Source organism: Arachis stenosperma, chromosome 3, assembly GCF_014773155.1.
Source record: "Arachis stenosperma cultivar V10309 chromosome 3, arast.V10309.gnm1.PFL2, whole genome shotgun sequence".
In the NCBI taxonomy this organism is placed as follows: Eukaryota; Viridiplantae; Streptophyta; class Magnoliopsida; order Fabales; family Fabaceae; genus Arachis; species Arachis stenosperma.
Window position 1 is genome coordinate 69,395,406 of NC_080379.1, and position 63,440 is coordinate 69,458,845.

Genomic DNA, 63,440 nt, shown 5'->3' on the forward strand with positions numbered 1-63,440 from the left:
CCAACAGTATCCAGGAGATAGCTGAGAGCTCAACCAAATCCACTATGCTCGGACATGCAAGCACAATTCTAAGGCTGTGCGATAAAGCTGGAGTGATTTTTGAAGATGAAGACACAGAAAAAGTAAGAAGGGGATCTGGAATCTCAAAGAAAAGCATGGAAGGAACTGCTGAGGATGATGATCAAGTAGGCCCCAAAGAAGAAGAAGACCAGAGAAAAGAGGAGAACAAGCTCACAAGGCCATAGACATGAGTCAACTGCAAAGAACTCTTGAGGAAATATCACAACAAAATATGATAGCACAAGAGCAATACCTGAGAGACAGGGAGCAGAATGAAGCTTGGCAGCACAGAATGGAGGAAAGAATGGAGAGCTGGCAGCAACAATCAATGGCCCAACAACAAGAGTTTCAAGCCAAGATTCTTGAGGGACAAAGGGAACTAACAACAGGACTTCAAGAGGCATATAGTAAGATGTTCTTGACCCAAGCCAAATATGGGGAGTATACTCACAACCTATATCAATGGAAAAACATTCATCACACTATTGGAGAGGTTAGATACGCGCAACAATCTGAGTGTAATGAGGATATGCAAGTTAGGTTGGAGTACTTAACCCAGAGCATGCCAACGCTGAATCCACAGATCAAATCATTCGAGCAATGCCAAGAACTGAGAGACCGGCAGGCAGCAAAGCATCATCATTATGTCCATAAGACAATTCAAAGATTAGATGAAGTTGGGCTTTCAGGTCTCACAGATTCTGTTTGGGATAGAAGATGTCCTCGTGAAGAAGCTCAAGATTATACACAGAAAAGGAAAAAGAAGAAGGGGGAATCCAGTAAATCCAAACGAATGGAGATGCCTGACAAATAAAGGTGGTAAAGCTTCTTCTTACTATTGTTAAATAAGGGAGATGCATGTCTGAAACATGACATGCCTCCAAATGCTTTATGTTCAATTACTTCTTTTGTTTACATTGATAATTAGTTAAGAATAAGCAACTTATATAATAATTGTCATCACTCATTAGCTTGAATACTTCGTTTTGTTTTCCCTTGCTGTCTGAATAAAAGAAAGATGTTTAATTTAGAAAAGTAATTGTTCAATGTTGCAAAAGTTAGAATGAAAGTTAGTGGTGGTGTGTGTTTGATTCAATTGTTAACTCATAGAATAAATGCTGCAGGATGACTTGTTTCTTGAAGCTTAAGCTAGTTTGCTGCTATGATCTTTCAATTATTGAAAATCCCTTGAAAATAAACCAAAACAGAAAGAAAAAAAAGAAGAAGAAAAGCCAAAAGTTGGCAAAGAAACAAACAATAAGGCTAGACACCAATAGCTTGGACCTTAGGACATATGCCTGTGGTGTTTATGTACTAGGATATGCTTGGACAAGTAAGTTTTAAGGAGTATTTTAAAACTTGGTAACTTAGATCAACTGATTTGGGATTGCCAACTGAAAGTCCACAATAAAGAGCAACCTAGCTACAAAACATTTAGTTATCCAAAGAGATGCTGGGCATCAATGATCTTAGGAAGAAAGAGTGAGCCATGTGTCTATGGTGAATAAATGTTGAGTGAAATTAAGCCAAAGGCCACTACAACATTTGCCACCAAGTCTTTAATAAGCTCTTTATGCAAAAGAAAGAAGAAAAGCTAACAAAGGAAGTGATCAAAAAGTAAGACATTGTAGCAGCAACCTTAGTGGACCTTTAAGGAGACATTGTTTGTTTGACAGCAAATAAATAAATGAGCTACTTTTGATCTACATAAAACCCCATAGACCAAATTCAACTATCTGCTTAATAAGAACATATATACTTATCTATTTCATTCTATCTTCTCTTGTGTTTGATGCTTGCTTGGGGACAAGCAAGTTTTAAGTTTGGTGTTGTGATGACAAGTCATCTTAGCCTAGTTTCACTAGTCTTTTTCTTTGTTTTCATTAGGTTTTATGCACTTTCTTACATTCTAAGTAAGTGATTTGGAATGGAAATGCATAACTTCTTTGAATCAAACAACCACCATATAATTGATGCTAAATCATGAGGTTTAGGCTAAATTTAATTGCATTTTAATGATTTATAAACCTTGTGAATTTGGTGATACTTTGATTGGTTGTTTTGATTAATTGTAGGTGAAGAAAAGAAGAAAAGAAGAAAGCGTGGCCTAAGAAGCGTGGCTCAAGGAAGAAAGTGTGGCAAAGAAAGGAGGAAGTGTGGCGCATGAAACCTTGAAGCTCACTCCAAGAGCACTCACTAAGTGAGCGCTACACTCACTCCCATGGGACCAAGGCACAATGCTCTGCTCACTTTGTGAGCTGAGCACAATAGGAAGCCAAGAAACAAGGAAAAGAAAAACAATGCTCAGCTCATCAAGTGAGCATTGTCGAAAGCATTGAAGAATAATTCAAAGAAAATAAAGTGCAAAGTGCATGCTCCAAGGCTTGAACCCATGACCTGAGGGGAGGGGGGAAGCGCTACTCCAAAGGAAAACAAGCCAAAAATTAGCAAAATGCCACCTCCAGGATTCGAACTCAACACCTCAAGGAAGCAAGGAGCAAGGCACCACAAGAAAACCTCCAGCGCATGCATTCAGCAAGTTTCGAACCAAGGACCTCTCCTTGTGAGCACCAATGCTCAGCTCACTTAGTGAGCAGAGCGCTACTTCTTGGTGCAAGGAGGCACATCTTGGCACGGCCAGGAAGGAGTGAAGCGCACCAAATTTGGCACGGTCCAAGGGCAGCGCACCAAGGCACCAATGCTCAACTCACAAGTTGAGCTGAGCATTCCCCTGATGCTTGACACGGTGCAAAGGAATCAACACAAGGCCTCAATGCTCAGCTCAACTTGTGAGCTGAGCATCCTCCTGGGAGCACATCTCAATTTGGGCTGAAATTCAATTAAAAATCCAACTTAATTCATTTCTTCACCAAATTAAAAGCCCATCCAAATCCCAAAATCCAAGAATAGAAAGTGTATAAATAGGAGCTAGTTTGATGTAATTAGAACCTTTTTTTTACTTTAGAAGCTCTAGACTTCATTTTGAATTTTCCTTTTTACTTGCATTTTAATTTTGAACTTTTGAATTTCTTAGAGAATTGGGAAGGAGAATTGATCTCTCTTCTTCCTTGTTCTTGCCTGAGCACTCTCTACTTTCATTGCTTTGGATCCTGGGTGAAGGATTGAAGAAATTCTGTTTCAATCTCACCTTGTGATCTCTTGTTTTACTTTTCTGCAGAATTGAATTTCAATCTCTATTTACTGCTTCATCTTCTACTCTTTCTGCAATTTACTTACCTTTACTTTCTTTTGCAATTGTTCTTGTTGGATCAAGGAAGGAATTGAGATCTAGACTTGTTATCTAGTCTCTTTCACTCCTGAGATCTTTGGTGCGCGAAATTGTGAACTATACTTTTTCACAACTCTCATAATCCCTGGTAATGGCTCCAAAAACGTGGTAGCCCAATACCATGGCATTACACAACTTCGCACAACTAACCAGCAAGTGCACTGGGTCGTCCAAGTAATAAACCTTACGTGAGTAAGGGTTGATCCCACGGAGATTGTTAGTATTGAAGCAAGCTATGGTCATCTTGTAAATCTTAGTCAGGCAAACTCAGATATATATGGTGATGAACGAAAATAACATAAGAGATAAAGATAGTGATACTTATGTAATTCATTGGTAGGAACTTCAGATAAGCGCATGAAGATGCCTTCCCTTCCGTCTCTCTGCTTTCCTACTGTCTTCATCCAACCCTTCTTACTCCTTTCCATGGCAAGCTCGTATAGGGTCTCACTGTTGTCAACAGCTACCTCCCATCCTCGCAGTGAAAGCTAATGCACACACTCTGTCACAGTGCTGCCAATCACCGGTGTGGTTCCCTCCCCTACCGGAATAGAATAACTCTTTTGCGTCTGTCACTAACGCCCAGTAGGTTACAGGTTTGAAGCACGTCACAGTCATTCAATCATTGAATCCTACTCAGAATACCACAGACAAGGTTAGACCTTCCGGATTCTCTTGAATGCTGCCATCAGTTCTTGCCTATACCACGAAGACTCTGATCTCACGGAATGGTTGGCTCGTTTGTCAGGCGAGCACTCGGTTGTCAGGCGATCAACCATGCATCGTGCAATCAGGAATCCAAGAGATATTCACCAAGCCTCAAATGCTTGTAGAACAAGAGTGGTTGTCAGTCACTTTGTTCATGAGTGAGAATGGTGATGGGCGTCAATCATCACCTTCATCATGTTGAAGAACAAGTGATATCTTGGATAAAGAACAAGCGGAATTTGAATGAAAGAACAATAGTAATTGCATTAATACTCGAGGTACAGCAGAGCTCCACACCTTAATCTATGGTGTGTAGAAACTCCACCGTTGAAAATACATAAGCATAAGGTCTAGGCATGGCCGAATGGCCAGCCTCCCAATGATCTAAGAACTAAAATGTCCAAAGATGATCTAGAGATCTAAAAGTGATCAAAAGATTTCTATACAATAGTAAAAGGTCCTACTTATAAGAAACTAGTAGCCTAGGGTGTACAGAAATGAGTAAATGACATAAAAATCCTCTTCCGGGCCCACTTGGTGTGTGCTTGGGCTGAGCAATGAAGCAATTTCGTGTAGAGACTCTTCTTGGAGTTAAACGCCAGCTTTGGTGCCAGTTTGGGCGTTTAACTCCCATTTGGGTGCCAGTTCCAGCGTTTAACGCTGGGATTCCTTGAGGTGACTTTGAACGCCGGTTTGGGCCATCAAATCTTGGGCAAAGTATGGACTATTATATATTGCTGGAAAGCCCAGGATGTCTACTTTCCAACGCCGTTGAGAGCGCGCCAATTGGGCTTCTGTAGCTCCAGAAAATCCGCTTCGAATGCAGGGAGGTCAGAATCCAACAGCATCTGCAGTCCTTTTTGGTCTCAGAATCAGATTTTTGCTCAGGTCCCTCAATTTCAGCCAGAAAATACCTGAAATCACAGAAAAACACACAAACTCATAGTAAAGTCCAGAAAAGTGAATTTTAATTAAAAACTAATAAAAATATACTAAAAACTAACCATATCATATCAAAAACATACTAAAAACAATGCCAAAAAGTATACAAATTATCCGCTCATCACAACACCAAACTTAAATTGTTGCTTGTCCTCAAGCAACTGAAAATCAAATAAGATAAAAAGAAGAGAATATGCAATGAATTCCAAAAACATCTGTGAAGATCAGTATTAATCAGATGAGCGGGGCTTTTAACTTTTTGCCTCCGAACAGTTTTGGCATCTCACTCTATCCTTTGAAATCCAGAATGGTTGGCTTCTTTAGGAACTTAGAATCCAGATAGTGTTAATGATTCTCTTAGTAAAGTATGATGATTCTTGAACATAGCTATTTATTGAGTCTTGGCTGTGGCCCAAAGCACTCTGTCTTCCAGTATTACCACCGGATACATACATGCCACAGACACATAATTGGGTGAACCTTTTCAGATTGTGACTCAGCTTTGCTAAAGTCCCCAATTAGAGGTGTCCAGGGTTCTTAAGCACACTCTTATTGCCTTGGATCACAACTCTTATTCCTTTCTCTTTTTTTTTTCGTTTTTTTTTTTCGGTTTTTTTTTTTTTTGAAATGCTTTTTCTTGCTTCAAGAATCATATTATTGATTTTTCAGATCCTCAGTAACATGTCTCCTTTTTCATCATTCTTTCAAGAGCCAACATTCATGAACCACAAATTCAAAAGACATATGCACTGTTTAAGCATACATTCAGAGAACAAAAATATTGCCACCACATCAAAATAATTAAACTATTATAAAATTCAAAATTCATGCAATTCTTTCTTTTATCAATTAGGCACATTTTTATTGAAGAAAGGTGATGGATTCATAGGACATTCATAACTTTAAGGCATAGACACTAAGACACTAATGATCATAAGACACAAACATGGATAAACATAAGCATTAAAATTCGAAAAACAGAAGAACAATAACAAGGAAATCAAAGAACGGGTCCACCTTAGTGATGGCGGCTCTTTCTTGCTCTTGAAGATCCTATGGAGTGCTTGAGCTCCTCAATGTCTCTTCCTTGTCTTTGTTGCTCCTCCCTCATGATTCTTTGATCTTCTCTAATTTCATGAAGGATGATGGAGTGTTCTTGATGCTCCACCCTCAGTTGTCCCATGTTGGAACTTAGTTCTCCTAGGGAGGTGTTTAGCTGCTCCCAATAGTTTTGTGGAGGAAAATTCATCCCTTGAGGAATCTCAGGGATCTCATGATGAGTGAGATCTCTTGTGTACTCCATCCTTTTCTTGGTGATGGGCTTGTCCTCATCAATGGGAATGTCTCCCTCTATGTCAACTCCAACTGAATAACAGAGGTGACAAATGAGATGAGGAAAGGCTAACCTTGCCAAGGTGGAGGTCTTGTCCGCCACCTTATAGAGTTCTTGGGCTATAACCTCATGAACCTCTATTTCTTCTCCAATCATGATACTATGGATCATGATGGCCCGGTCTATGGTAACTTCGGACCGGTGCTAGTGGGGATGATAGAGCGTTGTATGAACTCTAACCATCCTCTAGCCACGGGCTTGAGGTCATGCCTTCTCAATTGGACCGGCTTTCCTCTTGAATCTTGCTTCCATTGTGCGCCCTCTTCACATATGACTGTGAGGACTTGGTCCAACCTTTGATCAAAGTTGACCCTTCTAGTGTAAGGATGCTCATCTCCTTGCATCATAGGCAAGTTGAACGCCACCCTCACACTCTCCGGACTAAAATCCAAGTATTTCCCCCGAACCATAGTGAGATAATTCTTTGGATTCGGGTTCACACTTTGGTCATGGTTCTTTGTGATCCATGCATTGGCATAGAACTCTTGAACCATCAAGATTCCGACTTGTTGAATGGGGTTGGTAAGAACTTCCCAACCTCTTCTTCGGATCTCATGGCGGATCTCCGGATATTCACCCTTTTTGAGTGAAAAGGGGACCTCGGAGATCACCTTCTTCAAGGCCACAACTTCATAGAAGTGGTCTTGATGCACCCTTGAGAGGAATCTATCCATCTCCCATGACTCGGAGGTGGAAGCTTTTGCCTTCCCTTTCCTCTTTTTAGAGGTTTCTCCGGCCTTGGATGCCATAAATGGTTATGGAAAAACAAAAAGCAACGCTTTTACCACACCAAACTTAAAATGTTTGCTCGTCCTCGAGCAAAAGAAGAAAGAAGAGAGTAGAAGAAGAAGAAATGAGGAAGAAGGGAGATGGTAGTGTGTTCGGCCAAGAAGGGTAAGAAAGGGGGTTTAGGTTGTGTGAAAATGAAGAGTTGAAGAAGGGTATTTATAGGAGAGAGGGGGGTAAAGGTTCGGCCATTATGGGTGGGTTTGGGAGGGAAAGTGGTTTGAATTTGAAGGGTGAGGTTGGTGGGGTTTTATGAAGGATGGATGTGAGTGGTGAAGAGAAAGATGGGATTTGATAGGTGAGGGGTTTTTGGGGAAGAGGTGTTGAGGTGATTGGTGAGTGGGGGAAGAAGAGAGAGAGTGATGGTAGGGTCCTGTGGGGTCCACAGATCCTGTAGTGTCAAGGAAAAGTCATCCCTGCACCAAATGTTGCTCAAAATCACGTTTTGAGCCATTTCTGGCGTTAAACGCTGGGCTGGTGCCCATTCCTGGCGTTTAACGCCAGGTTCTTGCCCTTTACTGGCGTTTAACGCCAGTCTGGTGCCCCTTTCTGGCGTTAAACGCCCAGAATGGTGCCAGACTGGGCGTTAAACGCCCAACAGCTAGCATTACTGGCGTTTGAACGCCAGTTTCTTCTCCTCCAGGGTGTGCTGTTTTTCTTCCTGTTTTTCATTCTGTTTTTGCTTTTTTCATTGTTTTTGTGACTTCTTATGATCATCAACCTACAAAAAAGATAAAATAACAAAAGAAAATAATTAATTATAAAACATTGGGTTGCCTCCCAACAAGCGCTTCTTTAATGTCATTAGCTTGACAGAGGGCTCTCATGGAGCCTCAGAAATGCTCAGAACCGTGTTGAAACCTCCCAACACCAAACTTAGAGTTTGAATGTGGGGTTTCAACACCAAACTTAGAGTTTGGTTGTGGCCTCCCAACACCAAACTTAGAGTTTGACTGTGGGGGCTCTGCTTGGCTCTATTTTGAGAGAAGCTCTTCATGCTTCCTCTCTATGATGACAGAGGGATATCCTTGGGCCTTAAACACCAAGGATTTTTCATTCACTTGAATGATTAACTCTCCTCTGTCAACATCAATCACAGCCTTTGCTGTGGCTAGGAAGGGTCTGCCAAGGATGATGGATTCATCCATGCACTTCCCAGTCTCTAGGACTATGAAATCAGTAGGAATGTACTGGTCTTCAACTTTAACCAGAACATCCTCTACAAGTCCATGGGCTTGTTTTCTTGAGTTGTCTGCCATCTCTAATGAGATTCTTGCAGCTTGCACCTCTAAGATCCCTAATTTCTCCATTACAGAGAGGGGCATGAGGTTCACACTTGACCCTAAGTCACACAAGGCCTTCTTGAAGGTCATGGTGCCTATGGTACAAGGTATAGAAAACTTCCCAGGATCCTGCCTCTTTTGAGGCAGTTTCTGCCTAGACAAGTCATCCAGTTCTTTGGTGAGCAAGGGAGGTTCATCCTCCCAAGTCTCATTTCCAAATAACTTGTCATTTAGTTTCATGATTGCTCCAAGGTATTTAGCAACTTGCTCTTCAGTAACATACTCATCCTCTTCAGAGGAAGAATACTCATCAGAGCTCATGAATGGCAGAAGTAAGTCCAATGGAATCTCTATGGTCTCATTTTGAGCCTCAGATTCCCAAGGTTCCTCATTGAGGAACTCAGAGGAGAGTGGTGCACGCCCACTGGGGTCTTTCTCAGTGGCGTCTTCTTCCTCTCTTTCCTCTCCATATTCGGCCATGTTGATGGCCTTGCACTCTCCTTTTGGATTTTCTTCTGTATTACTTGGGAGAGTACTAGGAGGGAGTTCAGTAACTTTCTTGCTCAGCTGACCCACTTGTCCTTCCAAATTTCTGATGGAGGACCTTGTTTCATTCATGAAACTTTGAGTGGTCTTTATTAGATCAGAGACCATTGTTGCTAAGTCAGAAGTATTCTGCTTAGAACTCTCTGTCTGTTGCTGAGAAGATGATGGAAAAGGCTTGCCATTGCTAAACCTGTTTCTTCCACCATTATTGTTATTGAAACCTTGTTGAGGTCTCTCTTGATTCTTCCATGAGAGATTTGGGTGATTTCTCCATGAAGAATTGTAGGTATTTCCATAGGGTTCTCCTAGGTAATTCACCTCTTCCATGGAAGGGTTCTCAGGATCATAAGCTTCTTCCTCAGAAGAAGCGTCCTTTGTACTGTTTGGTGCATTTTGCATTCCAGACAGACTTTGAGAAATCAAATTGACTTGTTGAGTCAATATCTTGTTCTGAGCCAATATGGCATTCAGAGTGTCAATCTCAAGAACTCCTTTCTTCTGACTAGTCCCATTGTTCACAGGATTCCTTTCAGAAGTGTACATGAATTGGTTATTTGTAACCATTTCAATCAATTCTTGAGCTTCTGCAGGCGTCTTCTTCAGATGAAGAGATCCTCCAGCAGAGCTATCCAAGGACATCTTAGATAGTTCAGAGAGACCATCATAGAAAATACCTATGATGCTCCATTCAGAAAGCATGTCTGAAGGACATCTTCTGATTAATTGTTTGTATCTTTCCCAAGCTTCATAGAGGGATTCTCCATCCTTCTGTCTGAAGGTTTGGACTTCCACTCTAAGCTTACTCCATCTTTGTGGTGGAAAGAACTTTGCCAAGAAGGCATTGACTAGCTTTTCCCAAGAGTCCAGGCTTTCTTTAGGTTGAGAATCCAACCATATTCTAGCTCTGTCTCTTACAGCAAAAGGGAATAGCATCAGTCTATAGACCTCAGGGTTAACCCCATTAGTCTTGACTGTGTCACAGATTTGCAAGAATTCAGCTAAAAACTGATGAGGATCTTCCATTGGAAGTCCATGGAACTTGCAATTCTGTTTCATTAGAGAAACTAATTGAGGCTTAAGCTCAAAGTTGTTTGCTCCAATGGCAGGGATAGAGATGCTTCTCCCATAGAAGTCGGGAGTAGGTGCAGTAAAGTCACCCAGCACCTTCCTTGCATTGTTGGCATTGTTGTTGTTTTCGGCTGCCATGGGTTCTTCTTCCTTGAAGAATTCGGTCAGGTCCTCTAAAGAGAGTTGTGCCTTGGCTTCTCTTAGCTTTCTCTTCAAGGTCCTTTCGGGTTCAGGATCAGCTTCAACAAGAATGCCTTTGTCTCTGCTCCTGCTCATATGAAAGAGAAGAGAAAAAGAAAATGTGGAATCCTCTATGTCACAGTGTAGAGATTCCTTGAAATGTCAGAGGAAAAGAGAAATAGAAAGAAGAAGGAGAAGAAGAATTCGAACTTTAATTAGATAAGGTTCGAATTGTGCATTTAGAAGGAGTGGTACTCCATAAATAGAAGGATGTGAGAAGGAGGGAAGAGGATTTTCGAAAATTCATTTAAAAGATTTTGAAAACATTTTGAAAATTTGATTGATAATTTTCGAAAATTAAAAGTGAAAAAGAAATCAAGTGATTTTTTGAAAAAGATTTTGAAATTAGAAATTAAAAAGATTTTATTGAAAACTATTTTGAAAAAGATGAGGTTAAAAAGATTTGATTGAAAAGTTATGGTTTTAAAAAGATGTGATTGAGAAGTTATGATTTGAAAACCATTTTAAAAGATATGTTTTGAAAATTATTTTAAAAGATTTGATTTGGAAAATTAGTGACTTGCCTAACAAGAAAAGATATGATTCAAACATAAAACCTTCCTTAACAGAAAAGGCAAAAAATGTTCAATCAAATCATTAATTGTTAGTAAGTATCTTTGAAAGGAAAGAAATTAATTTTGAAAACATTTGAGTGAAAAGATTTGATTTGAAAAAGATTTGATTTTGAAAAATTTGAAAAAAATTGATTTGAAAACAAAATCTTCCCCCTAGCACCATCCTGGCGTTAAACGCCCAGAATGGTATACATTCTGGCGTTTAACGCCCAAAATGCTACCTCTTTGGGCGTTAAACGCCCAACCAGGTGCCCTGGCTGGCGTTTAAACGCCAGTCTGCCTTCTTCACTGGGCATTTTTGAATGCTCAGCTTTTTCTGTATAATTCCTCTGCAGTGTGTTCTGAATCTTCAATCCCTTGTATCATTGACTTGAAAAGACACAAATTAAAAATATTTTGGATTTTTAATAATTAAAATGCAACAAGAATCAAATAACAATGCATGCAAGACACCAAACTTAGCAGTTTGTATACTATTGACACTAATGAACTGAAAATGCATATGAGACACACAAAATACTCAAGTCAATAGAATTCGAAGATCAGAGCAAGTGAATTATCAAGAACATCTTGAAGATCACTAAGACATATGAATGCATGCAATTGACACCAAACTTAGGATGAGACACTAGACTCAAACAAGAAATATTTTTGAATTTTATGATTTTTTTAATTTTTTAATTTTTTTGTGTTTTTTCGAAAATTAAGTGGAAAAAGAAGGTATCAAAATTCTTAATGAGAATTCCAGGAATCAGTGCAATGCTAGTCTAAGACTCCGGTCCAGGAATTAGACATGGCTTCACAGCCAGCCAAGCTTCCAAAGAAAGCTTCGGTCCAAAACACTAGACATGACCAAAGGTCAGCCAAATCTTAGCAGATCACTGCTCCAAGAGCAAGATTGATACGAAATCAACAAGCTCTTGTGGTGATAAGTTGAAACCTCGGTCCAATCAGATTAGACATGGCTTCTCAGCCAGCCAGATTTCAACAAATCATCATGAAACTCTAGAATTCATCTTCAAGAATTTCGAAAAAAAATACCTAATCTAAGCAACAAGATGAACCGTCAGTTGTCCAGCCTGAACAATCCCGGGCAATAACACCAAAAATTTGATGTTGTTGCCGGATCTTGGCACTGATGTTACCAAAGGCTTGCTCAAAACTAGAACAATCCCCGGCAACGGCGCCAAAAACTTGGTGCGCGAAATTGTGAACTATACTTTTTCACAACTCTCATAATCCCTGGTAATGGCTCCAAAAACGTGGTAGCCCAATACCATGGCATTACACAACTTCGCACAACTAACCAGCAAGTGCACTGGGTCGTCCAAGTAATAAACCTTACGTGAGTAAGGGTCGATCCCACGGAGATTGTTAGTATTGAAGCAAGCTATGGTCATCTTGTAAATCTTAGTCAGGCAAACTCAGATATATATGGTGATGAACGAAAATAACATAAGAGATAAAGATAGTGATACTTATGTAATTCATTGGTAGGAACTTCAGATAAGCGCATGAAGATGCCTTCCCTTCCGTCTCTCTGCTTTCCTACTGTCTTCATCCAACCCTTCTTACTCCTTTCCATGGCAAGCTCGTATAGGGTCTCACTGTTGTCAGCAGCTACCTCCCATCCTCGCAGTGAAAGCTAATGCACACACTCTGTCACAGTGCTGCCAATCACCGGTGTGGTTCCCTCCCCTACCGGAATAGAATAACTCTTTTGCATCTGTCACTAACGCCCAGTAGGTTACAGGTTTGAAGCACGTCACAGTCATTCAATCATTGAATCCTACTCAGAATACCACAGACAAGGTTAGACCTTCCGGATTCTCTTGAATGCTGCCATCAGTTCTTGCCTATACCACGAAGACTCTGATCTCACGGAATGGTTGGCTCGTTGTCAGGCGAGCACTCGGTTGTCAGGCGATCAACCATGCATCGTGCAATCAGGAATCCAAGAGATATTCACTAAGCCTCAAATGCTTGTAGAACAAGAGTGGTTGTCAGTCACTTTGTTCATGAGTGAGAATGGTGATGGGCGTCAATCATCACCTTCATCATGTTGAAGAACAAGTGATATCTTGGATAAAGAACAAGCGGAATTTGAATGAAAGAACAATAGTAATTGCATTAATACTCGAGGTACAGCAGAGCTCCACACCTTAATCTATGGTGTGTAGAAACTCCACCGTTGAAAATACATAAGCATAAGGTCTAGGCATGGCCGAATGGCCAGCCTCCCAATGATCTAAGAACTAAAATGTCCAAAGATGATCTAGAGATCTAAAAGTGATCAAAAGATTTCTATACAATAGTAAAAGGTCCTACTTATAAGAAACTAGTAGCCTAGGGTGTACAGAAATGAGTAAATGACATAAAAATCCTCTTCCGGGCCCACTTGGTGTGTGCTTGGGCTGAGCAATGAAGCAATTTCGTGTAGAGACTCTTCTTGGAGTTAAACGCCAGCTTTGGTGCCAGTTTGGGCGTTTAACTCCCATTTGGGTGCCAGTTCCAGCGTTTAACGCTGGGATTCCTTGAGGTGACTTTGAACGCCGGTTTGGGCCATCAAATCTTGGGCAAAGTATGGACTATTATATATTGCTGGAAAGCCCAGGATGTCTACTTTCCAACGCCGTTGAGAGCGCGCCAATTGGGCTTCTGTAGCTCCAGAAAATCCGCTTCGAATGCAGGGAGGTCAGAATCCAACAGCATCTGCAGTCCTTTTTGGTCTCAGAATCAGATTTTTGCTCAGGTCCCTCAATTTCAGCCAGAAAATACCTGAAATCACAGAAAAACACACAAACTCATAGTAAAGTCCAGAAAAGTGAATTTTAATTAAAAACTAATAAAAATATACTAAAAACTAACTATATCATATCAAAAACATACTAAAAACAATGCCAAAAAGTATACAAATTATCCGCTCATCAATCTTCAACCACTTTCAATTTGCTGCAAATTAAGCACTGCTTTTCTGTTCTAAATTCTCCAAGGCATTTCACTCTTCTGTTTGAGACCCACTTCAATTAAATTCATCTTCTGCTTTTCTGTTTGCTGTAATTTACCTTTGCTTGTTTAAATTCTGCAATCCCAACTCCCAATTCCTTTTATGATTCAAGCAATTTACATTTCTTGCACTTTAAGCTTCAGTTATTTACATTTCTTGCAATCTAAGTTTCTGCACTTTATATTACTTGCATTTTAAGCTTTAGCTTCTTTTATTTTCCTGCTATTTAATTTACTGCAATTCTCCCCTCTCCCTTTACATTTCAAGCAATTTAATTTCTGTCAATTGCAAACAACTCAACCAACACTTGATTTGCTTGACTAAATTACTCACTAAACTAAAATTGCTCAATCCTTCAATCCCTGTGGGATCGACCTCACTCATGTGAGTTTTACTACTTGATGCGATCCGGTACACTTGCCGGTGAGTTTTGTGTTGGATCGTTTTCCACACATCACGGACCATTTTCACTGAGAGGACGGATGGTAGCCATTGACAACGGTGATCCCCCAACATATAGCTTGCCATGGAAAGGAGTACGCATGACTGGATGAAGGCAATAGGAAAGCAGGGATTCAAAAGGAACAAAGCATCTCCATACGCTTATCTGAAATTCCTACCAATGAATGACATAAGTATCTCTATCCTATTTTATGTTTTATCTGTCTTTTAATTATCAAAATTCCATAACCATTTGAATCTGCCTAACTGAGATTTACAAGATGACCATAGCTTGCTTCAAGCCGACAATCTCCGTGGGATAGACCCTTACTCACGTAAGGTATTACTTAGACGACCCAGTTCAAAATGAAAAACAACAGCCAAAAAGAATGCCAAAAACCGTATAAATTATCTGCTCATCACAATACCAAACTTAAATTGTTACTTGTCCCCAAGCAACTGAAAACAAAATAGAATAAAAAGAAGAGAATATACAATGAATCTCACAATATTAATGAAACTTAGTCCCAATTAGATGAGCGGGGCTAGTAGCTTTTTGCTTTTAAACAGTTTTGGCATCTCACTTTATCCTTTGAAATTCAGAATGATTGGCATCCATAGGAACTCAGAATTTTAGATAGTGTTATTGATTCTCCTAGTTCAGTACGTTGATTCTTGAACACAGCTACTTTATGAGTCTTAGCCGTGACCCTAAGCACTTTGTTTTCCAGTATTACCACCGGATACATAAATGCCACAGACACATAACTGGGTGAACCTTTTCAGATTATGACTCAGCTTTGTTAAAGTCTCCAGTTAGAGGTGTCCAGAGTTCTTAAGCACACTCTCTTTGTTTTGGATCACGACTTTAACCACTCAGTCTCAAGTTCTTCACTTGGACCTTCATGCCACAAGTACATGGTTAGGGACAGCTTGGTTTAGTTGCTTAGGCCAGGATTTTATTCCTTTGGACCCTCCTTTCCACTGATGCTCAAAGCCTTGGATCCCTTTTACGCTTGCCTTTTGGTTTAAAGGGTTATTGGCTTTTTCTGCTTGTTTTTTTTTCGCCACTTTTTTTTTCCACTGCTTTTTCTTGCTTCTAGGATCAATTTCATGATTTTTCAGATTATCAACAACATTTCTCTTTGTTCATCATTCTTTCAAGAGCCAACAATTTTAACATTCATAAACTTCACTATAAAAAATATGCACTATTCAAGCATTCATTCAGAAAACAAAAAGTATTTCCACCATATCAAAATAATTAAACTAATTTCAAGATAAAATTTAAAATCCGAGTACTTCTTGTTCTTTTGTAGTTAGGCACATTTTTCATTTAAGAAAGGTGAAGGACTCATGGAATTATTCACAGATTTAAGGCATAGACACTAGACACTAATGATCATGTAATAAAGACACAAACATGGATAACACATAAAGCATAAAAATAAAAAAATAGAAAGATAAGAACAAGGAAATCAAAGAACGGGTCCACCTTAGTGATGGCGGCTAGTTCTTCCTCTTAAAGATCCAATGGAACTCTTGAGCTCCTCTATGTCTCTTCCTTGCCTTTGTTGCTCCTCCCTCAAAGCTCTTTGATATTCTCTAATCTCATGGAGAATGATGGAGTGCTCTTGGTGCTCCACCCTTAGTTGGTCCATGTTGTAACTTAAGCCTTCCAAAGAGGTGTTGAGTTACTCCCAATAGTTATGTGGAGGAAAATGCATCCCTTGAGGCATCTCAGGGATTTCTTGATGAGGGATTTCCTCATGCTCTTGTTGAGGTCCATGAGTGGGCTCTCTTGTTTGCTCTATCCTCTTTTTAGTGATGGGCTTGTCCTCTTCAATGAGGATGTCTTCCTCTATGACAATTCCAGCTAAATTGCATAGGTGACAGATGAGATGAGAAAAGGCTAACCTTGCTAAAGTGGAAGGTTTGTCAGCAACCTTGTATAGTTCCAGAGGTATAATCTCATGAACTTCCACTTCCTCTCCAATCATGATGCTATGGATCATGATAGCCCGATCTACAGTCACTTTAGATCGGTTGCTAGTAGGAATGATGGAGCGTTGGATGAACACCAACCATCCTCTAGCCACAGGCTTAAGGTCCGGTCTTCTCAATTGAACCGGCTTGCCTCTTGAGTCTCTTTTCTATTGAGCTCATTCCACACATATATCCATGAGGACTTGGTCTAACCTTTTATCAAAGTTGACCCTTCTAGTGTAGGGGCGTGCATTTTCTTGCATCATTGGCAAGTTGAATGCCAACCTTACATTTTCCAGACTGAAATCTAAGTATTTCTCCCAAACCATTATAAGCCAATTCTTTGGATTCGGGTTCATACTTTGATCATGGTTTCTAGTGATCCATGCATTGGCATAGAACTCTTGAACCATTAAGATTCCGACTTGTTGAATGAGGTTGGTGAGAACTTCCCAACCTCTTCTTCGAATCTCATGTCGGATCTCTGGATACTCATTCCTTTTGAGCATGAAAGGGACCTCAGGGATCACCTTTTTCTTGGCCACAACTTCATAGAAGTGGTCTTGATGGACCTTTGAGATGAATCTCTCCATCTTCCATGACTCAGAGGTGGAAGCTTTTGTCTTCTCTTTCCTCTTTCTAGAGGTTTCTCTGGCCTTAGGTGCCATAAATGGTTATAATAAAAAAAAAAGCAACGCTTTTACCACACCAACTTAAAAGGTTTGCTCATCCTCGAGCAAAAGAAGAAAGAAAGAAGGAGAGGAAGAAGAAAATGAAGGAAATAGAGGGAGAGGGTGAGTTCGGCCAAGGGGGTATAAGGTGTTTGTGATGTGTGAAATTGAAGGAAGGAAGAGGGGTTTATATAGGAGTGGGAGGAAGGGTAGGTTCATGTATTTGGGGTTGGGTTTGAGAGGGAAAGGATTTTGAATTTAGAGGTAGGTGGGATTTTTGGGGAAGAGATATGGATTTTGATTGGTGAGGGGTATTTGGGGTAGAGAGATGGAGGTGAAGGGTATTTGAAGAAGAGTGTTATAAAAAGGTGTGAGGGAGAGAGAGAATAAGTTGAGGTTGGTGGGGATCCTGTGGGATCTACAGATCCTGAGGGGTCAAGGACTTCTCATCCCTGCTCCAATTAGGCGTGCAAAACGCCCTTTGAGTGCAATTCTGGCGTTAAACGCCATGTTACTGCCTGTTTCTGGCGTTTAACGCCAGCTTGTTGCCATGTTCTGGCGTTAAACGCTAGTCTGGTGCTTCTTTTTAGCGTTAAACGCCAGCTTTGTGCCCTTTTCTGGCATTAAACACCCAGAATGGTGTCAGACTCGGCGTTTAACGCCCATTTTGCTACCCTTACTGGCGTTTAAATGCCAGTAAGCTCATCATCCAGGGTGTACTGTTTTTAATGCTGTTTTTGAATTTGCTTTGATTTTTGCAGTTTGTTTTTGTGACTCCACATGATCATCAACCTAAAGAAAATATAAAATAATAATGGAAAATGGAAATTTAACATAGATAAATAAAAATTGGGTTACCTCCCAATAAGCCCTTCTTTAATGTCAATAGCTTGACAGTGGGCTCTCATGGAGCCTCATAGATAATCAGAGCATGGTTGTGGCCTCTCAACACCAAACTTAGAGTTTGGTTGTGGCCTCCCAACATCAAACTTAGAGTTTGAATGTGGGAGCTTTGTTTGACTCTGTATCAGGAGAAGCTTTTCATGCTTCTTCTCTATGTGTACAGAAGGAGAACCTTGAGTCTTGAATATAAGGTAGTCCTCATTCAATTAAAGGACCAACTCTCCTCTGTCAACATCTATCACAGCTTTTGCTATGGCTAGGAAATGTCTGCCAAGGATGATGGATTCATCCTCATCCTTCCCAGTGTCTAGGATTATGAAATCAGTAGGGATGTAAAGGCCTTCAACCTTCACTAGCACGTCCTCTACAAGTCCATAAGCCTGTTTCATTGATTTGTCTGTCGTCGCTAGTGAGATTCTTATAGCTTGTACCTTAAAGATTCCTAGTTTCTCCATTACAGATAGTGACATGAGGTTAATACCTGACCCTAGGTCACACAGAGCCTTCTCAAAGGTCATGGTGCCTATGGTACAAGGTATTAAGAATTTACCAGGATCTTATTTCTTTTGAGGTAAAGTTTGCTGAACCCAGGTATTCAGTTCATTAATGAGCAATGGAGGTTCATCTTCCCAAGTCTCATTACCAAACAGCTTGGCATTCAGCTTCATGATTGCTCCTAAATACTGGGCAACTTGCCCTTCAGCAATGTCTTCATCTTCTTCAGAAGATGAATAGTCATCAGAGCTCATGAATGGTAAAAGGAAGTTCAATGAAATCTTTATGGTCTCTGTATGAGCCTCAGATTCCTTTGGTCCCTCATTGGGGTACTCCTTAATGGCCAGTGAACGTTTCCTGAGGTCTTCCTCACTGGGAATCACTGCCTTTTCACTCTCTCTAGGTTCGACCATATTGGTCACGGTTATGGCCTTGCACTTCCTTTTGGGATTCTCTTCTGTATTACTTGAGAGAGTGCTAGGAGGAGTTTCAGTAACCCTTTTACTCAGCTGACCCACTTGTGCCTCCAAGTTTCTGATGGAGGACCTTGTTTCATTCATGAAACTGAGAGTGGCCTTAGATAGATCAGAGACTATATTTGCTAAGCTAGATGGGTTCTGCTCAGAATTCTCTGTCTATTGCTGAGAGGATGATGGAAAAGGCTTGCCATTGCTAAACCTATTTCTTTCACCATTATTATTATTAAAGCCTTGTTGAGGCTTTTGTTGATCCTTCTATGAGAAATTTGGATGATTTCTCCGTGACAGATTATAGGTATTTCCATAGGCTTCACCCATGTAATTAACCTCTGTCATTGCAGGGTTCTCAGAATCATAAGCTTCTTCTTCAAAAGATGCTTCTTTAGTACTGTTGGATGCAGCTTGCAATCCATTCAGACTCTGAGAAATCATATTGACTTGCTGAGTCAACATTTTGTTCTGAGCCAATATGGCATTTAAAGCATCAATTTCAAGAACTCCTTTCTTCTGAGTAGTCCCATTGCTCACAGGATTTCTTTCAGAAGTGTACATGAATTGGTTATTTGCAACCATTTCAATGAGCTCCTAAGCTTCTGCAGGCATTTTCTTTAGATGAATAGATCCACCTGCAGAATGGTCCAATGACATCATAGAATATATCCAGGATGGTCCAATCTGAGAGCATATCAGAAGGACACTTTTTGGTTAGTTGCTTATATCTTTCCCAAGCTTCATAAAGGGATTCACCTTCTTTCTGCCTGAAGGTTTGAACATCTACTCTAAGCTTGCTCAGTTTTTGAGGAGGAAAGAATTTGACTAAGAAAGCCGTGACCAGCTTATCCCAAGAGTTCAGGCTATTTCTAGGTTGAGAGTCCAACCATATTCTAGCTCTGTCTCTTACAGCAAAAGGGAAAAGAATAAGCTTGTAAACCTCGGGATCAACTCCATTGGTCTTAACAGTATCACAAATCTACAAGAATTCAGTTAAGAACTGAAAAAGATCTTCTGATGAAAGTCCATAAAACTTGCAATTCTATTACATCAGAGAAACTAATTGAGGCTTAAGCTCAAAATTGTTTGCTCCAATGGCCGGTATTGTGATGCTTCTTCCATGGAAGTTGGAAGTTGGTGTAGTAAAATCACCAAGCACCTTCCTTGCATTGTTATTGTTGTTGGGTTTGGCCATTACTTCTTTTCTGAGATTCTCTGTAAGGTTTTCTCTGGATTGTTGTGCTTTACCTTCTCTTAGCTTCTTCTTTAGAGTCCTTTCAGGTTCAGGGTCAGCTTCAACAAGAATGTTCTTGTCCTTGCTCCTGCTCATATGAAAAAGAAGAGAACAGAAAGGAAGAGGAATCCTCTATGTCACAGTATAGAGATTCCTTAAGGTGTTAGAGGAAAATAAGAATAGAAGGATAAGGTAGATAGAGGCGAATTCGAACATATAAAGAATGAGAGAGTCCGAATTGCTTGTAGAGGAGAAGTGTTAGTGATTAAATAGAAAGAGATGAGAGGGAGGTAATTTTCAAAAAAAATTAAATCAAAATTTAAAACAATTAGTTAATTAAAAAGAATTTTGAAAAATGGTTAATGGTTTTTGAAAATCAAAAGTGAGAAAGTGGTTAGGTGGTTTTGAAAAAGATAAGAAATAATAAATTTGAAAAGATAAGAAGTTAGAAAGAGATTTTGAAATTAGAATTTAAAAGGATGTGATTTGAAAAAGATATGGTTTTAAAAAAAAGATATGATTGGCAAATAATTTGAAAATATTTGATTTTTAAAATTGATAGCTTGGCTAACAAGAAACTAAAAGATATGATTTTAAAATTTAAAGATTGAACCTTTCTTAACAAGAAAGTAACAAACTTGAAATTTTTTTTAATCAAATCCTTAATTGTTAACAAGGTTTTCGAAAATATGAAATAAAAATAAGAAAAAGACTTTGAAAATAAATTTTTAAAATTTTTGAAAATATTAAGAAGAAAAATGAAAAAGATTTGATTTTTTTTTTAAAAAAGATTTGATTTTGAAAGATATGATTTCAAAAATAAGAATTAAAACATGAAAATTTGAAAAAGATTGGAATTGAAAACAAAATCTCCTCCAGATTTCCTTCCTCACTGGGCGTTTTGAATGCCCAGCTTTTTCTCTGTGATCCCTCTGCTGTATGTTCTGAATCTTCAATTCTCTGTATTATTGACTTGAAAAGACATATTTTTGTATTTTTTTAATTTTTAATGATGGTAGAAAAACAACAAAATGAAATTAAACATGAAAAACTAAGATCAAACACAAAATGCATGCAAGAACACTTTGAATGCCAAGATGAACACCAAGAACGCTTTGAAGATCATGATGAACATCACGAACATATTTTTGAAAATTTTTAAGAAAAGAAAGACATGCAAGACACCAAACTTAGAAATTTTCATACTAGAGACAATAACAAGTTGAGAATGCATATGAAAAACAACAAATCATACAAAACAAGAGAATTTAAAGATCAGAACACGGAGAATCCTCAAGAGCAACTTGAAGATCAATAAAGAACATAATGCATAAAATTTTGAAAAATGCAAGAAAAAAGAAAACATGCAATTGATACTAAACTTAAAAATTGACACTAGACTCAAACAAGAAGCACAAAATATTTTTGATTTTATGATTTTATAAAATTTTTTTGTATTTTTTTTCGAAAATTATTTTGAAAAAGAAAATAAGAAACTCAAAATTTTTAATAAGAATTCCAGGAATCATGCAATGTTAGTCTAAAGCTTCAGTCTAAAAAGATTAGACATGGCTAGCCAAGCTTCAACAAGACATTACATACAACAGCAAAATTGATGGGAATCAACTAGCTCCTGTGATGATAAAGGCATCCTCTGAAACTCTAAAATTCATTCTTAAAAATTCTGAAGAAGAAAATAAAAAGAAAAATACCTAATCTAAGCAACAAGATGAACCGTCAGTTGTCCAAACTCAAACAATCCCCGACAACGGCACCAAAAACTTGGTACACGGAATCGTGATCTCACACACTTTCTTAACAACTCCGCGTAGCTGGCCAGCAAGTGCACTGGGTCGTCCAAGTAATACCTTACGTGAGTAAGGGTCGATCCCACGGAGATTGTCGGCTTGAAGCAAGCTATGGTCATCTTGTAAATATCAGTCAGGCGGATTCAAATGGTTATGGAGTTTTGATAATTAAAAGATAGATTAACATAAAATAAAGATAGAGATACTTATGTAATTCATTGGTAGGAATTTCAGATAAGCGTATGGAGATGCGTTATTCCTTCTGAATCTCTGCTTTCCTACTGCCTTCATTCAATCATTCATACTCCTGTCCATGGCAAGTTGTATGTTGGGTATCACTATTGTCAAAGGCTACCTACCGTCCTCTCAGTGAAAAAGGTCCTCTACGGTTTCTGCATGCCCCTATCTGCGTACGCATGGGTTAAAATGTGACAAAGTCGTATACACGTTCATCATCCGCATACGCGAGTGTCCAAAATAGAAAAGGGTTTCCGCGTACACATGCCAGTGTCGCATACGCACGAGTACTGGGCAGAGGCCAATACTCACGTCGCGTGGCACTATCCATGTATGCATACCCCAAAAATCTTTGAAAAGGTTGTTTGTTGCAGAATTCAGATTTTTGTACCGAACTTCAAACGCGCATAACTTTTTGTTTTAAGATATTTTTCATTTTTCTTTAAACCTCTTAAACCTTGGTGTGCGAAATTGTGATCACTACTTTTCACAACTCAAATAATCCCTAGTAATGGCCCCAAAAACTTGGTGCTCAATACCATGGCATAAACACAACTTTGCACAACTAACCAGCAAGTGCACTGGGTCGTCCAAGTAATAAACCTTACGCGAGTAAGGGTCGATCCCACGGAGATTGTTGGTATGAAGCAAGCTATGGTCACCTTGTAAATCTTAGTCAGGCAGACTCAAATGGGTATAGTGGTATACGAATGAAACATAAAGATAAAGATAGAGGTACTTATGTAATTCATTGGTAGGAACTTCAGATAAGCGTATGAAGATGCCTTCCCTTCCGTCTCTCTGCTTTCCTACTGTCTTCATCCAATCCTTCTTACTCCTTTCCATGGCAAGCTTATGCAAGGGTTTCACCGTTGTCAGTGGCTACCTCCCATCCTCTCAGTGGAAATGTTCAACGCACCCTGTCACGGCACGGCTATCCATCTGTCGGTTCTCAATCAGGCCGGAATAGAATCCAGTGATTCTTTTGCGTCTGTCACTAACGCCCCGCCTTCAGGAGTTTGAAGCACGTCACAGTCATTCAATCATTGAATCCTACTCAGAATACCACAGACAAGGTTAGACCTTCCGGATTCTCTTGAATGCCGCCATCAGTTCTTGCCTATACCACGAAGATTCCGGTTAAAGAACCCAAGAGATAAACATTAGAGCCTTGTTTGCTTGTAGAACAGAGTGGTTGTCAGTCACTTGTTCATAAGTGAGAATGATGATGAGTGTCACATAATCATCACATTCATCATGTTCTTGGGTGCAAATGAATATCTTGGACAAAGAACAAGCGAAATTGAATAGAAGAACAATAGTAATTGCATTAATACTCGAGGTACAGCAGAGCTCCACACCTTAATCTATGGTGTGTAGAAACTCCACCGTTGAAAATACATAAGAACAAGGTCTAGGCCTGGCCGAATGGCCAGCCTCCCAATGATCTAAGATAGCATAAAATGAAGATAGCTACCCAGATATCTCAATACAATAGTAAAAGGTCCTACTTATAGAAAACTAGTAGCCTATGGTGTACAGAGATGAGTAAATGACATAAAAATCCACTTCCGGGCCCACTTGGTGTGTGCTTGGGCTGAGCAATGAAGCAATTTCGTGTAGAGACTCTTCTTGGAGTTAAACGCCAGCTTTTATACCAGTTTGGGCGTTTAATTCCCATTTAGGTGCCAGTTCCGGCGTTTAACGTTGGAATTTCTGAGGGTGACTTTGAACGCCGGTTTGGGCCATCAAATCTTGGGCAAAGTATGGACTATCATATATTGCTGGAAAGCCCAGGATGTCTACTTTCCAACGCCGTTGAGAGCGCGCCAATTGGGCTTCTGTAGCTCCAGAAAATCCACTTCGAGTGCAGGGAGGTCAGAATCCAACAGCATCTGCAGTCCTTTTCAGTCTCTGGATCAGATTTTTGCTCAGGTCCCTCAATTTCAGCCAGAAAATACCTGAAATCACAGAAAAACACACAAACTCATAGTAAAGTCCAGAAAAGTGAATTTTAACTCAAAACTAATAAAAATATACTAAAAACTAAACCAAATATACTAAAAACATACTAAAAACAATGCCAAAAAGCGTACAAATTATCTGCTCATCAAACCTCTCGGACCCAACTTTCATTTAAATCAAGTTTCTTCAAAATTGAGGATCCAGAGCACAAGTTATGGCTCGTTGAAGTTGGTTAAAATTCGGTTTTTATCAAAATTTACAAAACCTCTAACTTTCAAAAAAATATAATGCCAAATCAAATTACTCACAACCCAAACAATACCAAAACAACCAAAAATTCATACTAAATATTCTTCAACCATTTCTCAATCATACAATAATCTAAACATTCCATTCTCACTCAATTCTTTCACCAATTCTTTCTCAAAATCACCAATCTCAACAATTATCAATCCAAACTTCAATCATAACACATTTTCACCATTCCAATCCATTACAATTATTATTTATTAACATTTCATCATAATTATGCTCCAACTCATACAAATTATTCAATCTTCATCAAAATCTATAGGTAAGTCCCAAAACTTTTGAAAAATCTTATTATGAGTCAATTTTAAATTTATTTATTTATTAGAGATTTATTTTCAGAAATTATTTTATTGAAAATAATCAAATCAAGTTTTGATAATTAAAATAAAAATTTTACTTAATTTTATAATTATTGAATAATTTTCTATATTTAAATTATAAGACTTAACAGTTGTAAAAGAATAAGAATTTTATATGATTTAGTTTAAATAATTGAGATTTTGGAATTTAATACTTTAATTTTTATAAATAAAGAAAATTAATTATATTATCTTATATTTTAAATTAGAGTACTTGATTGAGAGTTAATTAACAAATTAATAATTAAATAATATTTTTAAAGTAAATTTTGGGAATAAATTAAATTTTAATTAATTACAATATCTCCAAATTTTACTAAAATTACCCAATCTCAATTTACCAAAATATCCCTAATTTCAAATTGCCCTAAATCAAACCCTAACCCTAAAAATTAAACACACAACCTTTCCCTCCAACCCTAGCTGCCACTAACCCTTTTCCCATCACACACACACACACACACACACACACACACACACACACACACACACACACACACACACACACACACACACACACACACACACACACACACACACACACACACACGGCCAAATGAAAAAAAAAAGAAAAGGGAGACAGAAGAGGGAAAGAGAGAAATGGGAAGGGAAGAAAGGAGAAGAGAAGGAGGACGGTACTAACGAGCATCACTGCCACCGAGCCATCGTGTCATCGTCGTTGCCTAGCTGCCCATCGTCGCTAGCGCTAATGCAGAGAGGGGAGGAGATAAAGGAGAGCGCCGTTGTTGTTGTCCCGCCGTTCTTCATCGCGATTGAGGCCCATCGCTGCCGTTGCTGTGTTCGCACTATCGTCATCCTCACCACGGAACCAGAGTCGTCTTCATGCATGGTGGAGTCGAAGAGGGAGAGAGTTCACGAAGAGAGAGAGTGCGTGAAAAAAGGGAGACTGACGTAGGAGAAGTGCTGTGCGAGAGAGGAGGTGATGCTGTTCGCGTCACTGTCGCCGAACCCCATTGTTGTCATCGTCGCACGTGGTGTCACCGTCGTGGACAAGCCCAGCTGGAAGCCGCCAACGTCGCGTACTCTGTTGCCGCTGCTTGGGAGGTGTCATCGAGCCTTTGTCACCAGAAAATAGTGCTGATGTCACCGAGATCCACTTCTGGTAAGGGTTTTGCTTTTTAGTTTTCGTTCTTTTGGATTCTGGGATTGTTATCGTCATTGCATGGTTGTTACAGTTGTCGTCACTGAGCTTTTGGCTGCCGCTATCACTTGAGATAGTTGTCGGAGCCGCTGCTGGATCGGTTTAGAGGCCACTGCTGCTTCGTTCTCTTATTACAGTAAGTACCTCTGTCTCGGAACCCTCATTGCTAGTATTCCGTTATATGTTATTAAAGATTTCGTGACATTGATGATTTAGGATTTACTTATCGAGGTTGCATGTTGCAATTAAGACCGTTTTTGTTATTGCAAACGTGAGCGGAGCTGTGGAAGCAGTCGCCGTTGTTGCGGACTGGGGAAGAAAGAGATTTATTGCGTTAAAGTCGCTACGGACTTGATTCCTTGAAGTAGGGGTTTATTTTAAATAAGAAATTTGATAAGCCAAGTACAAGTACCGGTTCAGAATTTCACAAAATGAATTCGTCAATAGTATAGTTCCAAACCGATGACTAATCCTCGGATCAAATTTAAAAGAGGGATTTGGTTGTCATAAGTTCAATCCCATTAAAAGTTTAACCAAAGTATTCAAACCTCGAGTCGTCTCACGAAAAATGGGCAAACATGTGCATTAACATTAGTTAGAAATCTGGGGTTGGAAGTCATAACACAAAATTAAACTACTAAACTTATCATGCAAGGAAACTTAAAATGCAAGGAACTAAATCAAGTAACCAAATCAAGAGAACATATAATCTACTTCTACTTTAGAATTAAGCAATGAACTAAAGCTATAACTAAACAAGTGAGATTTTAGGGTTTCAAATATGAATAATAAAAAGAACTCTTGGTTAAGCATGGGAATTGGAGTCACCATCCTTGTCTATAACCATAACTTGCTAATTATGAGGAACTAAACTCACTAAGTCTACCTCCAAGAACCTTAAGTACGTAGCATCTACTCCTAGGTTTGAGGTACGTCAAGTAGCTTGATCAATTTCAACCCATAAGTCCCAACCAATCTACTAGTTAGATTAGTAGTGGGTTGGTGTCAATGAGTGTCAACTTGACCACTAAGGATTCTCCAATCAACAATCCAATGAGACCCAATGACTCAAGGTCACCCAATCCTCATAGCTTAGACCAAGAGTAGAAAGAACTACTCCATAATCAAAGGAAATATTTCTTCAAACACATGGAATGCACTAACAATAGACATGTTCAAATTACAATTAAATTGGAAATTATAAGGACCCACTAACAATTATCTATAAAGAACAACTCAAATAACACTAATGATCATAGAAAACATCAATGTACTCATAGAATTCCAGATCCATAATATTCATAAAATGGGTAGAAATTTGAAAAATAACAAGATAACATAATTCAACACAAGATCTAAGCAAAATTATACTAGGGAATTCAAATTAAGTAATCATAACTATCAATTAACAAAATTCAATCCAGAAATTTAACAATGGGAGATCAAAATTAAACTAAATCTAGAGAGGAATAAGGGTTTCTCTCTTTAGAAGAACAAAAACCAAAAAACTAGCAAAAGTTGTGTCTAAGTGTATAATGAGTGGTCCCCCCCCCCCCCCTCTTTCCCCCTACAATCCCTGGGTCTTTTCCCTTCAGAGTGTGCTTGGAATTGGGCCTAGAAAGCCTCAGAAATTGCCAATTACGATTTCATTAATGAGGTCACATGCTGGACGCGACGCGTACGCACCAAGTACGCGCGGGCGCCAATAGGCTTCTCAATCCACGCGTACGCACAAGGTGCGCGTGCGCGTCGGTGCGGTTTTTTCTTCGCGTCAGCTGTGCGCGCCGTTTCCCAGTAGCACGCATCCACGCGTGCGTGTCATGTACATGTGCGCGTCGATTCTCAGACTCCAAAGCTCTAAAGCTCCATGTTTCCTCACTTGTGCATGCTTCCTTTCCATCTTCTAAACCAATCTTGCCCTGTAAACTCCGAAATCACTTAACAAACGCATCACGGCATCGAATGGTAATAGAAGAGATCAAAATATAGCATTTTTGGGCCAATTAAGCATGTTTTCAATCATGAGGCAAAATAATGAAGGAAACACAAAACCATGCATTTTATGTGGATAAGTGCAGAAAGTATTGACAAAATTCCCTCAAATCAGCACAAGACAAACCATAAAATTAGGGTTTATCAAAAATATTTTGGGCTTTGAATACTTAATAAGTTTAGTAGATTAATGTAAATGGATAAATGCCTAGGATGTAAATGATTTTTTGTGGAGATTGATATGTTGTGTTTGTTATTGAATTGGTTTATTTCTGGATTTCTGGTGAAATTGATTGAATCTGTGGATTTTAGTTTTCTTTGATTTTAAATCGATCATGATTAGTCTTAAATGACGGATTTGAAAGCGTTGACATAAAATGTTAGTTTTGTTGAGTTGAAGTTGAAGAGAGGGGACCCGTAATGAGTGGCAAATTCCAGGTTTTAGGGGAGGTACTGCCGAAATTTTTCTTGGAATTTGAAGGAGTTTAAGTTATGATTTTAAAAATGAATTTAATTTGAATTAATTATCAAAAGAGATAAGTCTTGAATACTTTTAAGGATTTTAAAGAGAATTAGATTTTCATGATTTGGTTGAATTGTGAGTTTAACCCATATGATTCTTACTAATAATGAAGAGAGATTTGGTTAACTGGCTAAAGATTTTATAACAGTAAATTAAGTATAAATTCAAGGGCTTGAAAATATGAGAGTAAGTTCGAAGTGTATGCTTGAATTAAGATGTGATCAGTGACATTTGAATTGATGGAGGTGTGATGGTGATTTCGATATTGAGGGAGAGGATAATGATTGAGAATGATGTTGAAATTGAAATTGACAATGAGACTAAGTCTGAGGTATACCTGCCTGGGTAGAATGTAGATGCAGTGGAGTGATTCCGCTTGCTCCCAGTTTGTTTTTAATCTTCTGGGGTAGATGCAACGATGGTGGTTGTATCCCGCTTGCTCCCAGATGTTGACCTTATATTGCAAGATGTGGTCAGACACTTAGACCTTTTCGGATATTATTCCACCTTGAAGATGTGAAATTTCTCTTGGTAGATGCGTGCACGCAAGGACTGTCTAGGGTTCTCTACCTAACATGTCAGGTTGGCTATATAACCGACAGATAAGCTCATTAGTCATAAGGTAGGCATGCATCATTTGCATTTGTGTGTGTTGTTTGGGTGTGAATCTCTTTATTGGTTTGCCTAAATGAGTAATTGTATCTATGTGCTATTTGATCTAATTGTCTATCTGTAGTCTCTATTTGTATATGCTTCAAACTATTTTGTCTGTGTTTGACAACTGAGAGATCCCTCATGCTGGCGGTGGTGACGCTGAGGGTTGTTTATGATATGTGGTGGTGGAGGTTAAGGCAGGTGGACTAGGTGTTGCTTTATTACTCTAATTTATGAATTGGTTGGTTAGGAGTGAGTGATGTAAGATGGGTAGGAAGCCCTTAGGCACGTTGATAAACCACTATTTTATGGCTTATGTTGTGTTTGATTGAGTGATTTTTATCAAGCCTTTGCACACTTATTCATACTATTTGCATGGTTTTACAATTCCTTCCTTATGATATGACATATGAGAAAACATGTTTTTTATGCTTTAAAATAATCAAATTTAATTATCTTTTATTACCATTCGATGCCGTGATTTGTGTGTTGAGTACTTTCAGGTTTTATAGGGCAGGAATGATTTAAAGGATGGAAAGGAAACATACAAAAATGGAAGGAAAGCACAAATTGGAGTTTTGGAGAAACTGGCAGTGACGCGTCTGCATGGACGATGCGAACGCGTGCTTAACGCAAAAGAGAATCGACGCGAGCGCATGGATGACGCGAACGCGTGACTCGCGAAACACAACTGAATCGGCCCCAGCGACTTCTGGGCCCTTTTTGGCCCAAATCCAAGCCCAGAGAACACAGATTAAAGGGTTATAAATAGAGGAGATCATAATTCATAGTGTGAGGATTGAGATGTAGTTTTTAGAGAGAGAGGTTCTCTCCTCTCTCTTAGGATTAGGATTAGGATTCCTCTTAAAGGATCTAGGATTTATTTCTTTTTTTCATCACAGGTTCAATGTTCCTTTAATTTATATTTTTCTTCCAGTTTTAGATACTCTAATGCTTTTATTTGATTTATGTTGCCAAATTGGCTTATGAACTTTTCATGTTAGGATTTTCTTAACTAATGCAATTTGAGGTATTTTCAGATATATGATTTTAATTTAGCTTTCTACATTCTTGGCTTTGGTTGATTAATTGGTAACTCTTGAGTTGTCAAACTCATCGTAATTGATAATTGATATCTTTGCTGATTGATTTAGATTCCTATAACTCTAGTCTTTCCTTAGGAGTTGACTAGGACTTTAGGTGTTAAATTGATTTGTCCACTTAACTTACCTTCATAGTTAGAGGTTGACTTAGTGGTAGCAAAAATATAATTCTCATCACCATTGATAAGGATAACTAGGATAGGACTTCCAGTTTTCATACCTTGCCAAGAGTTTTTCTTTGCTATTGATTTATTAATTCCTGCAATCTATTTTTCTCATTCAAACCTTTTTCAAAACCCAAAAATATTGTTTTCCATAACCAATAATAAATCATACTTCCCTGCAATTCCTTAAGAAGACGACCGAGGTTTGAATACTTCGGTTATTTATTTTTATTGGGTTTGTTACTTGTGACAACCAAACGTTTGTACGAAAGGATTTTCTGTTGGTTTAGAAGCTATACTTACAACGCGACTATATTTTTATATTTCTTTACCGACAGGAAATCCGATTCGTCAAAACGTCTTTGGTCCTTTTCATTTCTTTAAACTATTCGCTTTAATAAATTGTGAACTAAAGAAGTCTTTTTAGGACTTTTCAAAATATATTTTTCTACAAAACTTTTCCAAAAGGTTATTTCAAGGATAAACTACTTTATAATGAAATTAATTCTATTTGCAAGTATCGCTTTGCTTTGATGGTATTTCCTTTCCTACTAAGAACCTGCTAGGACGATGTTCTCACTCCCCTACATAATTTCTTTTGCAGTGACAGGTTCATGAAGCTTTGGCGCGAAGCTGCGACCAATCTACATAGCTTTATTTATATATGTTGTATTTTCTGTTTGTTAGTTTAATTGAGGTTTTACCTCTTACCATTTGTCAGTTTGAGATTTTAGAGGGACAGGATTTGTATTTGAGGAGATTTGATTAAGTCTATGTATTTATTATTATGTGAATATTAATATGTGACTATGTGGTTTAAAGTAAAGACTTTTCGATTTCATGACTAAGGATTCGGTGTATATTTGCGAAGGCTCAATATTAAATAAATATAGTATGAAAATTAAAGAATTGGAGGTCAGTAATGCCTGAACTTTTTGTACGATCATAAGGTGTTAAAAGTAAGGGTGTTACACATATACCACAAACACATTTCCATCAACCATTTATTCAATTCAATCCTATCTTAAGGTCTACTAGTCTAAGTTTCACAAAACATTACATAGTAACTAAAGAAAATCGAAACTATACCTTGGCCAATTCCCACACTAGTGCAAAATTACCAAATTACCTCCAACCAAGTTCAATAGAGCTCTGGCCACCAAAGTTCAATCCAATTGCCAAACCAACTCCAATAATCACAAATTTCAATCTAATATCATGTAATATACCAAAATCAATACTAAGGTTCACAAAATTAATAATCCATAAGGGTTAGGATTTTCTTACCTTACCCACTATGATTTGGGATGAAACCTGACAATTACCCGATGCTAGATACCACCTAAACAGCCAATTTCACAACACTCACTCAATAACTAAACCCAAAATTCGAAATCTGTTAGGGCAGAAAAATGGAGTATGAAATTTGAGTTCTTACCAACTTTGTTTGGCTAAAAATGACGGGCTCAGTGAGAGTTTCGCGTGGCCGCAAACAGCACGCGAATCGGAGTACCGTATCTTAAGATATGACCAAATGAAGAAGAAGATGAATAGTAACCTTATTAGGGTTCTTCTTCTTCAATCTCAGCAACTCCCCCTCTCTTTAGTGTGTTATGAGCTGATCGATGAATTGGTTCACTAATTGGGTATTTATATGTTGGGCTTGGGCCAACTTGGGCCCGGTCCAACCTTTTACCGATTTTTGGTTCGTTTGGCCCAACTTTGGGCCAAAACTTTTAGAATTAGCGCCCGATTTTCAATTCTAAATATTTTTCTAAGGATTTTTACAGTTTTATTTTCTCTCACGCAGTACCGAACAAACTTAAGCTAGTATTGCCGGCTAATTTACCGATACACGTTTCAACACAATTTTTTATAAAAAATTACATTTTTTCCACTTGAAAAAATATACTAAATTCAAATCTCACCTTTAAATTTTCCAATTAATACTTCTAAATTTTGGAACCTATTCCAAAAAGTTAAATTATTATTTTATTTTAATTAAACAGTTAATAACTTTCAGTTCTTACATAGGCGAAGGGAAGGGGACGACGACGGAGAAGGAGAATGCGGTGGTTGGGTAGGAGGAGAGCAAAGTTAGGAGACGGCTGGAAGAGGAAGAAAATGATTTCAGAAGGGAGAGAGGGTTACGCATTTGGGGTTGGATTAGAGAATTGGGATTGAGTTAGTGGGTTTTTTCTTCTTCTTTTTTTCTGACGTCAAAACGACATTGTTTTTTAGATATATTACAAAACCAAATCTTAAAAAAATTTTGCCAATTCATCGATTAACCATCAATTCGACCAATTTTTTAACCAATTTTTTATAGGACGATTTTAGAGTTAACTAGACTGACTAAATAACTAATTCTCGATTAATTCAGTCGAACCAACCAATTTAATTCATTTTTAAAACCTTACTATTTTTATAAATAATTCTAGTTGATATATAAATAGCGATTTATTTTGACTATCTCTTATACAAAATTAGATTATGCTATTTATATAGAATAATTAACAATAATACTATAATTATCAAAATTTGATAATTAATCATATTAAATATATATTAAAATTGATTACTAATATTAAATATATATTAAAATATAAAAAATAAATTAAATAATAAATAAATATATAATAATTAATTTTAACAACTAATTTTAATATATGCATAGTATTTTTGTTGAGAATTATATGAGATTGTCAATTGTGACGCCTAGTCGCCTACGAGATGTAAAGGTGAAGGACTGAAGCCCTTAAATAATGTCACGGTAACGTTTTTAGTTTGTGGGTATTTTTGACATTTTGTATAACTGTTAAGGTAATTAATAACTTAATCATAAATGAGTAAGAAGAGCACGAAGAGGGTGGAAATTGGTAAAGATGGTTAAAGATAGGGAAAGCAAACTCATAAGCGACACGTAAGAATAAATGGAACGACAGACACGTGGAGGTAGATGATTGGTGTTTGAAAAAATTGGCTGGTGGACGACAAAGTAGTGGATCCATTTCACTTTCCCTTTTTTCTTATATTCAATTATTCATTGCAATTCCTAAGAGTTAGAGAGTCACAAAAGCAACGGAATGTGTCTAAGCTACGCAAGCCAGTAGTTAAAGTCATTTCTCTTTTGATGGCGGTATGTGATGTAGTTGTGAGCAACCTGACGATCATCTATGTAGCAGTGATCGCGTGCGTTAAGGCATACGGGCTTATTGTGTGTGGTCAAAGCTTCGGCGGTGGCTTTGTGGTGATTGTGTCCACCACCGTAGTCGCTTTTATCCTTGTGGCCACACTCACTTGGGACGTGTCGCGTAAAGCCACGTGTCCTTTCAGCCGCCATCATGCTCAGAGCCTAATTAACCATCATGACCATGAGATGTGCAAGGGAGGCATATGCTGGCACGGCGTCGCGGTTAGATCCCCAGCTTCTCACATCCGTTTCAGACTCCCCCAGCAGATTCCTTATGCGGCTTTCTAACACTTCAGTTTCCAAAATTCATAATACTAGTAAAGGTACAGAGAGAGACCAACATATATAAATGTATATCGTTGCTGTTACTACAAGATTTCCGCTTGGATTTTGTTATTATTATTTTTTTTTGTTTTTTTGGGTTAGGTATTATATATATGCGGCAGCTTTACCCAATGTTTGGTGTTTGTTCATATTAATTTAGAGTATATATACTTATATACTAATAGCTTTGTGTAAAATGTTGATCGGGGATAGATAGATGGAATTTCATGTGAATAAATAAGAATTTCCATTTTGTTTGGTACCAATGCACAGTGAATTTCAGTTTTAATCTTAAATTTAAAGTCTCTTGGCATTATTTGCTGCGTGATACAGTGAAGGATGTTATAATTAAGAGTGATATGAATGTGGTGCCTGTTGGATGAAGGAGGAGGGAGCAGAGTGGGTAGAGTCATTGGTTGGCGGAGGTGAAAGGTGTGATCACTTCTTCTTGGTAATATACATGTGGATTTTTGGTAATTGCTCTTCACTCTATTGGCCGAGTAAACTTTGTTTTCTCACGACGAACATTGTGTACGACTTGATTTTATTTATTTATTAATATTTTCACTACGGACATGTTAATATTATTATTGCTTGTCGGAGTGATGGGAAAATGAAATCTACACCTGGCTGGCTAGAGGAGTGAAGGGGGACCATACTGGATGAATATATCTAGCGCTTTTCGTATAATATCTCGTTCCTTAAGTAGCCAGCGAGTACACTATAGTCAGTGTATTATATTAGATATTGTGTATAACATTATAAGTGGGTTATTATGTTATGCTTTTTATTCTAGTGATGCATCTTATTTTAACTAATTATTCTATTCTGTTCAATAACTTTTATCCAAAAAATATTTATTAAGTGATGTACGAATTAATAGTTGCGAACAAGTCAAATAAACATCAATATTAATAATGATTTTAACGCTACTGTGTTGAGAATCAGACTGGCAACTAAACCAAAATGCCATATTGACCCACAAAATGTGAAGACACACGCCAACGTTGCGGGAAGTAACAACAAAAAAGGCTCCACGTAATTAGATAGATGGGATCATATGTAAGCAAAGAAAATTCCTAACAGGAATTTCGTCGGTGACTTCTTTATGTTTCTATTTCTTCAATCTAACTATAAATAATTACATAGTACCCATGCACTGAAGTACCATTCTGATGGTGAGAAACATGATACTCTGCCAATAATTTTCTGACATATTAATAGTTTTCAATAGGAATAATATCAGAAATCAGAAGCTACTTTCATGGAGGTCAAGAATGCTTTTAGCCAAATGGATGCGAGTTCCAACTAATATTTGTAATTGAAACCATACATTGGGTCAGTATTGCACATGTCTACGAAAACATGAATAGATTGTACTCTTTTATACACCTAACTCAAGGTTCAATGTAAGACTGAGTGCTGAAATGACAATCATAATATTCAAATACCAGGGAAAAACATCAGAACATTCATTTTTTCTTTTCTTTTGTCACTCCATTCTTTTTTTTTTTTTTTTGACACACACTTTAGTCCCTCTCTCGGGGCAGCTTTTTACAATGTTAGTTAAAGGCTTAATTGTGGGAAAGAGCCCAAACGCCTATTGTACAAGCAGGGCACAGATATTTATAACCTTCCCCCAAAAAACACATCCTACCGTTTAATGAGTATTAAAAGTGATGAAGGTTGCAGAATTTAGTTCCTACTGCATTGACTTCCTTTAGCTCTTTAGTGGTCACGCTACAGATGAGGGTTGTTATTAGCTTTAAGCAAGCGCAGAAGAGTGATGCTACCATTTGATATTTTCTGATCAATTGCAGCTAACTTTCTTGTCCCCTGCAAACCATACAAATATCGAACCTTACATATATTTTTAGGGTCATTCCAATAACTATGATGGTGACTACGGTAACTATAATATTTTAAAAAGTATTGTTAAAATTAAAATAATGCTTTTTTATTGTTAAACAAGGCTTTTTAAAAAGTGTTTGCTTAAAAGAAAGTATTACCAAAATAAATAAATAAAAATGTGACTTTAATTTAACAACACTTGCATAGTTACCATAACCACCATAGCATAGTTATACTGGACTCTAGTATTTTTAATGCAAACTTATCGTATGAACAAAAGTTCAAAACACTGAAAGAGACAAAAAAAAAAAAAACAAAGAAAACAAAAAGCGAATATATAAGTTGGACTTGCAGAGAACCACAGACTACAAGTCTACATATAATCACCTTAAATTTCTCGCTCTCGTCAATATCAAAGGTAAAGTCCCTTGATAACATGGATGACTTGGGCATAAGTGTTCTGATAAAGAGACATAAAATAATAAGATATAATCCGTTAAAATGATATCCGCAAGCGTGGAACAAAAACAAAACATGGCATGGTTAAACATTGATTCATTAATACAAAAACAAAATTACCTTTTCGGTCTCAGAGGTTTGCAGGAGTTATTGATTCCTATCTCACCACGTGGATCTCCCACAAGGTCACGTGTACTAGATGAAATACCTTCGGGAGAAGATGAATCCAAAACCACGTCTTTGATTAACGATGAAGATGCCAACGATCCCTGAAAATGGATTAAAAGAGGGATGGTTAGTTCATATAACAGCTACTATTTAAAACATACAAGCTTGATTTCCTTTTCCTACATACTAAAGGTTAAGTACATATCATACTAGACTTTATGCTTAAACTTCTAATATAGGCGATTTTGAACTTAGATGACCAAGTAGCAAGCAAGAATTGGATACTTTGACGACTCTATTTAGCTAAAATGGAATTGAATTATAGTCTCCTAAAGACAAAATAAGTTTGGCCTCTTTTTCATGCATAAGTTTGACCTTAAGTTTACATACAGTTGACTTAAATACATAAGTAGAATATAATGACAATGCTTAGTTATTGTCATTGTCGGTTATTTTACATAACGTAATCATCATCATTAGATTTTCAATTGCCACAAATAAACTTGAGGAAATCAATAAATAGAGCACAAATAGTACTCACACATGATTTCTTGATTGCATCCTCCACCTCCAAACCAATATGATGCCCGGGTTTTGACGAGGAGGCCTGGACTTCCCTATAGAATTAGACAGGAATAAGGAACAAGCGTATTAGTTCAAACACAAGAAAGGAAAGCTGGTACCACTAAGGAAGATCATTAGTCACAAGACTAACCGATCTGATTTCTCAGAATCTGCTTGTATACAAGGAGCGCCAGACATAGGCTTTCCATCTGACTCCTCAATTTTATCTGATTTTTCTGAATTTGATTGTGTACATGAAGCACCATGCGTAGACTTTCCATCTGATTCGTCAGAATCTGGTAGTGTACAAGAAGCACCATGCATAGACTTTGCATCTGAATCATTAGTTTTATCTGATTTTTCAGAATCTGATTGTGCACATGAAGCACCATGCGTAGACTTTCCATCTGATTTGTCAGAATCTGGTAGTGTACAAGAAGCACCATGCGTAGATTTTCCATCTGATTTGTCAGAATCTGGTAGTGTACAAGAAGCACCATGCATAGACTTTGCATCTAAATCATCAGTTTTATCTGATTTTTCAGAATCTGATTGTGTACATGAAGCACCATGCGTAGACTTTCCATCTGATTTATCAGAATCTGGTAGTGTACAAGAAGCACCATGCGTAGATTTTCCATCTGATTCGTCAGAGTCTGGTAGTGTACAAGAAGCACCATGCATAGACTTTACATCTGAATCATTAGTTTTATCTGATTTTTCAGAATCTGACTGTGTGCATGAAGCACCATCCATAGACTTTCTATCGAACTCTTCAGAGTCTGGTTGTGCCCAAGAAAAACCATGTACAGGCTTTCCATCTATTTCATCACTAGTGTTTGATTTTTTAGAATCTGACCGTGTACAAGCACCAAGCATAGGCTCCCCATTTGACTCAACAATTTTAAGCTCAGATGATTCCTGAGGAACGGACGCCAAATGGTGAAACATAAAGATAAAAAAAAATAAGGTAAATATGGCATGCACATATTAACAAATGGAAAACAACTCACATTCAATATCTTGCTCGCAGCCTCGTCAACTGTCACAGCATCATAGCAGCACAGTTCTGAGTTCTCAGAATCTGAATGTGTAAAGGATGTACTAAGCTCGGGTACATCTCCTTGATCAACTCTAGACACATTTGATGGTGGTGCACAAGATGTATCCTGAAAAAATGAGCAGAAAACATATATGATGCAATCTGAAGCTTGCCTATAATTAAAATCTACACACAGAACCAGTATGTCCGTTCACACATTAGATGAGTTAACCCTTAATGTAGCCTATATTTGCCAGTTAATACTACAGCCAGTTTTTTGGTCATTGAAAATTCACAGTGCATTATCTTCTAAATATAAATGAGTTCAAATCACCATGTAAAAATCAATTAACAATAAGTAACAAATAGCACGTGCACATTAACAAGGAGACTCAACTCACACTTGATATATTGTCCACAGCCTCAACCTCAAATGAATTCTGGTTCTTTGACAAGGAGTTCAAAACTTCCCTATATTATTATTCCAAACAGGAATTATAGAACAAGCATATCAGTTTAAAGCCAAGAAAAATATGCAGAAGATCATTCATTATTCACATGACTAACCGGTTTGATTTTTCAAAATCCAACTGGGAACAAGTAGGTGGAGGTTCTTCATCTGATTCTACAAGTTTAGGCTTTGTTGATTCCTGTATAGTTAATAAAATACGTAATAACATTGCAATTTGAAGCTCACATCCTATGTTTGGTTGGGGTAAATTTAACCCAAATGAATTGTGCAAATTTACACTTGAAATACATAGCATACAGCTATTACGAAACACATTATGATGGGATGCCTCTGGTAGTATACCTGGTCAACTTAATCTATTGGAGTTTCAATTCACCAGCTAAAAGATTTTTAAATATATTAAAACCTAAATATACCAACTAGCAAAGTCAACATGGCCTTTAATTTTAAATGACCACAAACCAATATCACAAAATTCAACCAAGAGAAATAATAAATAGCAAGGAGATCCAAACCTCCCTACATATTACAAAGTATACAAATTTGGATCAAGCACATAAGTTCAAAGCAAAGAAGGAAGAAAAAGGACGAGCTGGAACCACAAGCCGAAGATCATTAGACATGGACATTAGTCACAACTAACCGATCTGAGTTTTAACAATAACCTCTTCATCTGACCAGTCAAAACTATCCTGAGATGATTCCTATTCATAACGATGTTTATTGGAAACTACAAAAGGCAACATAAAATTCAATGTTTTATCAGTTGAGACATTCAATGGTATGCATCTAGCAGGTGTTACTGTTTATATTGAAGCCTAAAATTACTTGCTGGTGTAATGAATCCTAATATACAAAATACATCCAACTTCACTTGAAAAATTCAAAATCACTTTTTACCTTCCCTCGTTTGCAACAAGTGCAGTGAGCCTTAAACTCGTTAAATTCTGTTTCCAGCACTAAAACTTTTTCCTTCTCATATCCGATGCATTCTTTAAGACTTTGTATTTCCTTCTCTGCAACCTGATTATAAAAATGTAATTTAGAATGGAATATCTATAGACATTAATGTCAAGGCACCCTTAAATTTTCTTCTCCCTATTACCTTCAATTTGGAATTATATTCTTTCAGCACACTCCATAAAACTTTAGCAAAATTCCTCATTATAATATGGCTTCTTTCCCTCTGGGACTGGCTATCACACTTTAAGTCGAAAGAAACAGGATGGCTTGCATCTAATTTGCACAATGTTGAACCGTCTGCTACAAATTCAATACTTTAGAATTCAGATCCAATGTAAAAAGAATGGATTGATGGATCCCTATGTGTAGTATCGAGAAGGACAGGAAGAGGAAGTAAAAAAAAGAAACAAACAGAAGAAAAATCAAGTATAATGTCTACCTTTTTTAGAAGTGTTTGATTCATCAATGGTTGTTCCATCATTCTGAAAATAACAAAAAGAAATATTATAATGGATCATTCACTCATTTAGTATGCTGCATGAAAATAGCTTTATTCAGTTCCTTGAATCCAATCCATAATTAAGTGGCTTACGTAAATTGCACAGGGAAAAAAATCATTTCATAGAAATAGGTATGAAGAGGACACACATTATACTGACACAAATATAAACAACACAAGGTTACAACTATAGAACATCAACAGTCCTGAACATCACAAGTCACAAACATGACATTGTGGTAGTTTGTAAATTATCTAGATTCGTCATTGTCATAATAATGACTCCATTCTAAAATCCAATCCCAATTTTTCATCTTCTGGTTTTAAAATTCCACTTTCCGAATTCCAAATGAAAACTTCCTTAATATTTTATATGCAGCACTTTGCCATTGGATACTGCGATAATGGAAGTAAAAAATATTTAGCTAAAACTGCAAGTTTAGAAAGCCTCAGCTGTCCAAAATAGCAAATAGCTCATGTGAAGAGAATTCAAAATCCATGACGTAAGAATGTGAACAAAAGATTTAGCTGTAATTATAAGCTAATAAAAAAACAATCTCTAATTATTTTAAGAAACCTAGATTAGAACTTGGAAGTAAAGGAGAACCTGTACAGCATCTTCACTAGTGTCAAGTTTCATTTTCTTTCGGTGTTCTACTCTTATTATTGGTGATGGTTTTGCCCAATCCATAGTAGATGATGCTTGGTGATGCCTCTTTTTGGGAGCCATATTTGGTTGTTCAGCTTCATTGTACCTTAAAACATTGAAAGATAGCCTTAGAAGCCAATATTCGGTGGTGAAAGTGAAATTAGACAAAATACAGGATGACAATGAATTTACTTGATTTGCATATATGGAGAAGCTTGTCTCAACAGGTGCGAAGTATCCAGATAATCTTCAACTCCTGACTTTGCTGTTAAAAGCTATTAACACCACATATATAAATTAGAAAATTATAAAATTCATCATACATTACAGCAAGTATGTCATAACTCAAAATGGCTAGTTTTAGAAGATATGCTTACCAAAGTCATCCGCTTCTTCCCAACCAAATAATCTCGCATGTACCTAGTCAACTGTAGTAGTATTCAAAAAAAGTCAGTTTTGTAACCTTTTCTTTCCTATTTTCAAAGTTAGTCTAGAAGAGATCTGTAAACTAAGTTAACAAGTGAGCATGGTCGCCCATGCTAGTTGATGACTTTAGCCTTAAAAAATGGTAAAATGAGGAAAATATAATCTATCAAAAACCAGTAAAAATCATAACAAAACATTACCATTGAATTCTGGAAGTGCTTTTGCAATGGCTTCTTGGGATTTTTTTGGTGCTCCAACAAAGACTGAAAGGATAGATAATCAACAAAGTATATACAGAACAAATAGAGAAGTAGAGTGGAAGAGGTGAAGAGGTTCAACATTTGCCAAATGACGATAGTAGTGTACAAAAAGCACGTAAGTCCTGTCTGCTTAAAGTGCAACAACCAACAGCTTCAATTTATAATTAGAAGTATAGGCTACGTACTCTCAAGCATAAGCCAAACACCATTAGCGTGTTGTTGATGAAATTGCTTTCAAGCAACCTTGTCCCCTACAATATCACAAAAACATAACTCGGCATAAAGACAAAAGCAAAATTTCTACAATAGGCACTCCCTATCAGACTAATATGTTATGCTACGGTCTAAAACTACAAGGCTTAATCAACACAAACTCCAAATTAACCATCTTTGCCTACAATAGTTTGGTAAAAAGGAATGAACCTGATTCCCAGTTCTCTTTTCTCTTTCTGCTCCAGCAAGGTCAATGATAGACAAAACAACACTATCTGACTTGGGATTCAACACTCCCTCACACATTACGGGAACATCACGAATGTTAATGATGCATTGTGACCGGCTGTAAGAACCCAAAAGTCAAACGAAATTAATAATCAACATGGTTGGTTCGCTAATAAGCTACTATTTTCCCCTTTTCTGGGGTAACGAAAAAACATTCCCAAATTCTTCTTTTTTATTTTACCTTGACTGACTGTTTGTTTTTGTCATTGCAGTTGCACGTTTTGCAACTGCTTGTGCTATTAAAGATTCTGCCTGTTCAGTATTGGAGATGAGAACCTGCTAGGACAAACACAAGAATATGAAAAATGATGAATTCCATATATTATACACATGGAGAAACAAAATAATGTCAAATTAACAAATATGTAGAAATTAACCTCTTGCAGTCCTTTAATGGCCGATTGTCGCATGCTCAGTTCACCACCATCTGGTAATAAATCATAAAGCTTCTCTGATTTGCCGCGTTCCGTACATATCTCAAATATTGAGATATAAAAGGATCTGCCAGTTGAACAATATAAATGTTAAAAAACAGTTCTAGCCGCATTTCAAAGCCTATGACTGTGCCAACATGTTTGTGTTACAAGAATAACTGAAATTTGAACAAACACTGAAATCAATTTAGTCTTAAAGTTATATGTTCTCTGTTTGGTAATCTGGAACTGCCATCTATGGTGGGACATTGGCATATTTTGCTCATTCAAACAAACACTTTCCAACTGAACAAATTAAGTTTGGCTATCATAACATAATCAATTTCACAGTACCACCGAAAAAATGGAAACGTGTGTAGCTAATTTGTGCAACTACAATTCATACAAATGATATGAAATGCAGTAAAACATTATACCTAGGTGAGTTTTTGGCCTCTGACAGAGTCTCCTTGAAAATATGGCGGAGGACCAGGGGCACCATTCCAGGATCCCTTGGGCTCCCAAACACAGTGTGTGTCTTGCCGGATCCACTAGGCCCCAGCGCAGCCACCATTCCACTTTCACCCTCAAGAAACGCATCCACCATAGGTTTCACCATTCTCTCATACACTTCAAACTGAAATTAAAATTCCAAGTAATTAAAAAAAAAAAAGCACATAACTCTACAAGCTTAAGAGAACAAAACAAAGAGAATAAGTACGGTTCCTTACCTGAGAAGAATCAGAAGAGAAAACATGAGAGAAACCTCTGTACGTCTCCGATTTGATTCGCTTCGAATCCTGCAAATCCAAAGGGGGAGATAACGTCACTGACTGTGAATCGTTCACCAATATGCACGAAGTATCGGAGCTCTTCTTCTTCTTCGAGGTTTTGGATGCTGCTGCTGCAGCGGCGCTGCTCTTCTTCATTGGATTCTGAGGCCACACGCTCTTTCCTCTCTCGTGCGGAGCTCGACTTGGCGACTCGGTAGGGAGGGGTCGGATTCTGAGGAAAACTCTGAGGTTATCGTTTTCTTGCTTGTTTTCTATGGATGCCGCCGAGGGAACCTCTGGCATGTTCTGCGCAGCGAACAAAACGTCGTCGTTGGGAAATGGTGGAATTTCGCGCAAGTTGAAGTTCTGTGGAGTGTATTTCGGCGTGTTGCGAGCTTTCCGATGGGGGTTCCGGCGAATCGTCACGGTGTAAGGGCACGGCGTTGAACTGTTCAAGTCCTCCATCGTGTAATTTTGCTCTATGTTCTCTTTCTCTGTTTGAGAGTTTAAACGCAAACAAGAACAAAAAATGAGGGAAGATTTAAATACTTAAAAAAATTAATAAACTTTTCATTTTGAAAAAAACGGCTCAGTGTATATACGCTTAAGCTGAGCTATAGCTTTGGGCGCTAATCCATTTAATATATAAGTTAGCGTTTGAAAGGGAGACTAAGACGGAACGACTGAAATTGAAAAGATAAAAATTGAGATTAAAATAAGTTTTTTATTATATTTGGTATAAAGTGGAAACAAACACTAAAATAAGAATGAAGTTTTAATTTAATTTGTACAAAAGGTAAAGTTGGAATTAATTAATTGAAATAAGGATATTTTAGGTATAAAATATTATTAAAGTTTCAATCTCCGTTCTCAAAAATTTTAGTCTCCTGTATTCTCGCTTTTTGAAAGTATTGAAATACTGAAATTTTAATACTAGTCTCTGAACTAACAAACATGATATTAAGTCCCAGTTTTGCAGCCTCCGTCCCAATACCTCAAAACAAACGCTAACTAAAAGAAGAGACGCAAAACAGTTACTTCTGTTCTAAAACCCCAACACATGTCTTTGATTCCGCCTCCATAAGCTCGACGCGTGGAAACAAAGTTATTTCAATTTTGTGTTTTACTCCTCAGCAAAAACTTTTTACCTGGTGGAATCTTCTCGGACAAGACGTTTGTCTAGTGGGTTGAAGGGAGTGAATCTTGCAGCAATTCCAAAACCACCATCTAGCGAAAGAAAATGAAAATGCTAGTTTTGGATTGGATGATTAGGATAAACAATGGATTGAGAAATCATTGTGTCTGATGGAGAAGAGGAAAAGAAGTAGCAATCTTTCTCCTAAATTCTAAGGTACCCTTTTTATCCATTGTGTTTAGCACATGTTAGAACATCATCAATCCCAAACGATGGGATCAACGACTGATACTTTGCTCTGATTGGTTGAGTGGACTTAATCCCGGATTCCCAACACGTTTTGCTAAATTGAAAAATTTAGTCCGTTAGTTTAAACAATGGCCTAATTTTGGCACAACTTCGTGAAATATAAAATCAGGTGAAGAACTTTTCTTATGACATGGTCTTTATATATTGGAAGCCGGTAGTTTTATTTTACCATAACTATTTTGTCTGTTGAATCTTTCATCCTACTATCTACAGAGCTTTGAATACTTCCTATCCTCCATATGACTCTAACAGATGCTTTTAATCAAAAGGTTAATCATGTTGCAAACATCAATGCAACAAAAACTGGCTTAGAATTTGATTGTAAGATTTGTTCATTTATATGAAATTCTTAACTCATGAAATTCCATAGATGTATGCAGCTTAGAGTTGGTGCTCTAGGATGAAATGGTATGTATCCTACTATTTATTTTAAGATATGGTGATATTAATTTGTGAAGGTTATGCATCTTAATTTGTGTGTGTTTGTATCTGTGCCTGTTAAGGGTGATCGTATACATTGTTTTATTCCAAAGGCAAATGTGGTGGTCTTTGGTGCGCACAAATCCCCACACCTTCATACTGTTATACCAGCAAGTGCACTAGGTCGTCCAAGTAATACCTGAGCGAGTCAGGGTCGTTCCCACGAGGATTATAATTTGAAGCAAGCTATGGTTATCTTACAGGTCTTAGTCAGGCGGAGTCAGAAGGTTGTTGTTTTTTTTATTCATCAAGAGAAACTATTTAATGCAGAATAAAGAAAAAGAGGTAGAAAATACTAATAGGAATAGGGTTAAGGATTGGAGTTGCTTTGTCTTTCTGAATGAACTCTAGTACTACTGTCTTCTCTGCTTGTGAATGATCTTCTTCTATGACAGGTTGTATGTGATCAAAGCCATTGCCCGTGGTCATTGATCTCCTTTGCTACAGATCAAACGCCATTGCCCGTGGTCATTCAATCTGACGGAGGGTGAAGCTCTAGCAGTTTATTCTCTTGGCGATCCTACTCAAAACGTCACAGATAAGGTCGAATCTTCCGGATCGACGAACGCTGCTTCTATGGATTCTAGCCTATACCACGGAGACCCTAATCTCCCCGGAAATCAGCTGAACTGGTGTCTCGAGAAGTCCCCAACGAAGTCGTGGATTAACCGTCTGAGAGATGTATAAACATAGTTGTTGGTTGTCCTTGTCTGGTGAAAGATGCATTCTGACCCAAGTAGACGCGGGTATTTGTCAGGCACGTTCGTCTTAATGTGATGAAGAGAGCTAATTTGTTAGATCATTCTATTCACCACGATGAAGTACGAATATACATCTTAGAATTAATCAAACACGGATCGAAGAGAAATAGTAGTACTTTTATTAATTCATAGGACTCAGCAGGGCTCCTTCCCTCAATCTAGGAGGTTTAGAAACTCATAATGAAGTAAAAATACAAAGTAAAATAAAAAATAGGGCTGAATGGTGTGCGTAGATCTCTAATTATTATATAAAATACACTTTAAATACTAAAAAGATAGTAAGGGTAAAACAGTCTATTTAGTGCTAAAATTCACTTCTGGGGCCCACTTGGTGAGTGTTTGGGCTAAGCTTTGATTAGATCCACGTGCTATGAGGTCTCTTGGGTGTGGAATGTCAGCTAGGGGGTCCTCTTTGGGCGTTTGTACATTGGTTTCTACTCTTTGGGCGCTAGACGTCTGGAAGGGGGCAGGAAGTTGGCGTTGGACGCCAGTTTTGGGCCTTTTAATCTAAAGTAAAGTATGGACTAATATATATTTCTGGAAAAATTTGAAAGTGAGCTTTCCATAGCCATTGAGAGCTCTCCATTTGTACTTCTGTAGCTCCAGAAAAGCTCTTCCGAATGCAGGTAGGTCAGATTTAGACAACATCTGCAGTACTTTCTCTGTCTCTGAATTAGACTTCTGCTCCAGCACCCTAATTTTAGCCAGAAATTATCTGAAATTGCACAAAAACACAAAAACTCATATTAGAATTCAAAAATGTGAATTTAACACTAAAACCAATAAAAAATCAATAAAAACTAAATAAAAACTACTAAAACTATATGAAAATGATGTCAAAAAGCATATAAAATATCCGCTCATCAGTCTTTAAGACTGTTTTTTGTGAGTTTGGAATTTAATCAAATGAAAATTTTCATTTTTCAACCAAATTCGAAAGGTGTGAGGACAACTGCACACAAGTTCAAGCTAAGTTTTTACATGAAAACTTCTGTGAGTGCTCTCTCTCTAGTGAGTCCTTTCAACTAAATCCTTTTTGATTCGTCTCCTTTCCATAAATTGAAGCAATTGATGCTATCAATCTGAACATTATCCTAGGTAATATAGTGATGAGATCATTGATAAATAATTTATTGGATTATTTGGTTTTGTTATTTTGTTTGTGGTTGATTTATTGTGTCTGTTTTTTTTATCTCCTCTATGGTATAGATTGCATTGGTCACATTGCTGAAAAGGAGGATGCTAGACCAATAGTTATAAAATCAGGTAAAAAAAGTAAATGCATGGTACCATATCTAGAGGATCTTCAATAAGTCATTTTGCTGGCTTCCTTTGTGTGTCATTAAATAGTAATTTCTGTTGTAGTTATTCTTATATGTTTTACAATATTGTAAGAAAAACATGATGAAGTGCAGACTGTGTTTGGTGAAATGATTGGCAAGGTAACTCCATTTGTTAATAAGAATGATGGTGAGCCATTGATATTGGTCGCTCAACTCTTCAAGCCAAATCAGTACCTCAATGAGATTAATGTTCAAAATAGTCTTTATGCCTCAATAGTTTTCCTTAACCCTGACTTCCCTAATGTTGTTGCATTCAAAAACCGGTATGTAAATACTGAAATTAAGTTAATTTGAGAGTACTTTGTATATCTATTTAGGCAGACCTGTATATAGTGATAACGGTATTTTATTTTTTGCATTACTTCGAGTTAGCTTATTGAAAGAAAGTGACATTGGCTCACAACGAATTAATCATATAAAGTCCCAACCTTAGTATTCAGTGAGTGATGAACTTTCGGGAGGTGCCTTTCTAATCAATACAATTGAAGAAGTTTTAAACATGACTTATGTAAGCTCACTTCCCACCTTTTTGTATTAACACTAAATTTGTTGCATTGTCTTTTAATGTTATCAAAATGAGAGTCTATGCTCTTGTAAGAAGGCTCCACTTGGGTTTTAGCCACTATGGTGTCTGTCGATGTTGGCACCCACGAATGATATTATGCCTCATGTAAGAGTTGTCCTAGAAAAGTTTTCGAGAATAAGGATCGATATTTCTGTGAGCATTGTCGAAAAGTGGAATTTAATGTTCCGTTGAGATAATAATTTCTTTGGTGTTATAAAATTTCTGCAACCTTTTAACACCAATCTTTTTTAGGTGGCCATGATTTGTGTTATTTTATGATAGTAAAAATAGTCTAGCTAGATGAAATAATGGCTGTAAACCTCGCAAAATTAGCGAATAATTAATCAATAAGTTAAATTTTAATAATGGATTTAAAAATGTAAATTTTAATATAAAATAAGATAGAGGTAATTAAAACAAAAATTTTATCACTAATTTTAAAGGTTTTGACCCAAAATTGGACCACCGGACTAAACCGATTGAACCGGGCTTATATTAGGCCCAAGACCCAACCCATTTAACCCCTTTCTTCCCCCTTGCAAGAACAACACTTCTATTTTCAATTTGTGGAAAGGGATCCACGGTGAGAAGAGAGAAGAGTAAAGAGAACTCTAACTCACATTCCACTTCCAACTTCAAATCCTTGTAACTTTCAATCCGGAGTTCCGATTGATGAGTCGTTTATAGCCATGCGTTTATCTTGGAGTCCTCTTTAATTCTATCTAAATAAAAAGGTATGTATTTCTCAAATTCGTGCACAATTCTCTATGCCCCTTTTTGTGTAAAATTAGTTTGAGTTTTGAGTGATTTTGATGATTTTGGTGGTTTAGGTGCAATCTAACATTGGATAATTATTGGATTATACTCCAATCATCAATGGGTAAGGTAAAGAAACTCTAAACCCTTGTGGGTTATCCAATTTGGTGTACCCTAGTGCTAATTTAGTGAATTACATGAATTAGATTGAATTTATGTTAAATTGGAGTTTGAGTTGGTGAATTGGAGCTCTTGGAACAACCTTTGGTGGCTGGAATCATTGGAGTTGATTAGGAATCTTGAAGCTTGAATTTTGGTGGTTTGAGCTTAGGCGAGAAATCGGCCAAGGTATGGTTTAGGTTTCTCATATTTAATATATAATGTTCTGTGAAAACTTAGGCTAGATGACCATAGGATAGGTTGGAATGCATGAAAATGTTCAATGCTTAGCACCCTTTATGATGATTATGACGTGAATTGAATATGTGTTGGATGATTGTTATCTATGTTGGTAATAGTATGTTAATTGAAGAATTGGTGATGAATGATAGGATGATATGATTATATATGTTAAGTAAGTGGATGTGTTGTTGATGTAAAATGAGGAATTTAGGTTGAAATTGTGTAATAACGAAGCATGATTGAAGGTGGTGTGACGTGAAGAATTTAGTACTGTGTTGCTGTGCTTTGATATGTTGTTGAGCTGAATGTAGGTATAGAAGTTTGGATTTGAGTTTGGTTTTAATAAAAATTGCAATGTTATGAAAACTGGTTTGAATTGCCCGGTCAAACCGGTTGAACTGCAAACCGATGAGAATCACGATTCAATTTTATGCCAAAATCGGAAAAAATGAAAACCGTTGTTGAACTGCTAAACCGGCCAGTAATCGGTCATTCGAACCGAACCGGGACCCAGCCAATTTTTTGCTTTGCCCAAAAACACCCAAAACACGCCGTTTAGCATTCAGTAACCCCCTTCCCCAACTCTAACGTTACCAACCCTAACCCACTCCAAATCTCCAACGGTGCAGCAGCACACCCTCCCTCCTCCCTCCCATCACCCTTGAGCTAGCTGTTCCTCTCAACGCCAGCGAGCTCAGTCGCTCCCTTTCGCGTAGCCACGGTCCCGCCGGCGCTAGCTCTGTTCCACCATAGCCACTGTCCCATTCGAAGCCCATTCGAAGGTGCTCCTTGTCTTGGTGTCTCCCTCTTTCGTGCTCTGTTCAAGGCTCCTAGCTTCGAAGGTGCTCTCTTGCGCCGCCGTCGCGCTCACATAGAGGAAGAATCATCACAAGCGCCGCCGTTTCCTCCTCCTCTCGGTCAAGCCGTCATCGACTTCTCAGCTGCGCCGCTGTCTACTTCTCAATCGTCCTACTCACCGCGGTCCTTGTCATCCGCGACACTCAGTCACGCCACGTCTTCTATCTTAGGGTATGTAGCTTTCTTCTTTTATTTTCTTTGTGTGTTTTGGTAATTTCTGATGTGTGAAATTTATTTCTCTGTTTGGTTTTGCTATGCTGCTGTTTTGTGTGTGTTGTGATTTTATTATTTTAATTTACTGAGTATTGATTATTGAATGTGTTATGATTATTGATTAGCTTTGGTTCTTCTATGCTGCTGTTTTGTGTGTGGTGTTGCTGATAATAATACCTCAGTCAGTAAAGATGAATTATGGCATGATGCTGATCAATATGGATTATCTTGGTTTAATGTTGCTGAATCGAAATTATGTGTTGGTTTACTAAGATTTTGAGGACCACGCTCCAATAATTGACCTTGCATATTAGAGGTGCTGAAATTCGGGTTGGCAAGGTTAGAAACTAGAATTTACCTGTAACTTTGTTTTGTGTTTCCAACTCTATTCAATGGCAAAGTAGACAAGTGTAGGGTTAAGTTTTGTGATTTACATGTGCTTGGATCGTGGTTGTTTTGATGATTTATTGAGTAACACGATGAAAGGGCATTAAATGTCAAGTTTAGCTTTGGGTTATTGTGAAATCCTTTTGCTTTTCATATTTGTTTTGAGTCTCCTCAAGTGAATATAATTTTATTGTGAGCCTGTAAGTTTGAGTCTCCTCTTGATTAGAAATTTGTGATATGTGATAAACCCCAATTTTGTGGTTTATCTTGTGTAGAATTTGGGAGGTTTTATCAATATTTTCTGCATTTATTCATATAAATTGCATGGTTTTGTGTTTCCTTCCTAATTTTGCTTCATGGTTTAAAACATGCTTCTTTGACTTAAAAATGCTATATTTTAACCCTTTTCTATTACCATTCGATGCTGTGATGTGTTTGTTAAGTGTATTCAGAATCTATAGGGCAAGGATGGCCTAGAAGATGGAAAGGAAGCATGCACAAGTGGAAGGAACATGAAGAATGGAGCTTTGGAGAATTGGTGGCGATGCACACACGTGGGCGCATGTGACTGGGGATGGCGCGCAAAAGCTGATGCACTTGCGTGGTTTGGCAAAATTCCACCGACGCGTACACATGCCTGACACGTACGCGTAGATCACAAAACTCAGATGATGCGCACGCGTGACGCCCAGCACATGACATCATTAATGAAATCGTGGCTGTCGATTTCTTAGAGGCTCCAGTCCCAAATCCAACTTGATTTTGCATGAAAAAGACCCAGGAATTCAAGGGAGAAAGAGGGGGGATCAATCATTCATACCATACACATAATTTTAGCTAGTTTTTGGTTCTTGTTCTCTAGAGAGAGAAACTCTTACTTCTCTCTAGATTTAGTTTGTTTTGATTTTCCTTTGTTAAAATTCGGAATTGGGTCTTGTTAATTTTAGTTTCAATTACTTAATTTGAGTTCTCTAGTTATAATTTTGTCTAGATCTTGTGGTGAATTTATGTTTTCTTGTTATTTCCTTTTTTCTTCTCATTTCATGAAATTTGTGAATCTTGAATTTCTATTAGTGCATTGATGTTTTCTATGATTGATAGTGTTATTTGAGTTGCTTTTCGTTGATAATTGTTAGTGGGTACTTGTAATTTCCAATTAATTTACAATTTGAATATGTCTTTTGTTAATGCATACCATGTGTTTGATGAAATGTTTTCTTTGATTATGGAGTAGTTTCCTTTACTCTTGGCCTAGGCTAAGAAAATTGGGTGATCATGAGTCATTGGGTATAATAGATTTAGTGATTTGAGAACCTTGGTGGTCAAGTTGATACCCATTGACACCAATCTACTACTAAGCTAATTGGTAGTTAGATTGGGACTTATGAGTTGAGATTGATCAAGCCATTTGACGTACTTCAAGTGTTGAAGTAAACATTATACATACTTCAAGCATAGAGGTAGACTTAATGAGCTTGGTTCCTCATAATTGTCAAGATATGGTTATTAGACAAGGATGGTGACCCCAATTCCTATGCCTAGCCAAGAGTTCCTTTTATCATTCATATTTGAAACCCAGAATCCCAATTGCTTGGTTCTTGTTATTGTTAGTTTAGTTGCTTGCTTAGTCTTAGAATAGAAGTAGCTTTATATGTTATCTTGTTAGATTGCATCCACTCACATCTTACTTTAATTGCCTTAGTTTAGTTACTTGCACTTTAAGATTTCTTGCATGTTAAGCTTAGTAGTTTAAGTTCTTGTTTATGACTCCCAACCCCAGAATTCTAACCAATATTGATGCACATATTTGCCCATTCTCTTGAGGACGACCTGAGACCAATACTCTCGGTTACTTTATATTGGGGTTGACTTTGTGACAACCAAATCAAACTTTGACGATAGGGTTATAAGTTGGTCTAAGACTATACTATTACATGACTTTCCATTGATGAAAATTCTAGACCGACCATAATCTTTCCATAAAATTTTTGGCGCCATTACCGGGGAATGGTTGCAACGTGTGCTTTGATATTAGTTATGTGAATATGTGAATATTGTAGATAGTTTACTTGCTTTCATTACTTTGTTTTTAGTTTATATTTCCTTTAATGCATGAGCTATGACTTCCAAATTGAACGACTCGGTCTAAACCGAATTCTTGCTTAGCCGAGTTTGACCCCGAGATTGAAAGAATCTTGTTACACACTCGGCAAGCTAGGCAGCGGTTGGATTACACGACTAGTGCTTCGGCCTCTCTTGAGGAATGTTCTGAAACACTAGACGGAACCGAGAGTGACTTAGAGTCCATAATTTCCTATTCTTCTATTGGCACTAGTAATACATCTTTGTATCCTACAGGTGAAAACTACATGGCGGAGCCACGTAGGATTACCTTGCATGAACAAGGAGCACCGGACCTCATTCTTCAACCGTTGCAAGCGAGGTATCCAAATCTTGATACGAATTTTGAGTTGAAGAATAGTTTGATTAATTTGCTTCCTAAGTACCATGGACTACCGGGCCAAGACTCCATTAGGCATTTGAGAGACTTCCAAGTTGCTTGTTCTATGGCTCGAAGGCATGGTGCCGATGAGATTAATACCATGGTTTTTACTTTCCCCTTCTCACTTGAGAGGTCAGCAAAAGAGTGGTTCTACTTCCAACTGGGTGAAGTGGTGACTGAAGGGGACTTATTGAGAAGAGAGTTTTTAGACAAGTTCTTTCCGCTGGAGAAGACCGATTACATCTGGAAGGAAATTTTCGGTATAATTCAAAAAGACCAAGAGACTCTCTATGAATATTAGACTCGATTTAAGAGGTTATTAGAATCTTGTCCACATCATGGATTAGACACTCACTTTCTTATTAGCTATTTCACTGGAGGTGTTTGCGTGACGGATAAGAGATTGCTCACTGCTTCTAGTGGTGGTTTCCTTTCTAAGAACAAGACGGCAGCGGAAGCATGGAGTTTGATCAATGATGTCGCCGAGGCTACACAACATGTAAGAGTGAGGATCAACCCTCTCAAGGGTGTGGTGGAAGCGCCTCCTTCCGAATCAATTTTGACCAAAGTGCTTGGAGACATGACCACTCTCCTCAAGGAGATTCACAAAGAACAAAAGGCATTTCAATCAATCCAAGCCATCCAAGCTCCACCTTAAATCCTCCAACTTGAAGGACCTCCTAAAGTATGTGGTTTATGCTCTAGTACCGCACATTACACCGACCAATGCCATCAAGTCCAAGAGGATTACACTCTTGCGGTAGCCAACGTGAACTTCAACAACCGTCCACCCTATCAATCTCAAAGCCAAAACAATTACTCTCATGGTAATAGTTCTAATCACGGGTGGATGGACAATGCTCAAGGGAACAACCACAATCAAAGATGGAACCAAGGCAACTCATCTTCTCATTACCACAACAACCACCAATCTTCTTCCCAATATCACAACAATAACCATCAAGCTAACCAAAACCACCATACTCAATCATACAAAACACCTCACCAAAACCAAAACAACCACCCTAGGTACCAAGCACCTCACCAAAGACAACAATCTAACCAATCCTCTTCCTATTCTGCTAACCAAGGTGATGACTCTAACCGTGCACTCTACCAAGAGCAAGAGAGACTTAGGGCCATGGTAGAGAAAATGAGGAGAACACTAGGAGCCTCAATGCACAATTTGGTAACATGAGTGCTCAATTGTCCAACATAACCGAAATACTTTCAAGGATGTCTCTACCTCCTCCCAACAATACCAACACCAACCAAGCCTCAAGCTCTTCTAACCTTCCATCTCAACCCCTTCCAAACCCAAAGGGCGGTCTCGATGCCATTAATTTACGGTCACGGACTACATTAGAGGAGATACATCCTAGGGCTATGAAAGACATCCATGAGGAGGAAGTGGTTATTGAAGTTCCATATGAGGAAGACGAGGGAGACACAAAGCAAGAGGAAGAAGAAGTGAGCCTCAAGGAGCCCAAGAGGAAGGCCATAATGGATGAATCCATCCCCATTCCATTCCCTTCCATGGTAAAGAAGGCCAAGAAAACTCTGGAGTTTGATCTAAACATGCTTCAAGTATTCAAGAAGGTTGAGGTAATCATTCCACTTCTTGATGCCATTCAACAAATTTCGAAGTATGCTAAGTTTTTAAAGGACTTGTGCACACACAAATATAGGATTAGTGAGTTGGAAACATTGTCATTGGGTAGTTCCATTTCTTCATTGATGAAGTCTATTCCAGAAAAGTGTAGTGACCCCAAACCATGTTTAGTATCTTGTTGGATTGGTAGAGTTGCCTTTTATGATTGCATGTGTGATTTGGGAGCTTGTGTGAGTATCATGCCACTCTCTATATTTGCAAGTTTTAATTTATCTCGATTGAAAAAGTTGACCGCCAAATTTGTCTTAGCTGACAAGAGTGTGATCACCGTAGTAGGGGATAGCGGAAGATGTGCTTATGACAATCAAGGATTTAGTGTTTCCAGTTGATTTCTATATCCTTGAAATGCCTCCAACGAATAATGGAAGTTCTTCCTCCATTTTGCTTGGTAGACCTTTCTTGAAGACCTCTAAATTTAAATCGGATGCCTTTACTAGCACATACTCTTTTGAGGTAGGTGACAAAACCATCAAGTTTAACTTGGAAGAGGCCATGAGACATCCACCTGAAAAGCACTCCGTTCTCCGATGTGATGTGATTGATGAGGTAGTGGCGGAGATACAAAGAGAAGATCACAACAAATTGTACTATCCTATTATTGAAGGAAAGGATAAACATGAGGATAAACAAGAGAAAGCCGATGAGGAAGAGCTTCATGATCTTGGTGAAAAAGAACTTTAACTTGAAGCGAAAAGTGAATTAAAGCCTCTACCTTCTCACTTGAAATATACATTCCTTGAGGACAACCAAAGGTTTCCGATAATCATTGCTAGTGAGCTCTCTAGCCAAGAAGAAAAGAAGCTCCTAGAGGTCCTAAGAAAGCAAAAGAAAGCAATTGGTTGGAGCCTAGCCGACATAGTGGAGATTGACCCACGTATGTACATGCATCGCATTTTCCTCCAAGAGGGAGCTCGGCCGGTTAGACAACCCCAAAGAAGGCTCAACCCCACCATTCTTGATGTGGTGAAAAAGAAAGTTGCAAGGTTGCTTGATGCGGGTATTATTTATCCGATTTTCGATAGTGAGTGGGTGAGCCCAGTTCAAGTTGTTCCAAAGAAATCAGGAATCACTGCTATCAAGAAAGATTATGGTGAAGTGGTCACAACAAGGGTGCAAAATGCTTGGCGGGTATGCATTGATTATAGGAAGCTGAATGTCGCAACAAGGAAAGACCATTATCCCTTGCCATTCATTGACCAGATGTTGGACCGACTTGCAGGTAAATTTCATTACTGCTTTCTTAATGGTTTTACTGGCTACTTTCAGATACATATTGCTCCTGAGGATCAGGAAAAGACCACCTTTACTTGTCCCTTTGGCACCTTTGCTTACAAAAGGATGCCATTTGGGTTATTCAATGCACCCGCTACTTTTCAGCGGTGCATGACTAGTGTCTTTTCTGATCTCATGGAGAGTTGTCTGAAAGTCTTTTTGGACGATTTCAGTGTATATGGGACTTTTTTTGATAGCGGTTTAGAGAATTTGGCTAAGGTCTTAGAAAGGTGTGTTGACACTAACCTTGTCCTCAATTTCGAAAAATGTCACTTCATGGTGAGACAAGGCATAGTGTTAGGACACGTAGTTTCTGATAAAGGCATTTTTGTGGACCCGGCCAAGGTTGATGTCATTACTAGTTTACCTCATCCCTCTTCTGTAAGGGAGGTCCGTTCTTTTTTGGGACATGCAGGATTCTATAGGCACTTCATCAAGAATTTCAGCAAGATTGCATTGCCGTTATCGCGCCTGCTACAAAAGGATGTAGACTTTGAGTTTGATAGTGCTTGTGTGGAAGCATTTGAGGAGTTGAGAATAGCTCTTACCACGGCACCAATTGTGAGGGGCCCTGACTGGACGCAGCCATTTGAAATCATTTGTGACGCGTCAAATCATGCCGTAGGTGCCACGCTTGCAAAGCGCGATGGTAAGCTCCCTTACATCATTGCTTATTCCTCAAAGACATTGGATGCGACGCAATCCAATTACACCACTATGGAAAAAGAGCTTCTAGCAATTGTTCATGCATTGGATAGATTTAGATTTTATTTGCTAGGCACCAAAATAGTGGTGTATACGGATCATGCAGCTTTAAAATATTTGTTGACAAAGAATAAGTCGAAACCTAGGCTCATACATTGGATCTTGCTCTTGCAAGAGTTTGACATTGCGATTAGGGATCGAAGTGAGTCACAAAATTTGGTTGCAGACCATCTGAGCCGCCTTGAAAATCTTAAGTAAGACCCATTTCCGATTGACGACTCATTCCCTTTGGATGGTTTGCATGCTATTTCGGATAGTTTTCCTTAGTTTGCACCTATGGCGAATTACTTGGTTGCCAATATCTTCCTTCCCAACTTTTCAAAGCATCAAAGAGACAAGTTGAGGAGTGATTCCAAGTACTACATTTGGGATGACTCTCACTTGTGGAAATGGAGAGTAGACCAAGTGATTCGTAGATGTGTCCCAGAATCTGAATTCCAACCTATTCTTGAATCTTGTCATTCATCCGAGTGTGGCGGCCACTTTGGCCCACAACGAACAGCTAAAAAACTTTTGGATTGCAGATTCTGGTGGCCGACATTGTTCAAGGATGCTAACCAATTTTGTGCGTCATGTCACCAATGTCAAAAGTCAGGAAATGCACCCCAAAAGGATGAAATGCCACGACAACCAATGTTGTTTTGTGAAGTCTTTGATGTGTGGGGCATAGACTTTACGGGGCCATTTCCTAACTCAAGTGGATATCTTTACATTCTGTTGGCGGTTGATTACGTATCAAAGTGGGTGGAAGCGATACCTACCCACCTTGATGACGCTAATACTGTGGTTTCTTTCATTGGAAATAATATTGTATACCGCTATGGGTCGCCACGAGCAATCGTGAGCGACCAAGGTACTTACTTTTACAACAGGAAGATAGAAGCACTACTCAAGCAATATGGGGTACTACACAAGGTTGCAACTGCTTACCACCCCCAAACTAATGGCCAAGCGGAGGTGTCCAACCGAGAGATAAAGCGGGTTTTAAAAAAAGTGGTGAATCCATAAAGGAAAGACTGGAGCTCTCAGTTGGGTGGTGCATTTTGGGCATATAGAACGGCCTACAAGACTTCGTTAGGGATGGGTCCCTTTCGGATTGTCTATGAGAAGGCGTGCCACCTCCCAGTTGAAATTGAACATAAGGCCTATTGGGCGGTTAAGCAATGCAACATGGATTTCACCAAGGCGGGTATAGCCAGGAAATTTCAACTAGAAGAACTCGAATGTCTTAGGATGGAGGCCTATGAGAATGTATGGATCTATAAAGAGAAGACTAAGGCATTTTATGATCATCATATCCGCAAGAAAGATTTCCAAGAGGGTGATGAAGTTCTTCTATATAACTCAAGACTCAGAATCATGCCCGGAAAGCTCCATTCAGGGTGGGATGGTCCCTTTAAAGTGAAGGAAGTGGTGCTCAGAAGACGCGCAAGAGAAGCTATAAAGAAGTGAAGAGGAATGATAGAGAGTATGCGATGCAACCTATCTATGTGAATGCAACTACATGCAAAATGTTTCTACCTACTTGGTTAAAAGTAAATAAGTTCTCCAAGACAAACATGAATCAAATTCCACTAATTCAAATTATATAATAAAAGACAAGTAAACTTGTAAGAAGACAGCTCATAAAAGCAAGGAACATAGAATTAAACACTGAACCCTCACTGGTAGTGTATATCACTCTAGTCTCTCTAGTGTATAGGGTACTTCACTCTAATCTTCTCTAATCATGCTTTCTAAGCTTTGTTCTTTATCTAACCAATCAACAAATATTTAGTATACCAATGCAAACATCATGAGGTCTTTTCAGGGTTGTAATGGGGCTGAGGTAAAGGTAAGGATATATATATATATATAAGGCTAAGTGAGCTAACAAAGTGAATCTTTGATTAGTCTAAGATCTCACCTAACATATACATACTTTATATAATTTAAAATGCTTTACCTAGCTACCCAAATTTTTCCACTTTTGTATTACATGCTCATGTATCAAACTTATTTTTGAATTTTGTCCCATGTGCATTGATTCTTTTTATTTTGCATTCGGGGTAATATATATATTTTTATTTTTTATTTTTTTGTATCCCCTTATTTAATTACTTAATAATAATTTTTTTTTGTCAATGCACATGGTAATTTAATTATTTTGATTTCATATGGGCATGCTTCCCAAATTTTCAAATAACTTATTCAATTTAATTTTCTTTTTTCCTATCATCCCATGTTCCCATAAAATTCCCCACACTTAAATTATACACAATATCTATCTTAAGCTAACCAAGGATTTAACTTGGGATTTTTAATTTGTTTTTCTGCTTAAGGCTAGTAATGTGGTTATAAAACAAAAGGGGATTAACAAGCTCAAGGTGGCTGACAAGGGTGACATAAAAGGGTAGGCTTTATTTGGGATAAGTGAGTTAATAATCAAATATGGCCTCAATCATATGCAAGCATGTAAATATACTAAACAATGGACATATAGACTGAAACAAAATAAAGATTACAATCATAGAGAAGAAAACACACAAGAATAAAATATTATGGTTAAATAATGTAACCATGCAATTAAGCTCAAAATCTCATAGGTTGTGTGTTCTTTGGCTCAAAAACTATGTTCCAAATACAACTTCCAAACAAGTTTAACACAAATTTTTCAATTTAAATTAGTGAAATACTATAAAAATTTCTTGAAAAAGAAAATATTACTTCAACCAAGTAGTAACTAAATGCATAAAATCAAACAAACATGCAATTAAATATGCAAATGCAGCAATGAACAAACAAAGAAAATAAAATATTGGTGTTGAAAAGAAGGTAACTAGCCCTTGGAAGTCGGTATCGACATCCCCACACTTAAAGATTGCACCGTCCTCGGTGCATGCTGAGTTGTGCAAGTGGATGGGGATTGTGGTTCCTCAGCTGATGCTCTTTTTGTTCCTTTCCTTACCGGTGGTTTGGGAGTAGCTTTCTCTCTACCCTTCTTGGTGGCCATCCTGAAAAGAGAAAAAGAAAGTAACTTTTAAAGCTAAGGGTTAGAGCAAGGAAGAGAATGGAAAAGGTGGTAATCAATGCATAGGAATGGATAATGATGTGAACACATGGTCATGACTACATGTGGTAAATCAACAATTGAAATATAAGAAGTGCATGTGAAGACAATCAAATGCCAGGTGTTTATTGGCATGCCAGCAAGGGCATAAGTAGTATAGATCAAGCATTCAATGTCTAAGTTAGATTACTAAGTCTTTCAAACTAACAACATATTTGTAATAACAATTATATTTAATTAATAAAATATAAAAAGAGTTTTGTGAAAAGCAAGCATTTAGAGTAGTAGAATAATAGAAAAGTAGTGCACAATGCCATACGGGCATTTTCATAAATACATAGCATGCATGGTAAATAAGGTATTGAAAGTATTAAATTGAACATGCAAGCAACCCTATTAAAATAATATATAATTGTCAAACAGTTCCTTTTAATAATCCACAAGCAAAATATGGAAAATAATGACCCAAATAAATTTCCAACACCAACATAAAAATGCATGAAAATAAAAAAAGAAAGGAGAAAGAAGGAAGAAGAAAGAAGGAAGAAGGAGGAAGGAAGAAATAAGAAAGGAAAAGAAAAAGTAGGATTTGGAGAAGAAAAAGATAAGATATTTTGGCAGATTAAGATAAGCTGTGAGCCGCTGGTGACGCGGACGCGTGGGGCACGCGTTCGCGCGGGTAGCACGTAAGTGAGGTGACGCGAGAGCATCGGTCACGCGGATGCGTGACATGGTTTGTGCTAGTGGCGCGAGGGCAGCCTCGCACAACTCTCTGATCGAAAATCATATTGCCACTTTTGAGGGTGACGCGGTCGCGTGGTTGACGCCATCGCGTGGATGGCTAAATTATGAAAACGGCGCGGACGCGTGGGGCACGCGTTTACGCGGCAGGGCTTGTGCGGCTAGTACAGGTTCAGCCCAGCTCCAGCGTAACTTTTGGCCATACACCCTTTTGACGTCGATTTACAGGACCACGCGGTCGCGTGGGTGACGCGGATGCGTGGGGAGGCTATTTCGTTAATGACGCGATCGCATCATCCACGCGGTCACGTGGATTAATTTGTGCCAAAGGCACGCCTCTAGCCACGCTCTCGTGTGACTCTCTGTAAAATCCTTTTTCTTCCTAAGGCACAGGGGACGCGGACGCGTCGGCGACGTTGTCGCGTCGCGTGCCCTTTTCTTCCTTTTTTTTATAATGCAATATGTAGAATACAATGTTTAATATGAATGCTATGCATGATTCCAGGTTTAATAAAAATTCAAAAATAGACTGAAATGGAAAAGGAACGATCATACCATGGTGGGTTGTCTCCCACCTAGCACTTTTAGTTAAAGTCCTTAAGTTGGACATTTGGCGAGCTCCTTGTCATGGCGGCTTGTGCTTGAACTCATCCTGAAACTTCCACCAATGTTTGGAATGCCAACAGCCTCCGGGGTCCCAAACAAGGCGCAGAAAGCCTTCAAGTAAGTTAAAGCAAGTGACAAGGCCCCAAGAGTGTTGATTGCCACAATGAATTTCGGGGTCCCAAACTTTGCTTTTGCACCCGTCTTCAAGTGAATCTTGAGGATTCCATCCGGGTGGCAAGCAATCTGAATCCTCAGAGGAGCTGTCAAATAACTTCCTAGAATCCTCAGGGGAGCTGCCAAATAACTTCCTAGACCCATTCAACTGAGCTCTACACCAACCTTTACGTTTAAACTTTGATCACACAACCATGTTGAACCTTGCTTGACAACTTCTACCACGGACCATCTCCCTCTTATGCTTAATGTCACAAAGAGCTCTAAGTTGACCATCCGTCTCCAGTAGCCCATATTCAAGTGGAATTAGAAAGCTAAGGGATATGAATTTTACCCACTTGAATGTTGTGAAGGATGATGGCAACTTAGGGGGAGGGGTTTCTAATGAACTTGCAAGCTCCACTCCTTTGTGTTCTTCTTTGACAACTTCTACCTCTTTGTAAGCTTCTTCAATTTCAACATCTTCCTCTTGGTAGCTCTCTTCCAATTCAATCTCTTCTTCATTGCTCACCAAGGGTATGGGAGGTTGTGCTTTTTCTTCTTGAATCTCCATCTCTTGATCAACCTCTTCAAAATCTTCAACCATGATATGCCTTGGAGGTTGTACACCCTCCGTAACAACAAATTCAAACTCCTTAGAAGAGGGTTCTGTGACTTGAGGTTCCCGTGGAGGTTTTACATCTCCTAAATCTTCAACCACTTCTTCCTCTGCAACTATTATGGCTTCCTCCACTTGTTCCAGTGCAAAGTCATGCTCCTTATTGTCCACTGGAGTCTCTAGTGTCTCCTTCATGCTACGTTCTTCATTAGATTCTCCACATGAAGCCATAGAGGTTTCTTGAGTGTCCAAACGTCTGGAAGGTAATTGATTTATTTCTTGCTCCAATTGATGAAGGGTTGCATGAAATTGATCTACTGTTTTCTTGAGCCGATCCCTTGACTCTTGTTCCATATCAATAGCATAATTGGGATCATCTTGCTCTTGGATTGATGGATGTGGATGTTCTTCCATGGATGGCGGTGATGGGATGGGTGGATCATTATGTGGTTGGGATGGAAGTGCATTAGAGCTTGAGGGTTGATTGTTGAAGGTATTTAGTGGTCCGATTTGGGTGACGAGAGCTTGTATAGTAGAGTTTAGATCGGTAAATGCTTTCTCCAAGGAGGTTTGGGGTGGATAAGAGGGTTCATTTGGCTCATACAGTGGTTGGTGTGGTGGGTAGGGGTTAGGGTCATATGGAGGTGAATGGTGGAAAGGGGCTTGTGAGTATGGTGGTTCAAAGTCATGTTGAGGATATCTATCATTTGGTATGCATTGCAGAATGGTCTTCGTCCATGATATCTTGGAAGGTGTTGTTGCCTAAAGGGTTGATCAGATCCTCTGGGCTCCATCCATCTTTGATTACTTAGACCTTGATGCATAGTCCTGTTATAGCTTCCATTCCTTTCAACAAAATTACAACTAAACTCAAAGCGAGAGGGGTGAGAATTCATAGTAGCAGGAGAAAATAGAAACAAAAACTAACAAAAAGAAAATATTTTGAAAAAGATAAGATAGGATTTTGAAAAAAATATAATTTTCGAAAAAAAATGATAAGATAAGATTTTGAAAAAGATAAGATAAGATTTGGAAAAAGATATGTTTTTTTTTTTAAAAGATTTGAAATTTGAAATTTGATTTTGAAATAAGATAAGATAAGATAAAAATTTTAAAATAAAAATTTGAAATTTTTTTAATAAAAATATTTACAATAACCAATAATAAGGCACACGTTTGCAATTCCCCAGCAACGGCGCCATTTTGACGTTAGGATTTTTGCTAGTAGAGAATTTTGTAAAAATATAGTCGCGTTGTGAGTATAGATTCTAAACTAACAGAAAATCCCTTCGTACAAATGTTTTGGTTGTCACAAGTAACAAAACCCAATAAATTTATAAACCGAAGTATTCAAACCTCGGGTCGTCTTCTCAAGGAATTGCAGGGAAGTATGATTTATTATTGGTTATGGAAAAACCATGTTTGGGTTTGAAAAAGGTTTTAAGCAAGAGAAATAGATTGCAAGAATTAATAAATTAATAACTAATAAAACTCTTGGCAAGGTATGAAAACTGGAAGTCCTATCCCAGTTATCCTTATCAATTGTGATGAGAATTGGATTCTTCTCCCACTAAGTTAACCTTTAACTATGAAGGTAAGTCAAGTGGATGGAATAAGTTTGGTTCCTCAGATCCTAGTCTTTCCTTAGGAAAGGCTAGAGTTAGTGGAACTCGAATTAATTCCTGAAGAATTCTGATTTTCGATCAACAATGAGTTTGATAACTCAAGAGTCACCAATTAATCAACCAGAGCCAAAAGGTAGAAAAATCTAAATTATTTATATCATAAATAAGAGAAACAAATCATAGATCTAAAAATACCTCAAATAATATTAATTAAGAAAATCATAACGTGAATGTCATTAAGCCAAATTGGCAACATATATAATTAAAAATAAGAGAAGTCAAAATAAAGGAAT

General features: G+C 38.0%; 3 protein-coding genes and 1 non-coding gene across 7 annotated transcripts; 3 read left to right on the top strand and 1 right to left on the bottom strand.

Annotated features, from left to right (window-relative positions):
- The first annotated feature begins 9,700 nt into the window (after nucleotides 1-9,700).
- LOC130971837 (small nucleolar RNA R71) lies at nucleotides 9,701-9,808 on the top strand. The gene has a single exon (XR_009083043.1). It is a non-coding gene; the product is annotated as a small nucleolar RNA R71 (small nucleolar RNA).
- Nucleotides 9,809-33,437: 23,629 nt separating this feature from the next.
- LOC130970041 (uncharacterized) lies at nucleotides 33,438-34,659 on the top strand. Of its 2 annotated transcripts, none has more exons than XM_057895995.1 (2): nucleotides 33,438-33,892; nucleotides 34,227-34,659. In XM_057895995.1, exon 1 carries the CDS (start codon nucleotides 33,510-33,512, stop codon nucleotides 33,855-33,857), a length of 348 nt encoding a protein of 115 aa, XP_057751978.1. In that variant the 5' UTR covers nucleotides 33,438-33,509; the 3' UTR covers nucleotides 33,858-33,892; nucleotides 34,227-34,659. The 2 variants fall into 2 exon arrangements, with proteins under 2 accessions (XP_057751978.1, XP_057751979.1); XM_057895996.1 differs by having other exon boundaries at nucleotides 34,279-34,659.
- Nucleotides 34,660-35,165: 506 nt separating this feature from the next.
- Nucleotides 35,166-43,432, bottom strand: LOC130966101 (kinesin-like protein KIN-6). Of its 3 annotated transcripts, none has more exons than XM_057890867.1 (21): nucleotides 42,892-43,432; nucleotides 42,598-42,797; nucleotides 42,125-42,248; nucleotides 41,929-42,023; nucleotides 41,670-41,805; nucleotides 41,432-41,497; nucleotides 41,187-41,249; nucleotides 40,938-40,988; nucleotides 40,753-40,835; nucleotides 40,519-40,666; nucleotides 39,852-39,894; nucleotides 39,555-39,709; nucleotides 39,350-39,472; nucleotides 38,545-38,627; nucleotides 38,379-38,448; nucleotides 37,949-38,104; nucleotides 37,087-37,856; nucleotides 36,913-36,988; nucleotides 36,324-36,472; nucleotides 36,132-36,204; nucleotides 35,166-35,729 (listed from the first exon to the last, which is right to left on the bottom strand). In XM_057890867.1, the coding sequence occupies exons 1-21, from the start codon at nucleotides 43,396-43,398 to the stop codon at nucleotides 35,634-35,636; spliced, it is 3,267 nt and encodes a 1,088-aa protein (XP_057746850.1). In that variant the 5' UTR covers nucleotides 43,399-43,432; the 3' UTR covers nucleotides 35,166-35,633. The 3 variants fall into 3 exon arrangements, with proteins under 3 accessions (XP_057746850.1, XP_057746849.1, XP_057746851.1); XM_057890866.1 differs by having other exon boundaries at nucleotides 39,555-39,712; XM_057890868.1 differs by lacking the exons at nucleotides 38,379-38,448; nucleotides 38,545-38,627 and having other exon boundaries at nucleotides 39,555-39,712.
- Nucleotides 43,433-57,434: 14,002 nt separating this feature from the next.
- Nucleotides 57,435-57,806, top strand: LOC130966234 (uncharacterized). The gene has a single exon (XM_057891019.1). The coding sequence runs from the start codon at nucleotides 57,435-57,437 to the stop codon at nucleotides 57,804-57,806; it is 372 nt and encodes a 123-aa protein (XP_057747002.1).
- The last annotated feature ends 5,634 nt before the right edge of the window (nucleotides 57,807-63,440 follow it).

Bases quoted from the DNA above. Each gene is read 5' to 3' on its own strand.
- LOC130970041 (XM_057895995.1), top strand. From the start codon at position 33,510: ATGGCGGTATGTGATGTAGTTGTGAGCAACCTGACGATCATCTATGTA.
- LOC130966101 (XM_057890866.1), bottom strand. From the start codon at position 43,398: ATGGAGGACTTGAACAGTTCAACGCCGTGCCCTTACACCGTGACGATT. The intron at 42,024-42,124 runs GTTAATTTCTAC...TTGTCCTAGCAG, and splicing joins CCATTAAAGGACTGCAAGAG to GTTCTCATCTCCAATACTGA. The intron at 36,473-36,912 runs GTGAGTACTATT...ATCCATTTTCAG, and splicing joins ATGCAATCAAGAAATCATGT to GGATCGTTGGCATCTTCATC.
- LOC130966234 (XM_057891019.1), top strand. From the start codon at position 57,435: ATGGGTCCCTTTCGGATTGTCTATGAGAAGGCGTGCCACCTCCCAGTT.